Consider the following 62500-nt stretch of genomic DNA (forward strand, 5'->3'; position numbering starts at 1 on the left):
TGTGTGTGTGTGTGTGTGTGTGTGTGTGCGCGCGCGTGCGTGTACCTAATTTTGGTCCTAGATTATTTATGTTGTTAAGCCAAAGAGTCTCGGGCAAATTATTACCTAATTAATGAGGAGATAATGAAGCTGGCCGGTGTGATGTGAGGCTCATTACACCGCGCATGAGAGGCGGAGGCGGTGATGACGGTGTTTACTGGCCGGTGGTGCTGCTGGCGCTGTACTGATTAGAGAAGACGTGCTGGTGTTTTATCGAGGCGCAGCGAGGCTTGACTCACGACGGAGGGGGCTTGAGTGTCAGCACGGTAAGTGAAGGGACGAGTTAAGGGCGTGCCATCTTAGTGTCAGCACGGTAAAGGAAGAGAAATGTTTAGGGTATTCTGTTATAATGTCAGCACGGTAAGGGAAGGAAGGGGTTTAGGGCGTGCTGTCTTAGTGTCAGCACAATAAGGCAAGCGGGTACTTTACATCATGCTGTCTCAGTGTCAACACGGTAAGGGAAGGAAAGAGTTTAGGGCATTTTGTCTTTCCCTTCCAGTGCTAGACAAATTTTTCATGATTCCTACTTCTTATGTTTGTACGAGTCTCTTCAGTAATTATGTAACCAAGGAAAGACAAAACTAACCTCCTCCCTCTTTTTACTGAGTGTTCACGCAGACCATTCTTCAGAGCGGTCTGAGTGTCAACAAAGAACCATAGCAGTGAAAGAGTTAGCGTCGCATCCCCTTCCCCTCACTGCACCGTCCTGACCACTTACCTCCTTCCAATCTCCAGCATGTGCTTCAGATCCAAAGTGTCCTTGACCTATTTATTCATTAGCTGTTTTTTTTTTTTTTTTTGTACATATATGCATCATGTTCTTCAGCGACGCCATATGACCTGTTGATGTTGTGTTTATTTTTATCTGTCGATCGATCAGTGACATTCTTCTTTCCTTTCTCTCTCTCTCTCTCTCTCTCTCTCTCTCTCTCTCTCTCTCTCTCTCTCTCTCTCTCTCTCTCTCTCTCTCTCTCTCTCTCTCTCATCATCATCATCATCGTGTTCCGTCCAGATCTGATCTTCCATTAGTGACTGGAATTATTTTTTCTCTCTAAATACTCAAAGACTTCGCGTGAGTATTGTGTTTTTGTCTTCGTTCGTGAGTATCAAATTATTACAATACCATACGTGAATATAGTGTGTCAGTCTGTCTCTCAGGATCTCAGTTTAATGTATCACAGATTTGTATCGGGAAAAAAAAAACTCAATTTTCAGGTACAATATTTTGCGCACGTAAAGAATGCATTTCACTCCTCCATTTTGCAAGCTCTATTACATTATCATACGTGAGTGTAGTGTAATACGTATACCAGGACCTCAGTCTAATACATATAATACATATTACACCTCTATAGAAAAGAAGGTCTCAAGTTTCAGCTATAATACTCTCTTCACGTAAAGAAAGCATTTTACTCCTCCATTATGCAAGACCTATCACAATATCATGCGTGAGTGTATAACGTTGCTCTGTATCGCAGGACCTCAGCCCAAGACAGACATACACATACCTGTATGGAAAAAAAAAAAAAGAGGACTCAAGTTTGAGATACAACATTGTGCGCACGTAAAGAATGCATTTCACTCCTCCATTATGCGAGTTGTTCAGGAGGTCTTACCGGCGCCATCCCTCGCGCCTCCCTCCCGAGCATCATACTTGCATGTGCCGCTATGCCTTCCTGTCTCGTCTTTCTCGCCACCTTACAGCCTCGCCCTCCTTAGGTCTTCCTGGCCTGCTTTGCTTATCACACCTTAACTCCCTCACTGCAGCGGCTTCCTGCTCGTCGCCCTTACTGTTCCTCAGCCTCCCCCTCTTAGGCGCGGCTCAGTCTCTCCTTTCTTAGCACATACAGCTGCCGCCCTAACTCCTTCCCATTTCCTCCTTTCTCTGCTGCAGAAGAACTAGTGCGTCGTTCCTTCTCCTGTCTGGGCACAAAGAGGTCGTTCAGGGATGCCCTCCTTAAGGCTCCGCGCTCCCTAAGTATCGGTACTGCCCTAGATTACCCGTGCGTCATTCCATACGCAGGCAGCACCACGCATTGAAAATCCGGAAAATTGTGTGTAAATGACAAAAGCGGAAGGCTCTGTGACCGCGTGTTTGATTAATGGATATTTTGATGTTACTCAGAAATCTAGATAATTCTTCAGGAGTAAAATTAATGACTCAGTATCATGCAGTGACTAATGGATATGATTAACAAAACAAATGTCACTTTAGTTGCCGAAAATAGAGATGCTAGTAACTTAGCAAAGTAAAAGAAAAATGTGTGTGTGTGTGTGTGTGTGTGTGTGTGTGTGTGTGTGTAGCCTCACTTTCTTGAAGGCTTCTATTCCTTTTTCTCTTTTTTGTCGCCCTGTGCCGAGGAAGGCGCCCTCACAGCCACCAGTCCGAGGCGTCGCAGTCCTCACAACTCACAGTATGAGCTGGAAAATGTTCATCGTTCAGGAAGTAAAAGAAGACAGGAAGACAAGAAGATCAAGGGCGATGATGATGTACTTACCTTGTATCAATTAAGGATCTTCCCATATAAAATAATTAACAAGCTGATTACTGTATCCCTCCTCAAAAATCCATCACAGAACCCATTAGAGAAGAAGGGTCGCGATATATTTATAATTAATCCCGGAATTCTTAGAAATGTATCCTTATCAGAGACTCTTTTTCTTTAGTATGGTAGACATTCGCAGCTCTCAGCGATGCAGTGAAATGTCTAATTAGATGCTCGGGTCTGAAAAATACGTGAAGGGTTAGAAAGGAATGAAAAAAGAAAAAATGTGAAGATACTACTCGAGAGATTCTAAGAGGAGGAGGAATGGGAGGAGGAGGAGGAGCTAGGTATAAGATTTAAAGAATTGAAGAAACCACCTCATATATATATATATATATATATATATATATATATATATATATATATATATATATATATATATATATATATATATATATATATATATATATATATATATAGATAGATAGATAGATAGATAGATAGACGATAAAGAGAGAGAGAGAGAGTGTGTGTGTGTGTGTGTGTGTGTGTGTGTGTGTGTGTGATCATTTGTTTTACTACATACACTTTACACTTCTTTTGCATGTGTGAATAATTCATTGAAATGAGTAAACTTTTGAATGAGTTCATGTCTCTTCCACCAACAGTGGTTCCAATCATCGTCTTGATGTGGAAAACACTGCTTCTCCTCGAAGCTGAATAGTGAAGCTTCTCGTCACCAGCGAAGCCTTCTGACACTCTCGAGACATTCAGTCTTGATGCCAGACGTCAGCCGCGCACCTCCTACGTACATGCATGTCATGACGCCGTACTTGATTCTTTTCATGAAAGGAAAAAAAAAAAAAATGTAGTGTTTCACGGTGGCGATGAACCTGGCATGTCTCAGAAGCATCACTCCTCCCTTCATGTCGTGCTGAAGCCTCCCGCCACACGCACTCTGGCCGCCAGTGTTGCCACCACGGCATAAACATTTGTAGTAAAAATTATTACCTGTTTAAATATTTAATAACGCCGAGGTAGATAAAAGAATGAAAGAATACAGGATACAAATTCGCACAGTACAGTGACGCATAGTTTGTTTCGTAAGTCTTTTATTTGCAAGGAAAACAGCATTACTGAGCCCTGCGTGGAGGAGTCACTGCGTGGAGGCAGCACAGTGGCAGGCTGGCGGGTTTGAGCGTATAATGTTTGAGTGTTGATTTTGATGTGGCAGAAACTGGTTCTGAGATTGACAAAAATTTGCTTGTTTATGAATTGATGTTCGATATTCACTTTAGATTTTTCATGTGACCTCCACCTTCACATTAGGCAACGCCTGAGGCACGACACGGATCTCAAGCACATACAGGGGCGCACCCGCACCACCACCAGGTGACCGGAAAGACTGCAGGGAGCCACACATGATTATATCTCGCTTCTCCTGCGTTACGAAAGTCATGTTTCTCATTTAAGTTTAAGGAAGTCCGGAGATAATGTGAGTGAGTCACTAACTGCGATCGACTCAATACTAATTATAAATGGAATAATTGCGGAGTTTTTTCCTATTAATATATCTTTAATTATCCTCTGATAAACGTATGTGTTATTGATGTATTATTTGAAATGTAGAGAATAATAGTAAACAGTGCCTGGACATTCAAGTAAGCACAGACAAGGTGAGTAATCCAATATGAGGCTGTCCAGATGCGTCAGCCGCTGGGTGTGAGGGTCGTGCCTTTGTCCCACCAGTAGTTAGCCGGCCTCCCCTCCTCACACCACCTCGTAAAGCAGTGTTTCCAATTGCTGGACTCCATTTGCATAAAAATATTTCTCCAAATGTGTTGGAGAAAAATTCTCACTCGACAATATCTAAAAATTGAAAGAAGGGAAGTGGAAGGGATGCACAAGGTAACATTACGTGTATATGTGCTTGTGCACATCGACCGTGTCCCAACTGTTGTCCGTTTTACCTTGCTGAGGTCATCATGTATGTAGTGTTTTAGTACTTGTCATCGAGGCGCTCTCTTATGGTGAATCTCAACTACCTCCTGCACGAATTAGGAAGTAATCCAAGGAAAGCAAACACTTTACAAATTTAGGGTTATTCTTTTTTGACTGCTTACTACAGGGACTGGCGCCTTCAATGGACACATTTTTTGTAAGCTTTTGTTGCCCTAGACCCGAGCCTCTTTTAGATAACAAAAATCGCTATTTACTGTCTGATAATTAATAGTTTAGGCAATTTCAGTTACCCAAAATATCAAGTACATTGATACATGTATTATCTTTAGGGTGGCTAGCATGACAGAACATGGATGGAAATATATTTACTATAATGATCCACACGATACAAGTGGTTACATGGAAGTACTGCCTTATAGAAACTGCAGAAGCGCATTTTGATAGTATTGTGTCTATGGTTAAGGAATTCTCGGAAAACACAATAGATTGTGAGTTATCATGTGTCATTAAGGCGATATTCATGTGTAACCTGCCACCAGTACGCCTCATCCTTCTGTGTGAGAGGAGGCAGGTCTTCCCTCTGCTGCTCCTGGTAACTCTTGGTGCCATTGTAGCTGAGTGTTGATTAATGAAGCACTCAGCCTTGCGGGGCCTCGAGTGTCTCGGGAGGAATTAGGTGGACGCCCCTCCTCTCCTTAGATCTCGGTACATCCTCCGTAATTAGTCATCTTATTTTCCTCCCGGGTCTGGTGAATATCTTGTCCCCATCCAAACTGATATGGCAAGGTTCTCCATCTCGTGTGCATCACCATCACCATCATCGTCACCATCATCATCATCATAAAAAAAAAAGAGACGAATGAACTTTTTCGCAAATATAGTGATAGGTAAGTGTAATAGACTAAATAATCACGTTGTTAGTGTTGAGTTATTCGGGAGTTTTAAAAGATTAGGTAAATTCATAAATGAGGATAATAGGTGGAAATAGATAAGTATCTTTCGTGTCGGCTTGATGGCTTCCTGCAGCTTCTCTTATTTTCTTATGTTTCCTATGTTTGTATCATCATCATCATCATCATCATCATCATCATCTTCATCATCATCATTATCAAAGGAGGATCAGGTGAAAGTTACAGACATACTCACAGATTACTGCATTTAGACAACGTTTTTTTTTCTTTGCATCAAACAAAATTAAAAGTTTAATGAATTTTTGTAATTGCGAGGGAGTTTTTCTTCTCTCTCTCTCTCTCTCTCTCTCTCTCTCTCTCTCTCTCTCTCTCTCTCTCTCTCTCTCTCTCTCTCTAGGTGATGTAATCCGAGCAGCTGTTGTGGCTCGTGCATCCCTCGCCAGGAGAGCGCAAGGCGGGACTACGCCTCTTGGAATCCATTACTTTTCTCTCTCCTTTTCCTGTTCTCTAAACCCGACCTGGCCTGTCCGCTGTGCTTGCTAAGCTCAGCCTCTCGTGTTCGCCGCTCAAATATCTACAACAAAATACATATACAACACCCGGACTCCTTTCTCGCGTCAGGAACTGGGTGAAAAAAGCCTGAACGACCATAATTCCGCCTTTTATTCACGAACGCAGCGCAAGAATTTATTAAACTAAGAACGAAAACATTTAAATCCAGTTTCGAGTCTGAATTTTTTGTCAGCGACCATTCGGCGAGGCATTCCTGTGTTACCCATGTCAGGTGTGTGAGGATGGCGCCTTTGTCATGGAGGGGATGTGCATGGCAGGCCGTCGGGAGCCTTGTTACAGACAGGGAGGCGAGGGCAGCACGCCAGCACGCCAGCACGCCTGCACGCCTGCCACCCATGCAAGGATACAAGGACAGCGGCGTTTTGTTGGTGGTCAATTTGCTTGGTAGAACAATACACAAAATGAATTGATGGTGCATTATTACTGTGGAAATAGATGCGTTAAGAATCTCAGAGTGTTCTTTCACTATTTTCCTAAGGTCAAGTTTCGTTCAGATCAAAACATAAGAGAACATTAAGAGGCGGCGCCATATTCTGAAATATTTCGCTTGTTTATTGTTTATTTCGACAGTTTTGAATAGGCTTTAGTGGAGGTTATCGGGGTGTCCAAGGATGTTCCCATGATTTTAGTAGTGACTGAACAGTTACTCTGCATCATCAGTAAGAAAAAGCACCAGGCTGATCATCTCCGTGGCCTTTGAATGTAGTTCTGGTGAGAGATGTTACTGAGTCTTTCAGGTGTGTTACATATCTAGAGACAGAATAACAACCACTCTATATCATGCCTGAAAAAAATGAAAAAGAAAAAGATCATGAGAACCCAACTAATCATCTTTATAGTCCTTCACAATAATCCTTATGAGAGAACAAAGCGATTAAGAATGCGGGCTTCATTCTCACTCTGGGAGCATCATCAGCAGCAGCAGCATCAGACGCGGCTGGTGTTTGACAGGTTTCTGATGCTCCGTGCAGTAATTATCCATCCTGGCCCCTACACAGCCTAATAAAGGGTCTGCTGCTCTCCTCGCTCTGTGTAATAAAGACCCGGGAAATGTTAGCAAAAGTCTCGATGTTCTATTTTGGATCTAATAACTTCATGTCTTACTGTTATTGGAATTGGTAATGCTACGAGGATACGCATATTAATGAAAATGATGATGTTGGTGATAATACTGAAAACGATGAAAATATTACTACTACTACTACTACTACTACTACTGCTGATAACAACAACAACAACAACAACAACAACAACAACAGCAATAACAGTAACACTCATGAAATAAACCCCACCATTGAATCACCGGCCGTCCTTTCATGGTAATATAAACTAAATCTGGCGAGAAATTCCAGATCGTAGGAAGTTGGAATTTCGAAAATCGTTTGAGAAATACGGCATCCGGAGCGCTAACGAACAGCCCGCCTCCATTTAATATATAGAGATGGATAAGGCGAGGCGGGAAGGAGAGGACAGAGAGAGGAGGAAGAGGAGGAGGGCACGACCGGCAGGAACAGCATGGTAGAGTGAGTGTGGAGTGTGTAGTGCCGATGAGGACGATTCCACACAGTTACTCCGCTCTGATCACCTGCACTTGTGTCCTGTAGTCTGGCCCTGTGTGGGTGTTGCGTGCAGTGTACATCCCTGGTCTGTGTGCAAGTGCTGAGTGCTTGGAAGCCGTAATGGATGTGCAGGGGATAGTTGTCAAAATTATACGTAGATATGGTTCATGTAAATTACTCGATATTTTGTCAGTGAAGGACTTTGTTTCGTTTTGTTTTGCTTCCTTCTTTCTTTGTGTGTGTGTGTGTGTGTGTGTGTGTGTATGTGTGTGTGTGAAGGAGATAGGTTAAGGGTACATAAATCGGGGGAAAAGTCACTCATTTTTCTGTCCTCCAATAAAGTTAAACACGGAAGAGATTCATATACGAATGTGAATTATAAATGTGAATATGAAAGTATGTATGCACAAAGAAGTCTCCGCTCCCCTCTTGTGAGACAGATGTGAGATTGGTAAATAGACAGATAGTCGTTCATTTAATGATATTTAAACTTGGATATAAGAAAAAAATAAAGAATTTTAAATATATCAGTTTCATTCCTTCATTCCTCACTACGGAATACTTTCAACGAGGACTGAGGATGGCGACACACGATAAATGACGGAAGACATGAGAAAACGAACCAAGCAATGAAGGAGAGAGGCAACAGAAGGTAGGGATGGTGGGGTTGGTCTGCACCACCGCTCACCTCTTCTGAGTATGTAATATTGGTGATGACTGTGTCGAGTCCGTGCTACTTGTCTTTATTAATCTAGTGTAACTTATTGTCAGCGATCAAGACGATAGAAGCTAGCAGAGAGAGAGAGAGAGAGAGAGAGAGAGAGAGAGAAGAGGGGGAGGGAGCGGAGCGGAATAGCCGTGGTTTAACAAGCTAGTTAGGTGGCGTGTGCGAGGTAGAGTAGCTGGACTGTGCCCATCTCGCGCCATTCACTCTTATTATCAATCTGTAACCTGACCTCCACTGTCACTGTATGTTCATGTCGATCACTCTAGACACATGCCATGAACAAATACGTACTTAGCATTCGTGGCGGAGGCTTACACAACATAATGAAATATAGTTTTATGATACATTCGATCAGAAGTCACGTAACTGCTATATTTTATTTCTTTTTCCATCAGTAGCAAGGCCTCAGGTCTGCACGAAGCTATTAGTTGGCAGGTTTTGTAAATAAATTCTCAGTAGATCAGCTGAGTAAAGAGCGAGGAAGAATGAAAAGGGAGTTGGATGTGGTAGGTTACTTCAGTGTATACCGTGACTACCTGGCAACTCTCCGCGGCGTTGGGCAGTGCGAGAACACGCGCCTCTTGCTCCTTTAAATCACATTACAGGCGTGGTGATATCATAGCTAGATATTTTCTTACGTACCTCCATCGGCGGTGCCAATGTGTCCGCAGCCTACCCATATAAAAAAAAAAGTAGCTTCTCTTATAAGAATAAAAAGAGGCGTTCGTGGCCAGGGACACTAGGCACTCACTGCAGCCTGAGGGACGGAGGCTGGCTGGTATTACGTTTTCCATTCCGGCGCTGCGTCACAGCGTGTAGTATTGTGAGTCTGTGGTGTGATGGCGGGACGGGTCAGGGCGCTGCTGCAGTTGCGGTATGTTAAGCTCAGTCTGTTATGTTGCTTACTGGTCATTGATCCTTTATTTTTAGTATGTTTAATGTTATTTCAGTACGTGTGGTAGTATAAAATTATTGTAAGTCTAGTGATTGAGGTGGTGAGCAGATAAATAATGAACCTGCCGCTGGCAGCACATGAATTAGGAATCCTTAATAATTTCTTGCATTTCAGGTTAGTTTCATGCTGGTTTGGTCTTTAATATTAAATACAGAATACAGTAGTTAAGAACAAGCGAACAAATAGCGGTAAAGAATGAACGAGATGACAAGTATGGCGGAGGCCGGGGCGAGCGAAGCACTTGTTACGTGGGCACGTGCGTGTTTGGCCGTGTTGTTGCCCTAGCCTTGTCACTAGGTATCATTAAACTCTTAAGAAATAGACCCAAGGACCACAGTCATTAAGGAGGAAAAAAAGAAACAATAGCGAGAGTAGAGGCTAAGGGAGACCGGGAAGGGGGATAAAAGCGTGAGTGGGGAGGGGGGGCGGAATTAGCCCTTGTTACCTCCGTATGTGGCGGTGCTGTGACAAGCCCACGCAACTTGAATCTATTACCTAATTGCTACTTAACCTCTACGATCACTGAGTAGTGGTAACATTAGACTCGTCCTGATATGGTGGGGGCGGGGATACCTGCAGGGACCTATGGCGGATTCTCACGTAAGCGGTTTGGAAATGAGATTTTGTGGTGCCCGGTAACTCAGCATGGCCTAGAAGAGTGCAAGGCCCCCACGACTCCCAGCTCTTTAAAATCATAGCAGCGCTCGTCATTTCTTTACTAATTAACTTTCTGACTGCCTTGATATTCCCTCAAGTTCAAAATAATGGTCTAGTTCAGCTTGCGTATAATTTTGAAAGGCATCACGAACATGAGGTGTGATGGGTAGTAGTAGTCTCAATTCCTGTGGTTATATTGTTCTCATTAAAAGCAGCTCTGATTCCTTAAGGTAAGAAGGCAAAGCGTCACTGCCTGTCAAACCGTTAATAATGAGATAGCCTCGTCACCGCTAATAGTGACGCGCGGCACACTGTAAGGTCTGACTCATTCCTGAATGTTCTAAAGGTCTGGATTAGATTTTAACACGTGTTTTGAATAAATTCTGCTGTCTGTCCTTTCTGTAATAAAAAAATAAAGAAAAATCAGGTTAGCAAACGAGTATTCGGTGGCATACAAGGCTGCGTTCACCTCCGTTTTCTATGGCCACGAGCCTCCCTGCAGTACTCCTCGCCTGGCCCAGCTGCTCCCGTGGCCTTTCCTAATAACGTCTCAACGAAGCGTCGGACAAGGATATGACTTTGGCAGTGGATGTCTGAAACCCAGACCTGACTGGCAGAATTATGCTTTGGTGGCAAATGTGGATAATTAAGGCATTTATGAGAGCGGATTTATGGTAAACTAAGGTGAAATTGAGGCACGTAGCGAGACTAGCTGTTGTCACGATACATGCCCGCCCACCATTCAGGTCATGACGTCGATGTGACGTTTGACTATGACGTAGCAGTAATCACAGACCCAACAAGCAATTCTGTCTTTATGCAAGCTGCTTCAGATCCAGTGCCTCGGGGTTACTCATATTTCTGAGCTGCGCCTGATATTGTGAGTGACTGTACGTCCCTCCAGGTTCCCTTGTAGTACCGAGTATATGCATCGGCCTCACTGATATTGTGAGACAGAATTGCCAGTTGGGTCGGTAACTACTACTACGTCATAGTTAAATGTCACCCACGTCACGACCTGAATGGTGGGCGGGTCATAACGAGTATTTCACCTTAGTTTACTATAAATTCGCTCTTTAAAATGGCTTAATCATCCACATTTGCCACAAAAGCATAGTTTTGCCAGTCAGGTCGGTCTCAAACATCCACTGCTAAAGACACATCCTTGTCCAACGCTTTGTTAAGACGTTTTATATATATATATATATATATATATATATATATATATATATATATATATATATATATATATATATATATATATATATATATATATATATATATAAAGTTGGACACTGCCCCTGAAATCCTTAGTAGTACTGTACTATGTATATGTTACGGAGTTCCAGTGTGGTTATGTCATCATATTGGTACTCTATACAAGTCACGTTGTAGCAAATAAGACATTAACTTTTTTTTTCTCTCACACCCGCTACTCTTCTGCCTGTTTCCCTACCGAGAATTCTCTCTCCCCCTTCACCCTTTCTCTCTCTCCCTTCCACCCCCCCCCCTCTCTCTCTCTCTCTCTCTCTCTCTCTCTCTCTCTCTCTCTCTCTCTCTCTCTCTCTCTCTCTCTCTCTCTCTCTCTCTCTCTCTCTCTCTCTCTCTCTCTCTCTCTCTCTCTCATATTTTACCTATATTGCCTTCTAACACGAGTAAGAAAATGAAATAGCCTCCGTCCTGAAGTGCACAACCCGCGTGGCATGAAGACAAAAAACCGCCTTTCAGAAATCAGAAATATTAACTTCTTTTCCTGGCAGGCTTGCATATTTTTCTCATTATGCAAAATAGGAGAGACTTTGAAGATTCAATATTTTTCTTTGGAACCTTATTTTCCTTCCATAATTAGAACCTGAAACAAGGCCTGGCACACACACACACACACACACACACACACACACACACACACACACACACACATGGTATATGACAAGCACACACTTTTCCCGTCTCCCTTTTTTCCTTTTTTTTTTTTTTTTCCTAATTGATGTCGCTGCTGGGGAATCTGTCTCCATTTTTCGAGACAAAGCAATGCCGTTCACTGGTAATTGACATCGTTTGGGTGATTACGCCGCGAAACTTTGGTCATTATGGAAATAACTTGGCAGTATCTTTAGAGTATTACCATTTTATAAAACACTCCCGCTGTGTGTGTGTGTGTGTGTGTGTGTGGGGAGGGGATTATTATTGGCATTGTTTTTACTTTTTTTTTTCCATAGCATAGCGGTGGTGGCAGTAGTGGCAATAATACTGATGAAGATAATAAAGTTGACAGTAGTATCGGTAGTGGTGGTGGTGATGGTGGTGTTAGTAGGACCAATAGTAGTAGTAGTAGTAGCAACAGTCTAGTAGTTGTAGTATTAGCATTATGTTCACAGTTCAGCACTAAACAGTAGTATCATTATATTCATAGTCCATCACTAAACATAATGAAGTATTAATATTGTAATCGTCGTCGTATTTATATTAAACAAGTAGGCGATGCTGCCACTGATTTGGTACGCTGTCATGGTGAAACAAACATACGTATTTACAGTAGATTTTTAAACGGCAATTTTCTATATAGGTAATAAAAATTAATGTGAATAATGAATTTGGTTATATGATATATGAATAAAAAGTACTTAAATAAAAAGAAATGACGAAGGGTTATCTGGTGGAAGATGTCCGTGACTCGACAGGAAATGTAAGGGAGAAGGTGAACATTACTTTTCATTATAAGTGATGTGCAGGACACGCAGGTCAGGCTTAATGTATCTGTGGTCCCGTGAATCAGTGAGAGTGACGCCGCGCTGAGTTAACTCTTCACCTGCACACGTGTTAGGAATGGCGCCCCTGCACGCTGCTCTTTACCTCTAGACGCCAAGTAAATACTGACTATAAAACAACATAATGGTAGGGAATGTTGCGTTTTGTTTATCCGGGAGTATTTTTTTACCTCTATTATTTAAGGCGAAATGTGATGCTGCGTGGAGTGGGGCGGCGTGGAGATGGAGGTGGAGGCGCTGAGCAGCAGCAGCAGCAGTGAGGCGGAGGGTAGAAGGGACGAACGTTATGCATTTGAGTCACATGGTTATAAAGTTGAATCTTTCGTACTTCTTTCTCACCGGTTCGTTCGTCTGTCGCTCGGGTCTAAATCTGTCTCGAATTTAACTCGACTTTTTACTTCATGTTTTATTTACACAGAGAATTTAAGCGTCAGCTTCATGTTCCCCGCGCACTGTTTGTGTTGTTGCTGAATGATTAACACGAGAACCTCGGCCATGCATTGAGTGAATGAAGCAAACAAAACGATATCTGACGTGTGCTATCTGTCATGACGCCTTCACCACCACCACCGCCCCGTTAGGAACCACAGTATTAACGTTCACCCCTCTCCGGGATCCTCACCCTTGCGTTACTCTGGCCGAGCGCCGAAGGTACCTGAAGCACTCCTCAGCTTCGCTTGAGTCGCCGGTCAAATATAGCACCAAACTTTTAAGCAGGTTTCCGGGGCTGGCGGGATCGGGAGAACTCAACCTCCCAGGATTTTATCTTGAGGTATGTGGCCGCCGGCGTCCCGGGAGAGGGCTGCTTCAAAGGGTCTTCATCGCGGGCCAAAAGTTAAAATTTGTGTTGGCCATGATAGAGTGAGAGGCTGTACGTGGGCAAGGCGAGGCTTGTACCCCGACAGTCAGTCTACCTTACACTGTAAACAGCTGTGTGTGTGTGCGTGTGTGTGTGTGTGTGTGTGTGTGCGCACAGGTGTGTACAGGTCGAGGATAAGGCGGCTTAAAACTTGAGGCTGAAGTGGCTTATCTCTCCTTAACGTGGCTTAACGAGAGATCTGATTCAGGTCGTGCCGGGCGGCAGGGAGCTGCAGGGCGCCTCGATGCCGTGCCACCACCCAGGGCAGGCGCCTGCTGACGTGGGCGCTGCAGCTCGTGGGAATTGTTTCAACGAGAAAGTTTTTTTTTCTGTAACAGGCTGAATGGGGTCCATATTTCAGTGTGGATACCCGTGTTCGTAGTCCGCGCTGTAAGACACAACTATTGGGCGCTGGGCGAGCTTTTTTTTTTTCCAGTTTCCAGCGTGTAGTATCCCGGCACAGGGCCACTCGATCAGGCCAGTGAGTAATTACCCCGCGCGTGTGCCCGAGTGGAAGAGTGATGGGGATTTATTTCATATCTCATACCTGTCTCCTCCCATGCCATGTTCAATAACTCTCTCTCTCTCTCTCTCTCTCTCTCTCTCTCTCTCTCTCTCTCTCTCTCTCTCTCTCTCTCTCTCTCTCTCTCTCTCTCTCTCTCTCTCTCTCTCTCTCTCTCTCTCTCTCTCTCTCTCTCTCTATATATATATATATACACATACATAAATACATACAATCAATAACCGGGCCGCGGGGTGCTGTGCTGTCGATGGGGAGAAATATGTGTATTTCGCTGTGGTATAAATTTTTCATATCCGCATTTCCACTCGTTACTACTCGCTACAGAAGCCTGGTGGTGGCGCGGCTTGTTAGGAAATGAACCCCTTTCCTCTTCTCCCCCTCGCCTGTGCCCCCCCGCGTCCCTCGCCCTCCAGCTGGCGGCGCCCTCCTCTCATCTCACCTCACCACACCTCTGTTTTAGCTTAATGAAGGATTTTACGACGGGAAAGAAAATGGAGGAAGAGTCGTGGGAGTTCTTTCAGCTGTATAATTAAATGATTCCCAAACACATTATTATTTTTCTACTTCGAAATTTCACGCGGATTGGCGAGCACTTTCCTCCCTCCTCTCTCTCCTCACCCCTCCCCTCTACCTTCCCCCCATTCCCCTTTCTCTCCCCCTCCCTCTTCCTCTCCTTCCTCCTCTCCTCTGCGCCGCGCCATGGGAAATTTTCCCCCTCCGAGGCAGCACGCGTCAGCTTACAGATGGTAATTATTAGTGAGCATTTACCTGCCTTGGGGAAGGTGCGGTGCCTCCCTTGGCGTCTTGTATGTATGTTGGTATATATATGTATGTATATAGTATGACGAATGTGCTACGTGTATGTGTATGCTTGTATATAGCGGATTGGTGTGTGTGTGTGTGTGCGTGTGTATGTATGTGTGCGTGCGTGCGTGTGCGTGGATGCATGACACTTAGATATGTGCCAAGCAGGAGGCAGGTAGACAAGCAAGCAGGGATAGGAGATAATTAATTAGGTAGATGCTCCACCTTGAAATTATATATAAAAGTGAATTTAGAAGCACAATGGAGGACTCACTGATAACAGTATTGTGAGGAAATCCGAATTGTAGTTAAATTATATCTTATTCATTTATATCTTTATTCTTGTTATTATACATTCTCACCTTTAGAAAGCAAGAACATGAGAACGCCTCCTTTACCTCTTTTCTGCTGCCTTCCACTGCCTTTTGCTTTCCCGAAGAGAGAGAGAGAGAGAGAGAGAGAGAGAGAGAGAGAGAGAGAGAGAGAGAGAGAGAGAGAGAGAGAGAGAGAGAGAGATGGGGTAGGGGGTGGGAGGGAGGGAGGGAGGGAGGGAGGGAGGGAGGGAGGGAGGGAGGGAGGGAGGGAGAGTGGTAAGGGGAAGGTGGGCAGGAGGGAGTATACTTGCGGGTTGGTGGTGGTCAGGCCGCAGTCGTGTTAAAAATATCTGCTTCCTTGCCTTGCCTGAAAGATTTTTTTTAGTGTGTGTGTGTGTGTGTGTGTGTGTGTGTGTGTGTGTGTGTGTGTGTGTGTGTGTGTGTGTTTGCTTGCTTGCTTGCTTTTAATAGTCGGTGAGCATTATAGACGTACAACTAGCGTATTATGATACAGCAATGATACCAAGAGATGATGATGATGATGATGGTGATACGGATAGTGACAATGACATCATCAGCAAGACAAGTGAATATAAACCTTAATTGACAATCTTTTCAAACACACCATGACAAATGACAACTTAACGCAGAAATTCCAGGTTAATGCAGCGAGGATAAAGCCGTCACTCGATTAATCTGCGTCATCTCAAATGAACCCAAATATTTGCATTTGAGGTATCTGAAATGTTTCATAGCGCCATTCCACGAGTGTTTCTTAACGAATAAATGATCTGTTGCTTGTTCTTGTGTATTCTTTTTATGACATGATTGTGCACTTTGGAATATTTGAGATGCCACTGAGGGGAAGGCACAGATGGAGACAAAGACGTGCGTACAGATAGACAGGAGAGAAGAGACAGCAACGAAAAGGTAAATATATATAGGGACAGACATACAGTAATAGACATACGGACGTGCAGACAGATGGATAGAATGTCAGAGGGCAACAGAAAGATGGAGATATAGAGGCAGGCAGCCATAGAGAAAGACCGTAAAAAAAAAGACAGACAGACAGCCATAGATAAATACTATATCATCTTTTTTTTTTTTAGTTTATCGTTTTTGTTCATTTTATCAAAAAAATTTACCTCTGGTCTGGTGTGTTTTTGCTTTATTGTTCTTGGCATGGTTCATGTTAATTTGGATTCATGAAATTATTGTTATTATTATTATTATTATTATTATTATTATTATTATTATTATTATTATTATTATTATCATCATCATCATCATCATTGTCAGATACAGGCAAATAAACTCACCTGCCAATCTCTGAGAAATAGCCTGATGCAGACACAGTATAGATACAGATAAGTATACAAGCGTTCATACAGACAGATGGACAGGTGTATGCAACAAGAGAGAGAGAGAGAGAGAGAGAGAGAGAGAGAGAGAGAGAGAGAGAGAGAGAGAGAGAGAGAGAGAGAGGGGGGTAGCAGATAGTATAATCAAGACAGGCAGAGAGAGACAGGGAGGTAGACAAGCGGGTTGGTAATCACGCAAGCAGGCAGACAGACGGACGTAATCAGGCAGACAGCGGGCCGGGCGGGCGGGATGAGGCCGAGTGATACCGTCAGGCGCTACACCATCGGCTCGGCAACACGGATCTGTATAAACAAGCCTTCGCGTGCCAGACGGGCCTCCCTCGCGCTGCATTTACACGAGGGAAATTTATGCGGCCATGAATCTGGGTTGGTGTTGGGTAAGCACAGCGCCAGTAGCTAATCCATAACCTCCGCCGCCGCCTTTACCTCTTTTCCCTCGCGAATTCTCAGTGCGTGTGTGTCCATATTACATTTGCGCCTCAGCACCTGTCCTCCCCTTTCCCCGAGCTGTCGCTTCAGTGGATGGACGCGGCTAATATGTATCACACGGGGTCGTCACTTGGTATTCGCTTCGATGGTCCCTCCAGCTGTCTCCGGCCGTCCCTTCCTGCCCTGCCTCTTGTTCCTCCTCCTTCACCCCCTGCTCTCCTTGTCCTCTAGTCCTTGCCTGCCGCCTCTCTGTCATGCTGTAACCTCTTATTCACGCTGGAAATGTAAAGAACTTAAGGAGTGACTTATTTCGTTAGAGGAATGAGTGTTTAGTGGAGTTCCTGAGGGTTTTCTTATCTCACTTCAGGTTGATTTCATGTTACCTTGGCGAAACACGATGAGAGAGTTGTGCATGACTGGTGTGCAGGAGTGAAGGACGTGGGAGGGAAGTGTGGTGATGAAAATTGGTAATGGGATGTAGGGAATAGGTGTGTGTGTGTGTGTGTGTGTGTGTGTGTGTGTGTGTGTGTGTGTGTGTGTGTGCGCGCTTCTGTTTCTGCTTGGCTCTTTGTATGTATGCTTTTGTGTATGTCTGCTTGTCTTTGTGTGTGTGTGTGTGTGTGCAGAGAGAGAGAGAGAGAGAGAGAGAGAGAGAGAGAGAGAGAGAGAGAGAGAGAGAGAGAGAGAGAGAGAGAGAGAGAGAGAGAGAAGCGGTAAAATCACTGTAGAGGCACAAAATTAAACAACATGAACAGAGTGAGGGAGACACACGGGACTGGAACTCTCCATCTCTCAAGACCATCGTCCCATCACTCCTCTCCGTGTCGCCGTTCAGCGCAGCACACACCTCTTCCACACCCACGCGCGTCTGCCCAATAAATACCCGGCCTGATGCGTGCACAGCAATATTTGTCTGTTGCATTTCACCTGCCGGGCTGAAAAATTTTGATTATTCGTAAATGACTTGTATTTTTTTAGTGGTGTTTTATGTTGTGTTATAAACGTCAGTTGGAATTATGAGTATCACCAGATTTTCCTTTGTATATTTCGCTAACCTACTATTAAGTTAGGAAATATTGATACTAAAGTCAAGGATTAACTTCATATAATATATATATATATATATTTTTTTTCCCTCCACGATTTCAATAACTTTATTAACGAAATTCAAACAGTGGAGGTCACAGCACATTATTCCTCCACATTCCTGAATTTTCCCGAAGGATCTGTATGAAAAATCGAGGCCATTTTCGTTCAACTTAATGAATTTAGGATATTTTAGCACATTTTTTCCAGCGGGTGGTGTACTAGATCAGAGGGCGCGGACGTCTCATTACTTCATTATGTCATTAGTGGCTCCAAAACACTGTGCGCCGGCTGATTTAGGTGATAATGCGGGTATTTAAGTATTCATTAGCGGTAAAATTCTTATAATTCATAGTCGCCAACACTCTTTTCGATAATTTTACGGCCAGATACAACTGCTAATTAGGGAAGTCCCGGTACCACCCCTCTCCTCCCAGTACTCCAGCCCCTCTCTCCCTCCTTCCTTTCCCCTCACTCCCTCTCCCCTTCCCTGGTCTCATCTTGGCTGGTACATCATCGGTAATGACGCGGCCAACTCAAAACATTAGGTGTGTTTTCTCTGTTTTTCATCCTTGCCTCCTCTTGCTCACTTTATTGTGTGTGTGTGTGTGTGTGTGTGTGTGTGTGTGTGTGTGTGTGTGGTAAGGGGAATGAAATGGGTTTGAATGGTGTGTAGTTGTGGATTGTGATGGGAATGATGTTGGGCTGTGTGTGTGTGTGTGTGTGTTTGCTTTTGTTGTAATTGTAAAATAGTTGAGTCATTGTAGCACAACAAATATGGCGCTGATGAGGGTTTTGAGAGAGCGCTGCCTCTCCCACCATGCAAATTTCGTTGATGTTAACAGCGTGTATGTGCGTGTGTGCGCTTGTATTTGCGTGTGTGCGTGCAGGACGACACTAATGAATAACAAAATAAAAAAGTCAATGAAAATAGGTATGGACAAGCAAGTTTATTTAGTTTTTTACACATTGCCTGAAGCTCAACACAATAACGTGCGTGGCGCAAAAAGGTTACAATAAATTCGATGAATTAAGACCTCTTTGATAAATTGGCGGACTGTACCAACGCGTGTACATTGGAGTAAATGGATAGATGGATGAATGAATAGATAGGGTGATGTATAGATAGAGTGGGAGTCAGGGGCAATACGCAGATCACAAGCAACGACGTGCAATTGTTTTTTCATCAAATATTGTGCGCCATTTAATGTATCACCCTCCCGTCACGCGGCACTGACACACTCACCGGCATAAACATGACACACCACGCCATTAATTTAATTCATCCGTTCAGTTTTTTTTTTTTTTTTTTTTTTTTTTTTTTTTTTTTTTTTTTGTTAAACTGACTTTTTCATTTAGTCGGACAGTTTGTCAGTCGTTTATTTGTCAATTAACATACTCCTCGTGTAATTACGTCTGTCATTTACTTAAGGATATTTGAGCCTTATGAGATGACAACCAGACTGAGGTTCTGCAGGTTCTCACTTCGATTTTTTTTTCTTATACAAGTGATTTTATTTTTTTTAGTGAGATAGTTTAATAGTTTGTGCATTGTTTATTTGTCAACTAACGTACTCATCGTGTGTTTATGCGTGTAGTTTACTTAATATTTAGCCTTTGAGTCAGTGAACACCGAGACTTGAGGTTGTTCAGGTCCTCCGTTGAACTTTTTCTTTTTAGTACAACATTTTAATTCACTCACCTTATCTCTTGTTAATTGTCATTTACTTACTATTTAACCTCTGAGTCACTGAACACCTAGCCTCGGGTTCTCCAGGTCCTCTGTTACGTGGGGTTTTTAAATCTGAAGTATTCCCAAGTAAGCCAAGGCAGCACCGGGGTTGGCTGGCGGGACTCGCTCATATCCCGCACAAAAGCTTCGCAATTAACGCAGCCACGACTCTTCCTGCCGCTTTTGGGCGAACTGTGAACGTAAAGTGTGCTCTTTGTCCCCTCACCAGGTCCTTTCTCTCTCTCTCTCTCTCTCTCTCTCTCTCTCTCTCTCTCTCTCTCTCTCTCTCTCTCTCTCTCTCTCTCTCTCTCTCTCTCTCTCTCTCTCTCTCTCTCTCTCTCCCTCTCTCACACCGAGACTTAATATTTCCGTATCTCTCCATACCACACTTTTCCTAGACCTTCAACAATCTTCTTTTCCAATTGCTTTATCATTGTGCACTTGAATTTACCTCGTTTCCCATATTACCTTTCTCTAATTCATTGTCTTTCTCTAAGTTTTTTTTTTCAGACATCTAGCATTTTTCCTCTCTTTACACCATCTCTTTTCCTCTCTTCCTTCCCTTTGTCCTTCATTCATCTGTCAGCCTAAGTCCTGTGTTCTATAGCATTTCGTTACCTCATCTAGCATTTTCCTAACCATATCTTCCCTTTTTACAACACTTTATCCTTGAAACTACCACTTACTTTACTTTTCTTGGACATTCAACCCTTTCCTTCACGTTTTTCCTCACCTTGAACACTTCCCGTCTTCGTTCTTTCTCTCTCTCTCTCTCTCTCTCCCTCTTCAGTGTTATATTCCCAAACTTAACCTGTTTCCTTTCTTTCCCCAGACCTTTAACACATCGCCCACATTCTTCCTCCCTCTCCCCTAATGGTCTATTCCCTAACCTTCACCTTCCCATTTCTGCCTCTTGTTTTCCCTAATTCTTAAACACTCTCCCTTACCTCTCCCTCTAATTTTGTATCCCCAACATTCTCCCTTTTCATTTTTCTCCCTTGACCTTTAACTTTAATTTAAACCTTCGCTGCCCATGTTTCTCTAACGTTGTTCCAGTATACTCTTCACTCTTTCCTAGAACTTAACATTTCCTGTTTCCCTTTTTCTGTATCTCTTAATGCTTTGTCGTCGTTTTTTCCTCTTTACAACATCTCTTTTCCTCTCTTCCTTCCCTTTGTCCTTCATTCATCTATCAGCCTAAGTCCTGTGTTCTATAGTATTTCGTTACCTCATAAGTATTTCCAAAGACCACAGAGATGATTAGTGTGTTCAAACTATCATTAGAACGACACAAACTTCCCTTAAAACCCAAACACCTTCAATTTCTACGTAAAAGAAAATGGAAATAAGAATAAATGCCTTCAAATTCACGACTTGGGTGAATTTTGCATGACTCATTATAATTTCATATGAATCTTACTCTCAGGTGGAAGTGCAGTTGCGTTTTCGTATTTATCGATGAGAGTTGATGGGTAGTGAAGGGTTAGGGAAACGCTGTGTGCGAGCAGTTGGCCCAAGACCTTGTTTAAAGAGATTCAAGGGACCTCCAAACCTGAATTGATTATTATTCTTTTATTTTATGGGAGGCAATTATCGAACCTTTTTATTTTCCTGAATGTGTTTTCCTCTTTGGGTTGTCCTCCCTTGTATATGAAAAAAAAGGCTCCTCAAATACATATTCTCCCTCTGGTCCAATTCATCCCTGGTTCCGCCATGCCTGCAGCTATCATACAAATTAAACAACCATGTAAACAATTCAAAACGCTAATAACAATACAATATTGCCGTGTACTTTGCCGGAATCTCTTATGAACTTGTGATGGAAGTGGCAATTCATACAAATGTAGCCCTGCTCGTCGCCTCCCGCTGCTCCCGCCAACCCGCTCAGCACAAGGAGAGGTTGCGCCTCGCCGTGAATGTGTCGTAATGTGAAATGAAGACATAAAAATCCGAAAAGAATAAGAAAATATGCACTTAGTTCCGTCTGGACTTCCTGGACGTGTCTTGTTCTCTGTAGTAGCGGCAAATAGAGGCGTTGTAATAGAGTAATGGTAGCGTGGTAGTGAAGTAATAGTTTCTGAAATGACGTCAAGATTGCCTGTGTAAATACTTTCTTGTGTGTGTGTGTGTGTGTGTGTGTGTGTTATTCAGGCAATTCTCTTGTGTTCTTGAGCAGCAGCAGCCTCATGGTGGGTAACACAGGTAGTAGCAGCAGCTGTAGTAATACCGGCAGTACTAACAGTAATAGTAACCGTTGCGTCCTTAGTAAGACTGCTGCTTCGGGACAAAAAATGTGCGTAATCGCCGTGTACCCGAGGGACGCCCGTGCTGCCGCGGGAGGAGGTCTGCTGATGGCCCGTGTAAAGAGGATGCAGGAATAGGGTGGAATTATCACGTGAGAACCTCAATTACAGCGTTTTAAAGTGCTGTGTGTTTCTCAAGAATTGTACCATTATTCCTCGGGCAAATGTGATGATGTGCATTGCTATTTCTGGTTCATTTATAGGATGGAACCGTCACGTGAGAACCCAATTACAGTGTTAAAATGCTGTATGTGTCTTAAGATGCGGAGCAGGTTTAATTATACGACTATTCTTCAACCAAATGTGGTGCATATTGTATTATTTCCGGTTCCTTTCTAGCGTGGAATCATGACGTGAGGACCCCAATTACTCGCACAGTGATGAAGTGCCGTGTGCTCCTCAGAGTTGAAACAGGCGGAACTACTCGTATACGATTATTCTTCAGCCAAATAAGATGATTTGTATTGTCGTTTCAAGCTCATTTATAGGGTGGAATCATGACGTGAGAACCAAGATTGTACTGTGATAACTTGCTATATATTTCTCAGAGACGGATGTATACGATAATTCCTCAGCCCAATGTGACGGTGCGTATTGTGTTACTTCAATTATTTCAGCTTCATTTATAAAGTGGAATCATCACGCGAGAACCCCAATTGCCCTGCGTGAAACTGCGATATATTTGTGAGACCAAGCCATACTGCTATTCTTCAGCTGAACGCGATGGTGACTATTGTATTATTTCAAGCTCATCTTCTATAATTCTTCTCGTCGCCGCCGCTGTTTCGTACCCTATAACTGGAAGGGTTTCGTCTCCTCACTAATATAATATGATCAAATAGCAAAACCCCGTCATATTACCTCGCTGTAAGGTTACCCCGGGGATTTGTCCTTTTTGTATCTTATTTTTAGATGGCGGCGAAGGAGGAGGAAGAAAACACCACATCTTTATATTTCTTCCAAGGAGGAGCGAGCGAAGGAGCAAGCCAGCGAGGGAGGGACGGACCGACCTGAGCCTCAATTTCGCAGGGAAGGAAAGGCCCACTATTTTATAATGAGTAATACCCCCACATGTTTATGGCAGCCGTGCATCACCCCTCATGACTGTCCTGTAATCCCGCCCACAATTACTCATCCATCACGACCCTAAGACGACACACCTGCCCGCCTCGCCCACTCTGCTAACTCGTGGTCGTACCCTCGCGTGCCTGACGGTCGTGCGCGGGTATTTCTCACTGAGCATGTTTGAGTAAGATTACCCGGTGGCGTATTTTTAACCACTTGGTGTAATCCTGGGCTGGTGATGTGCTGGAGGAAGGAGAGAGGAAGGGCGGTGGTGAAGACAGGCGAGGCGGAATGCGAGGGAAGATGGGAATAAAAGGGAAAGGAGGAAGTAAAAGGAAGGAGTGAGAGAGAGGGAGAGAGTAATAATATGGAGGAGGAAGAGGAGGAGGAGGAGGAGGAAGGTGATGATCATGAGACAACTTTAATTAGTAGCCGTCTTGTGTACTGAGAGAGAGAGAGAGAGAGAGAGAGAGAGAGAGAGAGAGAGAGAGAGAGAGAGAGAGAGAGAGAGAGAGAGAGAGAGAGAGAGAGAGACTTGGAAAGTAAGGAAGGACCAGGACTCTTCTCTCATCCTTTAACACTCCATCCTTCTGATTCCTTCTCTGAGCTCCTTAATCCTTCTGCCCACGCCCTTATCCTCTCTCTCTCTCTCTCTCTCTCTCTCTCTCTCTCTCTCTCTCTCTCTCTCTCTCTCTCTCTCTCTCTCTCTCTCTCTCTCTCTCTCTCTCTCTCTCTCTCTCATCATGTACATATTCAAATAACATTCATGCAAAACCAGCAGTGACAAGCACGTGAGGGTTGCCTTTTGCTGTGAGGTGCTTTCAGTCTCCACCGCCGCCAATGTACCGACAAAAGCGGCTTAGAATTCAATCTTTCCTCGAGGGTGCTTGTGACACGGAGCTCTCTGCCTCTTTTCAACCCCAGTGCTGGTCAGTAAGGAAATCCTGGTAACTTTGGTGCTGTGGCGGGTCTTTGGGTTTCTTCAGTGGCTGAGATGAATGCTCACTTACCTCAGTAGTCTCAGTAGTCAAGGAGGTGGAAATGATCACGGGGGATAAGGTAAAGGAGGAGGAAGGACGCCAGCAAGGTAGATCCATGCAGTGTTTCTACGTGTGCTTTTTCTTAGTTTTTTTCTTTTTTTGTCTCATTTTTCGTTCTGGTCTCCGTTCATTCTCTCCTTGCATTCCATCCATCTTCGTCTGATTTTCCACGCTTTCTTCCTCCCTGGACACACCATTCATTTTCTTCATTCTCTCCTCGCCGCCTCCCACTTGGTCATTTTATCAATCTCTTTTTCATTCTCCTTATCGCAGCTGCCACATATTTTTTCGTGTATCTTTTTCTTCGCTTCAATTTCCTTTCCTTGCTTCTACCTAAGTTTTCACCTCGCCAGCTTCTTTGGATGTTCAGTGAAGCTTACGTTTTTTTTCCTTTTCTCGTAAATCGCATTGTTGATCCTTCCAGCCCTATATATTTTGTCCTTTTTCCTTTTTCCTTCGTCAGACTCTTGTGTTCTTTGTGATTCTGCTTGGAAACTCTCTGACCTCGGCACCCCAGCGTCATTCAGCGCAATCGAAGTGAGCCGAATATCCCCAGAGCGAATATATGAAGACTAAATCCTGACGTATCGCTACAGACCGGGATTCCGTATGTAAATTGACCAAGACTTCGTCCACTGCGAAGGAGAAGGCTTTCTTTTTATCCGAGGGAACTTCCTCTCTCCTGCCTTCCTTCCTTGCCTTCTTTCCTCACTCTCCTTCCTACCTGCTGCTACTCCCACACGCTAACAATTCTCTCTCTCTCTCTCTCTCTCTCTCTCTCTCTCTCTCTCTCTCTCTCTCTCTCTCTCTCTCTCTCAGTGTTACCTTACTTTTTGCTCTGATTGGACTTTACTTCTTTTCTCTCCCTCTCACCGCTCGCTCGCTCGCTACTTTCTTGCTCCCTTTCTGCACTGAAGCTCATTTCCTCTTTCGCTCTCTCTCATATTCTTTTTATCCCCCTTATATTCCCCTCACTACCAGACTCTCTTTTTCCCCTTTTATTCGCCTTTTATCACCTCCCAGACACACCCCCTCTCTTTATCTTATCTTTTGTTTCCTTGGTGAACTGTGGGCCGTGTTCCGTCGCTCCGCCAACACTGCGCATCCCTGGTTAATTGTTCCATAGTGAGGGTTGAGGTGCGAATGCTTTGTTTCTCTCGTAAAGGCTGTATTATAAGACCCCAAAGATGATTAGATAGATTTTTACTTATGTTTTTTTTTCCATTGACGATGCAGAATCCTTGTTAAACTATCAATACGAAGCGTTATTCTCTCAGACTACTTTTAATTGCTCAAGGGATGATTAATCGGTTTCTCACGGATGTTTTTTACCACTCATGATGCTGAATCCGTATCAGAGTATCACTACAATCATGAAAATACTCTTGAAAACCATGATAGTTGACGGGAGAATCTTTTAAGAGTGATGAAGCAGAATCCTTGCCAAACTATAACCGGAATCATGAAAGCTCCCTTGAAAACCTTAATAATTTCCACTGGATCCTGTTAAAAGCTTAAATAAGAGACCAGAACGTTGAGGAATATGGGAGTACGTCTGCCAATACTTATCACGAGGTAATATTGCAGAACACTTGGTCGCTGTTTCCCTCACAGCGTGGCGTGTTTTGCATGGAGATTAGGCCGCGATTCATAGAGGCGAAGTCAGGCAGACGTGGTGTGGAGGGCGCTTCTTGCCCGCCAGTGTTGTGTGTCTCGGGCTTCCCTTGCTACCTCTTTATTATGGTTATCATGTATAGTTACCTGCTTTGGTTTCTATTTTCTTTGTTGTTATTCTTGTTCTTATCCTCTTAGCTGAAAATGTGTTGGTAGAATAAACTACAACAGATGTTAGTGCCGTGTGTCTCTTATTGTTATCATAAATAGTTTTTGTATGCATTTCCTTATCTCTTCTTTCGTTATTCATGGTCTTGTCTTAGCTAAAATGTTTGTGTTGATAGAATAAGTTACAGCAGATAATGTTTTCTTTTGCTGCCTCGACTTTTTTTTATCATTGCTATCATTAATAGTTATCTTTTTGTTTTGGATTTTCTTTTCTTGTTTTTTCCTGTTCTTGTGTTCATAGCTTGAAACATCTCATTGTTGATATAATAAGCTACAGCAGAAAATGTTAGTTCATCACTGATCAATTATTTCCCAGATCATCAATACAAATACCTTGCACCTCTTACTCGCGATGAAAGTTAACATTAACCTAAAATTTACTTGAAGAAGAGTTCGTTCATAAAAATAAGAGGTTGTATATATCTGCTTTGCTTTCCGTTACTAGTTTTCTGGTGTTTGCATTCTAGTATCGTTACATTGCACGACTTTGATCATGAGTTAAATTTCACCAAGTTTATCTTCAGTACCACGCCACTAATTCGATTCTATTCTTGGCACCATTATATGCCCTCGTGAAGGCTTTACAAAAATCTGAATACTCATGCACTGCTATTGTATTTCTATCAACTCTTTTCTGAAGCTTGCAAATCACCTTCAGTACTGAAATGTTAAAGGTATACAGCTGTTTTATCTTTTCCCCGTGTTAAGTATTATTCTTTTTGTCAGGTTTTGTTAGAGAAAACACACAAGAAAAGTGGCTGAGGCAAGTGTGAGAACTGCCTGGCCCTTATCCTTATAGAATACACCTGTATCTTTTTGTCTGTGCTAAGTATTCTCTTTGCTTGCTTCATAAGAGACAAATTACTAAGGAAAGGCAGCAGGGACAAATGTTGGGACTGCGAGGGCTGCCTATCTATTACCTTTATGGATTACAGCTATTAATGTTTTATCTATACCACGTATTGTCTTTGCTGTCTTCATTATAAAGTACTAAGGAAAGGCAACATGTTACCTTCATAATAGAAATAACACGAAAAAAAGGCAGCAGAGACAAATGTGGGGACTACGAGGACTGCCTGCTTATTACCCTTATAGATACTGAACGTTTAAAAGCCCACAACTGTTTATTCCCAAGTATTTCCATCGTTACTTTCGTTGTAGAGAGAGCGAGCGCCAAGGAAGGGTGCCGGGGACAAATGTGAGGACTGCCTACCCATCACCCTTATAGATCGTGAATGTTCCTCCTTCGTCATGCGGGAACAGCACATGCCTTCACCTGTGCTGGGGTGTGAGTGTCCCGCTCCTCGCTCCTCACGTAATGTATGCACGACACTCCATTACACTGCACCACGGGAGAGGAACAATAACGCCGCCCCGTGTAGGTGTGTGTAGTGTAATGAAGTGTTGTGCATTCCGGCTCACCTTCACGCGGACCTGTAGGCTTTGTGTCACCTGCCTCTGTCCTTCCCTGTCTCTTGGGTCTCCTGTCTCCTGTCTCCTGGGTCCTGTCTCCTGTCCACTTGCGTTTGTCCTTTTTTTATTGTATTTTTTCTTTCCTCATTATTATTTTTCTCATTCTTTTTTTTTCCATCTGATTTTCTTTTTCTTCCAGTTTGTCCTCTTCCTCCTCCTCTCCTTTTGCTGTTGTTCTTGTTTTCCTTCGCCGTCGTCGTCGTCGTCCCCGTTGTTGTTGTTGTTGTTATCATCATAATTTATCATCGTTATTAGTAATAATAATTAGTAGTAGGAGTTGTAACAAGAAAAATAATAGTAATAGCAGCAGCAGCAGCAGCAACAGTAGTATTATAGTAATAGTAGTAGTAGTAGTAGTAGTAGTAGTAGTAGTAGTAGTAGTAGTAGTAGTTATTTTTCTCCTCCTTTTCCCTGCCATTCCCAGCAGACGCAGGAGTAGTTAGTGTAGGGCAATGTAATCAGACAGTCTAGGAAGAAGCTGAAGGTCTGTTGCTGTTTGTTATCCTTTGTAATCCTCTGTAATCCTCCTCCTCCTCCTCCTCCTCCTCCTCCTCCTCCTCCTCCTGTCTCTTCTGCTGCTGCCCTTCTCCTCCTCCTTCACTGACAGTACTGTTAAATTCGTAATGCTAGACTAGATTCGTGTGTTTGACTTATAAGTTTGGTATTCATTCTCTCTCTCTCTCTCTCTCTCTCTCTCTCTCTCTCTCTCTCTCTCTCTCTCTCTCTCCTCTCTCTCTCTCTCTCTCTCTCTCTCTCTCTCTCTCTCTCTCTCTCTGACACAGTCGCTCACGGTCGCCCGGAGTAACTGATTCGCGTGCCCATCGCTCACTCGGGCAGCGTTTAGCATGGCAATAAGACGAGGCGAGGACGGAGCCTTTGTGCGCCGGGTAGTCGTTGCTCACGCCTGCTTCCCCCCCGAGTGGTTGATGCACAGTGCAATCACCATAAGGCAGCCAGTCCCCGCGATGCTGCCAGCCCGCCTCTGTACCCTGTAGCCTCGTTCACGGAGGGATGAGTGACTGTTTTCCTTTATTTGTGTCCGGGCGTAGGCTAACTGTTGTCTCTGTGTGTGTGTGTGTGTGTGTGTGTGTGTGTGTGTGTGTGTGTGTGTGTGTGTGTGTGTGTGTGTGTGTGTGTGTGTGTGCTGTTGCCAGACAAACACTTCTTCCTATTATATTGTTTGTCTCTCTGTCTGTGTCTGTCTGTCTGTCTGTCTCGCTACTCTATGTGCTGTTAAGAAAGAACGAATAGTTGTGTTGTTTTGTGTCTCTAGGTGACCATTTTGTGTTGGAAGTCCGAGTGTTTGGTCCTTTGTATGGTGTGGAGGTCATAGGAATGTGTACATTTTTTTGTCAATATATATATATATATATATATATATATATATATATATATATATATATATATATATATATATATATATATATATATATATATATATATATATATATATATATATATATATATATATATATAATATTTTTTTTTTTTTTTTTTTTGTACGTGTTTCTTTAATGTGTTTGATAGGTTAAGGAAAACTGAGGATCGTTTTGTTGATGTTATAGGGCATAGCTTGCTTAAAAACAATGAAAAGGACGTCATATCTGTTCTGGTCAGCTGTTCACATTAGTAGCGAGACAGCAAGTCAGAATCACGCTGCTTCTGTTCCTCCGCCACTAGCCGGCCTGAATCAGTTGGCGGTCTGGTCGGCGGTCGTAATCCCGCTTGGAAATGGACGAATGTAACCACAAACTGTGTCGGCTCGTAACTTGTCTCTTCCCGCCTCCGTTAGTCGCGCTGGCTCCTCCCGATCGCGCTCCGTTAAAGGATCGCCGTAACTCGCGGCCATCTCGACGTGTTTACGATTGAAAGGGGTGTTATTAAAGAGAATATAAAAGGTACAGTGCGAAAAAGAATGCATTATTATTACTGGATAATTGTGAAGTCAGTTATTACACACGTGATTTGTTTATTAAATTATTAAATGCGCAAAGTTTTGTCGAGATTTATAGAGAAATTCCAATGTGCCAATAACCGTGCAACAGCCGGCGATTTGATTCAAAAGTGCAGCCAAGCCGACGAGCCACACAATGAACAGAGTCGGCCCGGCCATCATCAATTCCAGCAGCAGGAGGGAGCACACAATTTAATTTTGAGCCTTGACGGGGAAGCTGTGGAGGGACACGGATCAAAATATACAAACATGTGAGCCCAATTTTTGCCAGGGTGGTGTGGGGCTGGTGGCGGCGGCGGTGGTGGCGGCTGAGGCGGTGGCGGTGGCGGTGGCAGTGGCGGTGGCGGCGGAAACAGGTCGCGAGTGTGTGTCCCTGAGTCCGACGCGTTTTTACGTATTTTTTATTGTCCAGAAGTTTGGCGTGAGGCGCGACTCTTGATAGGAGGCGGCGAGACGCGGGAGACGGCTGCGTCGCCTCCAGGAGAACAGTGAAGGCCGAGGGGCAGAAATGAGACGGCCGAGAACAGAGGCTGATGCCGAGAATTTCACGCTCAGTCGAAACTTTTCAGGTTTTCGGGGTTTTAGTCGAAATTGTTAAGGGGTCTTGACCATACGGCGGCGCTCCGACAGCCGGCAGGACAGCCAACCAACCACCCGGGAGACACCAACAGGGGGCGAGGGAGGGGGAGGGTGGATAAAAAGGAGGTGCAGCGAGGGTTGGGAGGAAGCAATAAAGAATGAACGGGGGGGAAAAAAATAGTACGCTTGGCAATAAAGGAGAAATTGATGCGGGCGAAGGACAATATGCTTGACAGGAGAGTCTTCAGAGGCGCACGCTGAGGAATTATAGAAGGAAGGAGGATCATCTCATGCCAACTTCCTTGAGATCGAATCCTCTAAATCAGGAACTCCAGTGCCAGATTAGTTACATTTCTGTTCACTCACTCTCTCCTTCTTTCTCCTTTTTCTCTTTCTTCCTTCTCCCTCTATCTCCCTTCCTCCCCCAACTTCCTTCCTTTTCCCCTTCTTCCCTCGCCCTTTCACTTCTCCGTCTCCTTCACTCTTCTCTAACTTTTCTTAACCTTTTCATTTCTTTCTGGTTCCTCTTTCATCTCCATCTCTCGTTTCACCTTCTCCTCCCTCATATCTCCTTTTTTCCTCTTGATTTTCCTTCTGTTTCCCCTTTCCTTTCTTCTTCCCTACTTCTCTCGCACCCTTCCCCTTCCTCAGCCCTTCCTCCTCCTCATACTCTATTCTTTTTAATTTTCCCTTCTTCTTACTCCTTTCTCTCCCTTCCTCTACTTCCCTCACCCTCCCTCGCCCGGCCTCCTTCCTCTTCTCCCTCTCCCATCTCCACCCTTCCTTTTCCTACCTCTCCCTCCCTTATGCTTTTCTTCATTTCCCTCCCTCTCCCATCCCCATTTCGCTCCCTCTCCTATCCTCGTTCTTCCTCTTCCTCTTCATCGTTTTCTTCCTTCATCACCCTTCTTCATGCCTCCCTTTCACTCCCATCATCACTTCCCTCCCTCTCCTGATCTCTCATTTCCCTCCCTCTCCAATCCTCGTCCTTCCTCTTCTCCCTCTTCCTTCGTCACCCTTTCTCTCTCTCCCAGTCTCTAGAGTCTTCTTCCTCTGTCACCTTTCGCTCTGTATCCACGTTTCTCTGTCCCCAAGCTGACCTCCGCCTCCCCTTCCCTCTTCGTCTGTCTACCTCCTGGTCTCCTCACTCCTTCTATCCCCGTCTCTGTCTCCTTCATGGTCTGCCCGTCCCTCCCGTGCCGGCGTGCGAGGCTGCAAGGTCCGGGTCTGGCGGTGGCAGAGTCTTTCCCAACTCCTCCCTGATCGACAGTCGCCGTCCTATTTCACCTTATCTGGCTTCCGCGTTCCATCCCGCCAAGTCCAGAGAGTTCATATAAACCAAAGTGACTGATGCTTTTCGATACCAGACCTTCGTTAAAGATGGCGGCGCCTCCAGACCAAACTTCGTGATGGTCTGTAACTATGACCTCGTGTTTTCTCTCAAAGTCACGAAGGAATGTTTTATGTAAAGGATGCAGTGTTGCTCCTTCCTGCTTGTGCTCGCCTTGTCTCGTCTTGGCGTGCGTGGTCTGCTGGAAGGAAAAAGGAAGGTGATGGTAGTGTGACTTGTGTGATCGTCTGTGTTGTTAGGGTTGTTTAGTAGTGTAAATAGCGTGGAATACTAAACGGGTAGCTGACAGAGGTGGAAGTGTGTGTGTGTGTGTGTGTGTCGTAGTGGTATTGAAGAGGGTGGGGGTGCGATGTGTGTGTGAAAGGTTAACCACTTACTTAGGTGTTATGTATCTTGTGTTGTAGACTTGCAGAACTCAGGCAGGAAAAAAAATAACTGCGAATATAACTATAAAAACTTGCCTTTTATGAAATATTGTTTAAGTTTTAATTTTAAAGTAATATTTAGCTTTTACCTCCTTTATTTGCATGTTACTCGTATTATAATTTTACATTGAAAACAAATAGTATTACTGATTACTTGGCATAATTTATTGATGTATTTTAAGATAAGCACATATATAAAAATTTCCAACACCATGACATTTCCTCCCGAGGCCACGCTTGGGTGGTCAGGGCTGTTGCAGCAAACACTGGCCACTTTGGCTGAAGCGGCCGCCGCATCTTTGTTTATCCTGAACCAGAAACCAAATACAGGCACCATTTCTCCATTGTCCATAACTTCCTTTCATGTCTATGGTCCGTTTTGCATTCCAGATTTCCATTCTCCACCTGACCCTCCGCCGCCGCGCTCCATTTTTCCTCCCTGCATAGTCCTCTTTCTCCCCCTATGTCATCTTTTATCTACGGCATTTTTTGCACCCATAACTGCCTTGATCTTTCCCTTTATCACATTCCCATCTCTCCCCCCGAATCCATATGAGTTCCAGCCTCTTTTTTTTTGTTTCTCCCTCTGTTTACTTTTCTTATTTCCCCCTTTCCCTCTCGTCCGAAATAATCACTGAAAAGGCCAGAAACTCTGTGGCGGCGTGGTTGGAGAGTGGGCGAGGGACAGCTAGAGAGAGACCGTTAGATGGAGGCTGGCGAGGTAGTGGGAGGCTGAGTATTTGTCAGTAGGCGAGGCGGTCCAGGAGGGCATGAGGGTGCGTGCCAATGCTTGACGGCAAGGCAAACGAGTGCTCAGTGTTTTGTCCATGGGCGATGTTATACGCTCGGCATGGCGGCGAAACTTTTAAATTGGTAGTTCTTTGTCGCCAAAAGTTTGCCCGAAATGGAGGGAGTGTGGCGCGCGACGCAAATGTCTCTGTAAAAAGGATGTTTTCTTGTAGCTCTCCTGGTCGGGTTTCTCTGTGACGCAACTGCTGGAGGTACCTTAATGTTTTCTTTATTGCGACATATGACATTTTGGTGAGTACCTAGACGCTGTTTGCCTGGAGGCGTCTTTGATATAAGCAGAGGAGTGAGTTTGCTGTAATGCGATTCTCATTCAAAACACGAGCCTGAGCATAAGATTCATGTATGTATTATGCGGCGAGTTTGGTTGTTTGGGCGAGAGTGTCCCGAGGCGGCGAGAGGGAAGGTGAGGAATGCTTGGGTTGGGAAGTGACAGACACCTGGCTAAGGGTGAAATGAAGAATGCTTGCTGTTACTTGTATTGCTGCCGCTGCTTCTATTTGTACCTATGTTGCCTCATCCAGTGCTGTCATTGCCAGGGCTTTTGCTCCTTAATTACTCATTATAATAGTCTTAATTATGACGTAATAATAATGATACTACTACTACTACTACTACTACTACTACTACTACTACTACTACTACTACTACTACTACTACTACTACTACTACTACTACTACTACTACTACTACTACTACTAATTAAGTTCTCTGTGTACTAGTCTATCTGTCCTCCTCTCTATCCGTCTATACGCTTGCCTGTTTGCTCATTCTCTCTCTCTCTCTCTCTCTCTCTCTCTCTCTCTCTCTCTCTCTCTCTCTCTCCTCACCTCGGTAAACTATTTCCTCAAGATAAACCCTTCAGGAGACAGCACGGGAAGAGAATACGAAGGTCGGTATAACTTGGCCCAAAACTTTTCCCCTTTTGTCACTTGAGTTTGATCAGAAGCGAGCAAATTATTATTTTTACGTGGCAGTGAAGTTGCCATTAACTTCCAACTTTTGTGGAAAATTTCTCTCCTATATTTCGCTAATACTATAAGTTTGCGGTGGACGCCTTGATCTCTGCCTCGTTCCTGCCTCCTCGCGGCTTCATCTCCAGACGCAGAGCCGCGGGGAGACCAAATATTAATCCCCACGTGCGCTGGAGTAATACAGGCTCATTATCTGCTGAAATGTGACCAAAGTTCTTATATTCCTGTTATCTAGTACCAGACATACTAAAGATTATTACATTTACCGCAAGTACTAACCTAAGCTACTCGTAACCTAACCTAACCTATCCCATCCCGTTGTGTGGTTGGATTTGCTTAGTTTGGCAAGTGTCACCGTGTACCTATTGATTAAAAGTTCTCACCGTTATCTAGTACCCAACATATTACATCTTATAATAATCGTAAGTAATTTTCCGTATGTGCTTGGATTTGCTTAGCTTGGCAAGTGTCACCGTGTGCCGATTGATTAAAGCTGAGTTTAAGTGACCAGAGAAGTGAAAACACACACTTGGCTGCACTGGTGGCCCTCATATGGCGGCGCTGCTCTCCTGGTTATTGGCTGGAAGGGTTCCTGCATCCCTCTGTGCCCTCGGTGGCGAGGAAAGTGCGCGAGACTCCTGCAGAAGGGGAAGAGTTGGGGTGCCTCACGCTTCTCTGCCTCTAGGTACGATTGCTGCCTCCTTAGTCCAGGGCCTTCCCACACTCCGCTGGCGAGTCCCCGCCCGTGAATAGAGAGAGAGAGAGAGAGAGAGAGAGAGAGAGAGAGAGAGAGAGAGAGAGAGAGAGAGAGAGAGAGAGAGAGAGAGAGAGAGAGAGAGAGAGAGAGAGAGAGAGAGAGAGAGATCTGAGACATTCCACTGGGTAAGCTTCATAACTCCTCATTGTCTTCCTGGTGGAGAGAGAGAGAGAGAGAGAGAGAGAGAGAGAGAGAGAGAGAGAGAGAGAGAGAGAGAGAGAGAGAGAGAGAGAGAGAGAGAGAGAGAGAGAGAGAGAGAGAGACGTGAGGAAGTTCTAGGTATAAAGATGCTTGTGTATACTCGAAATTCTTGTCTTCAGTGTGTGTGTGTGTGTGTGTGTGTGTGTGTGTGTGTGTGTGTGTGTGTGTGTGTGTGTGTGTGTGTGTGTGTATTCAACCCCTACCAGGCCACATAATATTGCACATGGTGGCCACGGTCAGCCGTGAGAGGCGATATCCCTGTGTACACCCTTCCCGCCACCCCGGATATTAGAGATCAGGAAGTCGCCAGCATCCCCCTTCGTGTGTGTGTGTGTGTGTGTGTGTGTGTGTGTGTGTGTGTGTGTGTGTGTGTAATTAGCAACAAGAACAATAAGAAGGAGCAAAATTTCTAGAAGTAAAAAATGGTTCTCTTTAATTATCTCGTTTATAAGTGTGATGTGAATGAGTGGGCAGTAAATAAGACAGAATAACGAGGCTGTGCTTGTTGTGGCCATTCTTACCGAGTGGAGATTAATACGATGTTATATTTCAGTTCGTATAGTTATCTGTATTACTTTTTGTGTACGTGGCTTTGAGAAATGTGGTGCTAGTAAAAATATGTATGGTAAAAATGTATGATTTATTCGTAATCTGTCTTTTACTAAAGGTTCACCATTGGTATGAAAACCTTAATTGATGTATGAGTGTCATGTTTTTATAGTGGTGATGAATGTGCTCCGCCTGAAAAAAAAAAAAAAAAATGGATCTCATGCCGTCAATTAATAATTTGTAATGGGTGATTTTTCCTCATCAGTCACTTTATTTATTTTCATGTATTGGTGGTCAGATTCATGGCTTTATTTATGTGTATGCCTTTTCATCCATCCCATAAGTATTGTTTGAGTATTTTCTTGCTAAAAGTGTTTATATATTCCTTTGCAATATTTGTCTTTCCAGTTAACTGCGTATCACATTAGTTGGCAATCCATTTTCGTCTTCTTTCAGTAGATGTATTTCATATTAATTTTGTCCTTTTTCTAGCGTATACCTTGGCGTGGCCCTGGAGATCATGCAGGATAGGAAGTAATGAGAAATAACCTGTCTGTGGGGAAGGGGAGAAGCACTGACGCATCCTCCATTCCATCTTCCTTCCTTTCCCTCACTTTCTTGTAGCCTCTTATTCACTCCACTCTCCTGTCCCCTCCTTCCCCCCCCCTCCTTTCTCGGGCTTTTACATTCCTCCTCCTCCTCCCGGTGTGCCTCAAGACGCCTTCCCGGTCTCCTCCTGGACTTTCGAGGATCTTCAGTTACTCACTCTAGTTTTCTTTCTCCTCCACAGGGTGCGCGTTCCTCACCTACTCCACGCGAGAGGCCGCACTCAACGCACAGAACGCACTACACGAGAAACGCACTCTTCCTGGGGTGAGTACCGCCTTTCCCAACCTGTAAGAGGCTCCTTTGGGCTTCATGTGTTCTCTCTCCGCTGCTTGCATGTGTACGTGTTTCAGAAGCGTCGTTCATCAAGGATCGGCGTACATCAGACTCAGGAAACAGGCTGCGTTTACATTTTTTATACTTGATTTGTGGAAAGATTTGGTTTATCGCAGGCCGGCTCGTATGTGGCGCCCCGTGATAGCCTCGTCTCCGGCGTGGCTGAGGCGCCTTTGTCCCGCTCTTCTATTGCCTTGGGCGCATTGCTCCGGGGGGCATCGTTCATTGAAGTTTAAGTTTAAAGCCTTCCCGCGTTCTTTCAACTTAAAGGGTCAAGAAAGGAAGAAGCTGGAAACGCATTTTTGGGACTTTGTTCAAATACTGCTACTACTGAGTCCGCCTTCCTCTTTTTGACTACTACTACTACTACTACTACTACTACTACTACTACTACTACTACTACTACTACTACTACTACTACTACTACTACTACTACTACTACTACTTGCTGCTGCTGCTGCTTACTACTACTGCTTACTACTACTACTACTACTACTACTACTACTGCTGCTGCTGCTGCTGCTGCTGCTGCTGCTGCTGCTGCTGCTGCTGCTGCTGCTGCTGCTGCTGCTGCTGCTGCTGCTGCTGTTGCTTACTACTACTGCTTACTACTACTACTACTACTACTACTACTACTACTACTACTACTACTACTACTACTACTACTACTACTACTGCCACCACCACCACCACCACCACCACCACCACCACCACCACCACCACCACCACCACCACCACCACCACCACTACTACTACTACTACTACTACTACTACTACTACTACTACTACTACTACTACTACTACTACTACTACTACTACTACTACTACTACTACCATCACCACCATCTCCCCCACCACCACCACCACCACCACACCACCCACCACCACCACCACATTCCCCGCTACTGCCACTGCGAGCACAAAGGCTGCTTTTCCTTGCACGTCTGCACAACCGGTTCTCATATCCAGCACGCATTGCATTTCGCGAGTGTCTATCCTTGCATGGAGGAGGACAGTTTGACCCCTCTTCGTTCTGCGAGAAACATTTCATACGTGCGCCCATTGTTGTGCTGTGCTGCGTGGAGGTGCATGAAGAAGGCACGTGAAATGCGGCACAATAGTAAAAGGTTCAGGTGAAATGTTCCGTATCTTTCCCCAGAATGTCGAAAGTAATTCCGCACTCTCAGGTCAAGGTTTAGTGCGCTGCTTGGGAGTCCCGCCAGTTGTTGTGCGTCAGTGTGTTTGAGCTGCGCCTCCCTGCTTGCCGCGGAATTTCGTCATTATGGAGAGTCGGGGTGTTAGTTTTTCATCTCTGCTGTTAAGGTGATATATAATTTCCTTGTATAAGCAGGTAAATACGACATACATACTCATACATGCACTTACATATATACATGCGTAGAGACTTGAATGTAGAGTAATACATACACATTCATGCATACATATACAGACACGTGTTTATTTAATAATATAGCTACATGCATGCATGTATTAGTTTCATACATGCATGGATTGATAAATTAAAGGGAAAAAATGGAAGCCGCCTTCCAAACGAATATTTTGAGTGGCAGATTGGTAGCACGTATTGAATGAACGCTGAGGTATTCGTAGTTTTATTTTCCATAGAAAAAAGCTATGGTACAAAAATTATGTGCCATTTGTTAAGCTGCAGAGGCGATATTTGTGAAAAAGCTGCTCCAGGCAAAGGCCTATCACATAAATCCATCAGCTATGGGTATTGAGCCATTCTTCTAAAACAAATAAATAAATAAATGCATCACGGGGCATTGCTCACACAAGTAATAGCAACTCGTTGATTCCATGGCCAGGGTTACTGAGGCCCGGCCATCGCCACGCCTCACCTGCCCTGCCTGCCGCCGTGCCTGCCTCCTTAACCTGCCGCCGCCACACCACCACTTCGGCCACCTTCACCGCCAGAGACACTTTTACCACCACAGCCACCTTCACTACCACAGCCACCTTCAACACCATCACCACAGTCACTTTGCACAGCACCATCACCACCTTCCAAGTCAAAAGCAACTAAAAAAATTGTAAAGGAACTGAATGCAGCAGCAAGAGAAACGATAGAACACACACACACACACACACACACACACACACACACACACACACACACACACACACACACACACACACACACACACACACACACACACACACGCTTAGCTAGCTTTACACGGCACACAAGAGCGAAATTCTGTCTCAAGTGACTTTCAGTAGCCGAAGGTAACGTTTCACAACCTTATTTGTTATTCATATCAGTCAGTCGGGCGCCGCGGGCCGCTCCCCGGGCTCTAAGTGGAAACATCGCCCCCCTCTCCCACCACGCTGTAACATTATACTGAAACTCCACGCGAGAAAATAAAATCTGTTAGCACAATTTCCCAGGATTGCACACGCGTTTTATGTGTGGCAAGGATAAAACGTGCCAGGATTTCTGGCTGCAAAGGAAGAAACAGGGAAAGAAGGTGACGTGCCAATTGGCTTCGAGCAGAGTCACCTGCTGTAAAATTCACGGTCGTGTTTATTGGCCATCAAGGTAGCCATCGTGGCCGCCGTGCGTCAGACGCCTCGCTCCCCGGCCCTCTCGGCCCCGCTCAGGGACCATCCTCCCGCATTAGCCCGGCGCTGGCGAGCAGGGCAGCATTTAAAACCAGCGGAGCAGCAGAGTGACTAAAGCCAAGGCCAGCCAGACTTTACTGCTGGAGTGGGGGGTCGGGAGGTGGGGGGGATGTGTCAAGGACGGCGGCGTGGAGCAGCATGGCGTTGTGGGGGCGCGAGTGTCTGACCGTCAGTCACCCTGCAGGGGTCTGTCCCTCAGTCACTCTGCACGCTGGGGTCACTGGCAAGTTTGTGATTTATACAGTATATAGGGAGAATGGTAATAAAGGTGCACCAGTTTAAGGAACGGACACACGCTGTTCCTGAGACACTCCCTGTGTGCGTAACATTGCCACACTCGGGTCGTTTAGAGGAGGGGACAGCATCTCTTAAGGTCCCCTGAAAGATGGAGATCACTCTATATAAATTATTCCGAGTCGGCTTGCATTTCTTATGTTTATTGATGTAGATTATGTAGTGGTAGAAAAGAACGTGCTGAAGAGCATGGAGAAGAGCTGGGGCGAGGGCGGCCTCCCCGTGTCTGCTGCAGCATCGTTAAAGCGAGACGAAATACCTGGAACTGCCACTACACCAGTGCTCAGTTAAAATCCTGAAGTTTGCTTTCCCCGTGAAGTACAACGTGTGAACTGTAATGAATTATAATTTACGATACACTTTTAGTACTATTTAACGAAAACATAGCATACTGCAACTGAAACACGAATAGACATTTCCAGCATTTAGTTCAAGAACACGAAGACATGAAGCACTTAAGTGGCGCTTTCCTGGGCACTTACTGATTCTTGACACGGTGCCACTCAGGAAAGACCGCCGCCGATAATGGCACTCTCTCGGTGCCACCCGAGACAACTATCGGGTATCACTCAGCCTGAGAGGAATGGAAGGAGGGAGGAGGGAGGGAGGGAGTGAAGGAGGCAGAGAGGAAAGTATGAGAAGGTAGAGAGGAAAAATGAACTCGGGCATTGATCAAATGAATGTTAAAGATGAAAAAAATGGTACAGGTGAAGGTAATGGGTTAATGGGGTAATGTAAGTGTGTTACTGATAGACAAGGGAATGGTATGCTGTATACATGAGTTGGTGGTGAGACGCGGTGCAGCTCAGGTGGGAAGGGAATAGTGGCGGCAGGTACTGACAGGAGCAAACTGGCAAAGGAGATGCCTGCCGTGCCAGCTGAGTCTGTTCTGCATTTGAATGATGATAGCAATAATAATAACAATAATAATTAGCTACTCTGTGTTACTAAACTGTCTTTGTTTTGTGCATGCACTCTCTCTCTCTCTCTCTCTCTCTCTCTCTCTCTCTCTCTCTCTCTCTCTCTCTCTCTCTCTCTCTCTCTCTCTCTCTCTCTCTCTCTCTCTCTCTCTCTCTCTCTCTCTCTCTCTCTCTCTCTCTCTCTCTCTCTCTCTCTCGTACATTCTCGTACATTCATAGACGCATACATAGTGTATACTGGTATTGGACACACAAATATACACACGCGCTCACACACACACACACACACACACACACACACACACACACACACACACACACACACACACACACACACACACACACACACACACACACACACACACACACACACACACACACACACACACACACACACACACACACACACACACAGGCATGAGGGAGGAGTGGGCAGTAAATCGTCACCAAGAAAAACACAGCAGGCAGCGTGCAGTAGCAGCAGCGGCGGCGCGGCCCTGCTGGCTGCTGCCCGGCTCACTGCGTCCAGAAAACTGTGTTAGACATGCTGATATTTTTACAAAAATGTTTACTGCAGTTGAAAGGAAAAAAAAAAAAGTACGATGGCCATTGCTCAGCAGTGTCTACCTTGAACAAATCCACGACGTGAAAACTGCGGGTGAACAAATATCAGGAGGCTGAGCAATGACTGAGGGGTAGGGGGAGGGCAGGAGGTGGAAGAAGGACAGCGAGGACTGACGGGGGAGGAAACGGGTCAGGAAGGATGTAATGGGTGGAAAGGTGAGAGAGGGAGGAAGAGGGGAGGTGGATGGGGAGGAGGAGGAATGGGGAGCAAGGAGAAAAGAGGAGGGAGGTAAGATGTAAAAGGGAGAGGGGAAGGGAGGATGGGGTACAGAAGGTCAGGCAGGCAGGCAGGCAGGCAGGCATGCAGGCGGACAGGGAGGGGGGGGGGGGAGGGTAGCAGCAACATATAACCTCAACAAACGCGCACCTTCAGCTGGGCGGCGCGGCCTCCCATTTCGATATCCTGCCTCGCAAACACAGATTCCTCTTTTTCTCTCCGGAACAAAAACGAAACACTGATCTAAAAACATAGCTATACAAGCCCGGAAAAAAAAAAAAAGACACGTCGATATATCATTGCCTGGAGCTTCTGGGCTGGGAGGACTGGGAGCCGCAGTGTATCCGCGGCTCCCTCGCCCTCCCAGCACAGCACAGGCCGCCTCCCGCATCCCTTTGTTGGATTTATTAAAAGGTCTTCTCCGTCATAAGTTTCCTGCTGGTGCCGCGACTCTCGGAAAGAGAAACCAATAAGCAAACCGAGTCATATTAGTCAAATAATATCAGAACCTCGATTTTTTTTGTGAATATATAAATGCCTTGCGATTCTTTTGATACGATATTGAGTTTTTGGTGGGTTATATTTTAGGTTACATTATTCGCTGCCTCCGTAGTATTTGTGCTTTGTTTTTATTGCAAATCATTATTCTTTTCTAGATATTTTGTCTTTTTGTTGCTCCTCCCGGGCAAGGCGGGAAGTGTGGTGGGCTGAGTGGCCTGCACCACCGTATTGCTTCTAAGAGTTCCTGCTTCTTTGGCGGCGGTGAAAGGACGTTCCCGTTTCGCTGCCTCGTGTGGTTGACTCAGCAGCAACAGCAGCCCAGCCCCACCTGTTGAGGCTTCAAGGGCCAGATGGCGCCCGTTGCTGTCTTGGCTCAGCAATTCTTTCTTTACAATAACTCGGCCCGAAGTTTTGCTACAAGTATGTCAAGGTTTTATTTTCACTGCCATGCGTTGGTTGTGTTTTTAAAGGGAATAACTCGTCAGCTTCTTCACCAGAAACAAGTATTAATAGAAGATAATGACCTTTTTGACTTTTTCCATCTCGTTAGAGTAATCTTACAAGATATTACTGACTATGAATGTAAGACGTTGATAGATTCAAAGTACTAGATCATTCCTTTGTTTTCATTGATGTCGAAACTGTCCTCCAAGGTTTCACTTCACTATTTTACTAAACTTGACGCCACAGCAGGCAAGAGGTCAAGGCTCGAAACTCATCAACAAGTGTACTTCAGGTCCCTTGTAGAGGTGCGATTTCCTCGTGGTGGCTCTGTAATGTGCGGTAAATAATGCTGCCCGCGTCTCCCTCAGCCGCGGCCACCTCTCCCCTCTTCCCTGCCGCTGCCTCGTAACTGGCAGCTGTTGTGGCGAGCGCGGCGCCATGTTTCTCAGGCAACAAAATGTAAATAGCAACATGAAACCGGCCTGCGACGAAGGGATGGGATCAAGATCACCTTTTATGACATAAGAGTGGCGGCTGGGAGTCATCTGTATGCTTTATTCCACTCAGGTGACTCCAGACGTATGAATCTGAGAGCGACACACCGTAAAATTAAGTTGATGGCGCCGCGTGACAGGAATCAGTTCGGAGACTCCTTACCGGCGCTGGCTGGAGGCGGATCATGGGTGGCATTTGGAGCACTTTTGGCGTCAGGGATTCGCGTGTCTCGTGTATTGAGCTTAACCTGACTTAGCCAGCACTCCCTTTCCGGGCAGAGAGGGTGAACCTCAGAAGGAGTCACGAAAATGAAAAATGGTGCGACTCAAGCAAAAAGGGAAATGTGTTTTGCAGGTTTTGGCGAATTGGTGAGGAGGACGCAGGAGTAACATCACGTTGGGGATCTGGCATATAAAAACTCGGTAAAATACTCCTTCATATAGCCTCCGGGGGCTCCTGCAAGGCATCTTTATCACCTTCTCCAGGACGTGACTTACGAGGAGATCTGGCGCCTCTCAGGGCGGTAGTTTGGTGTAATAAGTGTCGGTAGTTGTGAGAAAAGTGCTTTTGCGTCCCTCGACGCTTTCCCGACTTATATTTGTCTCCTCGGCGAGTGATGAATCCTGAGATCGCTTTGGAGAAAATAGCGACATAAAAGATGCGTCACTTTCATTGTTCACCAGCATTCAGGGGCAAGGGGGGGGGTGGGGTTTGGGGCGGTATCTTAGAATAATGATCAAAATGGTGATAAAATATTTCACCGCGAAAGTCAAGAAGGTCTAAGGATAGAACCGATCAATGTTCTTTGTGGTTCACGTTCTCAAGTATGTATAGATGACGATTTATCAGCGCGCCATCCCGACCCAGCAGGCAGCACACCAGGCAGGCCAAGAGAGAGTGGTGGCAGGGCTGCGTGACGCTCGCCATTGTAACCCGGGAGTGTAATGGCTCCGGGCACAGAGCAGCCTGGACCAGCTCGGGCCATTACGAGGTCTATAGAAGGAGCGAACCATTGCTTTGTGGCGATGCATTTTCCTTCATTAAGTAGTGTGCGTGGCGCCAAGACTCGCTCATTTGCTGTGAAATGTACCGTGTTGCTGTGATTAGTGGAGGTGCTTGCTGCTACACACACACACACACACACACACACACACACACACACACACACACACACACACACACACACACACACACACACACACACACTTATATGGTTCAATCTATCAGAAACATAATATACCATTAGTTAGTGCTTTGAGCTTCGTTGTTTTGCCATTAGTTCCTGGTTTTGTGAGGGAAGCAGTATACTTTTGTGTAATATTCCTGCTTACATCTTAGGAATGTTAACACGTATTTGAAATTTGTAAAAAAATGCAAAATCTTCACAAGAAAGCAGAAAATTTAGACATTTTTCTCACTTTTACTACCATCTAGCTTTCTTGATATTTATGCATATTACTTCACCACGGGCAGTCATAAGATTTTCTCCTAAACCTTTTTTTAGCGACCAACCTTTCAAACACTCGCTGCACATTGCCACACTCACCACACGCCAAAAAACTCATCACATACTAGCGAGATACTGTCCACATATCACATACTCACCACACACTCGCCAAACACTCACCACTTACACGTCAAACATTCTCCCCATATTCGCCAAACACTCGCCCCATACTCGCCAAACACTCGCCACATAATCGTTGAACACTCGCCACATACTCGCCAAACACTCGCCACATACTCGTTGAACACTCTCCACATACTCTCCAAAAGCTCACCATATCCTTGCCACACACTCGCCACACTGCAGCCTCGCCTCGCTGGTCCTTCATCCTCCCAGAACACTCTCCCATTCACGCTCAAGCCTTTTATTTCCCACAGTTACGCGCGCCACGCCTGCAGTAATTCCTCACTTAGCACTCTTCCCGTTTTTTATGTTCCCACGGTATTCGCATTTCAGTCTGATTTTTCCCACGCATCCACTCACTCCACCGAGCATTTCTCTCCCGCTCTCCTTTATTCTCTCTTTGTCTCTTTCCTCGCACCTTCGCTGGGGTTTGGTCCAGGTTACACTCAGGGGCTTTCACGTTCGTCATTTTTCATCTCTTTCGCTCCTGTCTACTGTGTCTGAAATTGTAACTGATCTTATTGCTATTACATTCTGCTTCCTCGAATCTCTGTATCTTTTCTTTTCGTATACTTTAATTTCCCTTTCATGCCTTCATTTTTTTTTTTCGTTAGCAATTTTGTAATTTTTTGTCAAAACACTGTTCTTCATAATTCCGGACTTATTTTTATTTTTTTCTTTGTCTTTGGGGAGTGGTACCTTTATTGGCCTTTCATTTCATACTTGCTTTTACCGTTACCCAAGGATCCTCTTATATAAAAATAGACCATGCCATGACTACTATTCGTGAAATTCTAGCTGTTACTGAGGCTGCCATATCGTGCTTCCTCAAATACCAATAGGATTCTTTGTTTCCTCGTATATCATATTTATTCAACGTCTCCTGCTTTCTTTGTATTCTTTATTCATCACATCTTTCACTGTGCGCTACCTGTCCATGTGTCTCGAACTGAAAAAAAAAAATCTCCCTTTTTTTAGACTCACAACGCTTCCTCAGACGTCTTCCTCAACTCATTCTTGGTTATATTTCTGTTTCTTTTCTTTATAGTCCCTGCCACTTTGTCCTTCACTCCTTCCTCCCTTTGCCAATGACAGGTCTCCCATGGTGCGTAGCAAGGTGCGGGGCGAAAGTGACTTGAAATTTACTTGGGTGAGTTTTGTGTTTCCCGTGCGGTGCGAATTGTAAGTCGAGATGAATGTGCGGCAGGTGGATGCAGGAACCGAGCTTGATTTGTTTCCGCGCCTGAGGGAGTGGCTTACTAGGGCAGGACAAAAAGGGGATGGGCGGGAGCTGAGGCACGTGAGTTCTGGGGCAGAGGAGATCCCACTTGAAGAACAGGGAGAAAGTTTATAGGAAAGAAAGGGAGGGGAGAAAACAGGATCTGGGGGATATATCTGTGTATAGCTACAGTAACTGGCTATGTTGTCACTTTTTCATTTTGGGACGGGTATGGAGAGAGAGAGAGAGAGAGAGAGAGAGAGAGAGAGAGAGAGAGAGAGAGAGAGAGAGAGAGAGAGAGAGAGAGAGAGAGGAATGAATTACACAGTTGTTTTATAAGATTGGTAAATATTACTCTGTGAAGTTTTACACACACACACACACACACACACACACACACACACACACACACACACACACACACACACACACACACAAAGGAATACGGGCACAGGCAGATGTTCAACTTACAATTCCCTAGAACACACTTTGAAACTCGTGAAGAAAATTACTTAACACTGGGATAAAAACAACCCCTCCCCCCCTAAAAAAAAGTTAGCATGACGAATGCCTTTACCGAGAACACAGACAGGAAGGTGGATGGACGCACCTATGTATCCTCGTCTCATTTCAAGTTGCGTTAGTAAAGATCAGTCCAAGGCTCCAGTTCGGGGCTTTGGATTTAAACTTGCGCCAGCTGTCGACGGGGTAAGATCGATGGAATTTGCTCCGGGACACATATTTTCTCTTGTTTTCTGTCCTGGTTGTGTTCCTCAAAGGAAAAATATATATCAAATAGGAATTTTCTTGCTTCCCGGATTAAATTCTTTGTGACGAGGGTTTGTTTTTAGCGGAAGGTGGACGGGTGGAGGACGAAGGGAGAGAGAAGTGAAGGATGAGAAAAATAGCATTACTTTATTCTGTGCGAGTCTGTGAAAAATGTTGACAAAACAGAAAAGGTCTAGTCAGCTCCATGTTTATTTCACAAGGCCGTTTTTGGACATAGCTCAGAATGCCATTTTATTTTTTGTCCTACACACAGGCCACGAATAGAATATATAAGGGGAAGAGAAAAAAAAAATCTTTAAAGGTAAACAAAAGGAGAATTTGAAAAAAAAAAAAAGCTTTGTTTTTAACTCGCCAAGATTCTTGATACTTCTATTGTATAGGAATGATATTTCGTAAGAAGGTGAACAAAGGTGGAACAATGCAGGGTGTTAGATCCTTGTTGAAATTAATTCTAGAGGTAAAACATTGTTCAACTCTTGCATTAATCAGATGGACACAAGGCTTAACAGATAAGATACTGTTTAACTCTTACATGAGTCGGATGGACACAAGGTTTAAGAGGTAACAAGGTTTAAGAGTAAAATGACTTTAACTCTTGCATTAGTCAGATGGACACAAGGTTTAAGAGGTAAAACGTTGTTTAACTCTTGCATTAGTCAGATGGACAGAAGGAGAGAAAATTAAGAGAAACATGTAATGCAGTCACGGGTACAAGACGGGCATCAAAGAAACTTATCCGAAAAAAAAAAAAAAAAAAATATATATATATATATATATATATATATATATGTATATATATACGTATATATATATATATATATATATATATATATATATATATATATATATATATATATATATATATATATATATATATATATATATATATATATATATATATATATATATATATATATATATATATATATATATATATATATAATTCTGAAAATATTATAATCTTGCTTTATACATAACAGCGCGATGTTTCCGAAACTGAAGACACGAAACAAAAACATGGATAGGACTTAATAAGAGCAGAGGTCCTTACATTTTATCCTCTCTGGATGTAGTGTGTGGGTAACTCTTCCACACGCATGGGAGGTGTACATCTCACATGGATAGAGAAGACTTTATTGAGCGAACATCTGTGAGGGAAGAATAATAATTAACGGAGACGATGTAGAAAATCGATCATCATGAAATCTGATTTGCAGAGTTGAGATGCGGCGTGCAAGTTTTTGGTACGATGTAGTGAAAAGTTTAGAAGACGAAGTCAGTCAAATGTTAGTGAGATAGATGGGATAAATTCATTTCGAAAGACCTGGTGGATGGGTCATATTTGATGCACTGGGATTCACATGTTTTTCCTTCTTTTTAGAGATAGAAGAGGATCAGAAATTATGCGATCCATAGCGTGTTCAGCGAGTTAGCTCATTTACGGTTTTATTTCATGTATGGCCTGTCCTTCCTGTTTCAAAATTTAACAACATATTTTGTCAGTCTTCTTTTTCTTTAACCATGATTTTTATTGTAATTCATCCGTAGACCAGTTATTTTGTACGGTATGAAAGGTTTCGTAATGATCAAGGTCACCGTAACGAGTTCTCTATAAAAAAAAATATTGGTTATTAAGTTTTTTTTTTTTTATCCTTGTTCCAAAAACTTTGCGTGTGACAGTGTGTCTGTCCATTGCCTACTTTATTATGGAGACTTAATTTATTCTGGCAATATAATAAAGTATTACAGTGTTAAAGTGCTGTTTTGAGAGTCCCATCTGATAAGTATCTATGGAAAAGAGCAGGATAGTTTTATACGTAAGAGTCGATACGATATACGTTCTAGTAAGACACGGATGGATGCAAGAAAGCACTGTGTGGTTTTGTGGGACGTCACTATTTTTCATTTGGAGAAACAGCGGCGGTCATCTACAGTAGTAATAATATGCCGGTTGACTAGAAAGAAGCTTTTAGAGAAATGTGCAGCGAGAGACGTAATCGTAATCTGCTCGATGATAGTATAGAAAGTAAGGAACTGTGACGTGATGTGATCAATGAAAAGATCTCCATACTTAGTTTAAAGTGGAGAGAGAGAGAGAGAGAGAGAGAGAGAGAGAGAGAGAGAGAGAGAGAGAGAGGATGAGAGAGAGAGAGAGAGAGAGAGAGAGAGAAATATATTATCATGGATTCTGTATGAATATTATATCCATTTTCTCCCCTGACACGCCACATATTCCTAAACTCTCTTGTTGGCCATTCATGAAAAGATAATAAATTTATATGCGTTCCCCAGAATTCTCTCTCTCTCTCTCTCTCTCTCTCTCTCTCTCTCTCTCTCTCTCTCTCTCTCTCTCTCTCTCTCTCTCTCTCTCTCTCTCTCTCTCTGATAGTTTAAGGGCAAACCAAACAGATCTTGGACATTTTCTTCCACATACTGGTTAATGACAATCTGTAGAATGCTCATATATGCCTTTTTAACAAACTTTGTCTTCTCAGTGCACTGGACGTTGCCAAAAGACTCGGTAACATGAAAACAATAGCACAGAAAATCGAAATACTACAGCCCAAATTTCTTCTTTTTCTCAGAGAGGCAGTGGTAGAAACACCTCCACCTCGTTGTGTCCAGAGGCGACACACTACTGACAGGACAGAATATATGTTTACGACCAGGACCGACCACTTGTCTCCCTATTCTAATAGCCTTCCCTCCTCTGTCTCCACAACCTTTAGTGGGTGACATTTTCTCGTCGTGTCTTCCATTTCAGCCTCTAAAAAATTCAGGAGTCCAGGTTGCTAACTGCCATTGTTATTTAGTTTCCCCGCCAGACCTCCCAGAACTCAAGGCGCTGCAATGTTTCCTTGTGTCTCTCAGTGTCAGCCACACCAGTCTGTCTACTCCACTCCACACCCTCGCCCTCCTTCATTTGCGTAAGAGCTTTCGCTATAACTTCTTTGTTGCCCAATTTCCTGCTATCCAATCTTGATCTTGACTTCCCTCCAGTCATCTGCTTCTCCCGAGGCAGCGAGACGGGCGCCGCCGCTCGTAAACTGTAGCATTACTTTCTCAGGTTGCAGGTTTAGGGCGCAACAATTGGTTTTCTGTTCAGTGAGTGTGTCCCTTTCATTCCATTCGGTCCTTTCTCTTCCCTTCCGCGTACTCTGGAAGAGTAGCGCAACACTTACGTACACTGAAGTAACGCAGTAACTAAAATAGTTTTATCACTTCGTACGAATCTTAAGTTTATGTGCTAAGGTTTCGCAACAACTAAATCTGAGATATAGAAATTAGAACATAGAAATTGAACATAAAAATTGAACATTGTGAGTACTTCGAGTATGTGACTTCATTACTAAAGAACGATTTCTTTTTTTTACATGTTAAGCATCCTCGTTGTTCCGTAACGGTTAGTCTAGAAGAACGACTTAAAAATCGAACTCTGGAAATAGTCACGTCAGCACAAACAAACGTATTTTCATCACAAAATAAAGTACATGTGCCATAAATGTAAGAGAAAGTACTCGGCAGTCGTGAGGTGAAATTAGCATAAGCACGAAATACAATCACACTTAGGAATTCATAACCACCAGCAGAAGCAGGGACACCACCGCTGTAGGGAGCGCCACTTAGGGAGGCGTGTGCATCTAACTAGTGCTTGTATGCCGAATAAATAACGTAAATTGAGGGTACGGAGACTAATAAAATTCTTGTTTAGGATATACTTATGCCGCAAATATAGTTGATCTCGGGCAAGTAATGTCGGGTCCTTACGTGGAGGAACGAGCATGTTACCCTAGTTAGTGGCGCGGGAAGGTGAGGCGCGTGGTTAACGAGCCAGTTCTCTTGATTTAATAGATAATAACATAGCAAGCGCCTGAAATTAACCACCGCGTAAGATTAATATACAGGTTAATAAAGGCAGCGCGCTACAACCGGGGCAAGAGGTGCTAACGGTGAGAGTCTGACACACCTGCGCCCCGCCCTCACGCTTACCTGTCTTGGGGGAGAGGGAGGGAAGAGAGAGGGAGACAAGGAGCACGTGGAATGGTGTGGCAGAGGTAAATAGGTACCGGGGGTAATGCAACACGAAAATTGGGAGGTGGGGATGGTAGTAGTGGCGGTGGTGGATGGATGGAAGGGAGGGAGAGATGAGGAAGGGGGGAACAGAGGGGAAGAGGGGAAACAGAGAAGATGGGGAAGGAAGGAACACGTGAAATAAAAGTTACAGTAGATACTTAATGCGCCTAACACAGGAAAGGGGGCTGGGGGTGGCATTCGTGTAGATGTTGGGTGCATGTTGGGGAAACGCCGCGTGGAATGGAGATGGCGGGTGTAGGTGTGTAGGTGTGGGTGTAGGTGACCAGGGGGGAGGAGAAGGGAGGGAGAAGGGACCCTCAGCACACCTGCCTCGAAAACGGCCTGCCATTACGAACTCTCACTGCCCATAAACGGAGCGAGTAATCCAGGTGAGCGGGAGTCCGGCGCCGCCACGCGAGGGAAAAGTGCGGATGAAAAACGAAGGTGATGGCGCTAGTATTGGGCGGCGTCCTGTGCGGGTCCTCACTGAGATGGGCCGCCCTTAACTGTTATGCCCGCGCTAAATATTCCATTGGCAATCCATGGACTTACCTGCTGGATTAACTGTTTTATCCATGTACCTGCTGGATTAACTGTTTTATATGACTGCTAATCCATGTGACTTAACTATTTTGTCAGTCAATTTATTTACCTACCTGCTGAATTAACTGTTATTTGTCTACTTAATTGACTATTTTACGCCACTGTCAAGCCACGTACCTCCTGGATTAGCTGTTTCATGCCGACCTATCCATCTACCTACTTACTGGATTAACTTGCTTTTAACACTGTCAGTCAACGTAAATACTGGGTTAACTATTTAATACCATCTGAATGAAGTAGTTTATGCCATTGACTATTCATATACGTATTGGATTAACTATTTTATGCTACTGCTAATCCAAATACTTACTGGATTAACTGTCATGCCATTTCTAATCCACGTACCTATTGGATTGACTAGTTTATCCGTGTATGTACTAAATTAACTCTTATTATTACTGGATTAACAATTTTATACCGTTTACCATCCATTTACCTGCTTCATTAACTATTTTTACTCCATTGTTAACTATTTTATAACACTAACCACCCATGTACTGCTAGATTAACTATTTTTCCTATTTTTTTTTTACTTTTTTTTTTCTTTTTACTATTTTATCATTTGTCTGGTGGTGGGCGCCGCTGAGAGCTGTTTGCCCCCGTTAGTCTGAAGTGGAGTATCAATATCTCCATTACCTGGGAACGCCTTGTCTCCTGATGCGATATTGGCCGTGCCGCGCCCCCACCAAGACTGTAGAGGACATGAAACAGTTGTCATTACCAAAGTGCACTTAACTCGAATCACGCAATAGACATAACACGAGGTGGACCTGGTGGTGGCGGTGGTGGTGGTAGTGGTGGTACAGTGATGTATACACATAGATACATAGACAAAGATAAATAAAGATGAAATTAATAGATGCAGATAAATATATACAGAGAGAGAGAGAGAGAGAGAGAGAGAGAGAGAGAGAGAGAGAGAGAGAGAGAGAGAGAGAGAGAGAGAGAGAGAGAGAGAGAGAAATTCACGATGTCAGCAGCCTCTCACTTAACCCTATTTTACCATCCCCTACTCTTCCTTCCTTTCATCCTCTTTCTTGCGCTCTTCTTTCTCCTTACTTCCTCCTCCTCCTCCTTTACTTATTTACCATCATACACCTTTAGACAGCCTCGTAATGGCCAACAAGTCTGCTGCTATTAGTTCTTATCGTGTTCCTCGTCCTAACTTAGAAGTAGACTCTTTGTTCTCGTCCTCTTTCTCGTGCTCCTCATTCCCCTCTTCTTTACTCTCATCTGTTCACCTTTACTATCTAACACCTTTACATCACGTAGCCAACAAGTCTGCTGCTGGTTGTTCTTCCTTTGTGTTCCTCTTCCTCCTCCTCCTGACTGATAATTTACAAGCACTCTCAAGGCCCTCTCTCGCCCTCCTTACCCAGGCCGCCCATCTCAAACATCACACGCCGCCTCACATATTACACCCACTTCTCACCAGCACCCTCGCCCCTCGCTTTACTCATTACCCTCACCCATGACTCTTACCTGACTGGCCCGCCCTCTCTCTCTCTCTCTCTCTCTCTCTCTCTCTCTCTCTCTCTCTCTCTCTCTCTCTCTCTCTCTCTCTCTCTCTCTCTCTCTCTGGACTGTTATTTATTTCTTTGCTCCCTTTCACGGTTTTTTGCGCCTATGATTTTTTTTTTCAGTGTGTGTGTGTGTGTGTGTGTGTGTGTGTGTGTGTGTGTGTGTGTGTGTGTGTGTGTGTGTGTGTGTGTGTGTGTGTGTGTGTTTGCGTTTGCGTAAGTGCGTGTATGCATATTTTTTCTCCCCACGACTCGGTTTCCTAACACACACACACACACACACACACACACACACACACACACACACACACACACACACACACACACACACACACACACACACACACACACACACACACACAAACCACATCTCATTGTTATTCTCTTTATCCCATCTCCCCTTTCTTCCTCCTCACGTATTTCCTTTCCCTTACCTTTCACCTCACCATTCCTAAACCTCCATTACCTTTTCCCCTTTTGTTCAAGTGTTACTCTGCCTGTTATTCCTCCTAAGCCCCTTTCCCTACCCTCCTCTCCCTCCCCATTCGGTCTCTCCTCACTCTCCCCTTTCTCTCTCTCTCCCCTCTCTCTCACCGCCGTGCTTACTTACCCTCGCCCTCGTCTCGCCCTCGCCTCGCCCTTCGGATGACACCCACCGGAAAACACACGGGGATTGGCGACATGTCTCCTCGTGTTTGCGGAGCCCCGGTGAGGTCTAACTAATTAAGGACGGCACTCGGGCCCCCTGTTTACCTTGCTCTCCAACTGCCGCCCGGACACACAGCCTCATTGTTGATGGTCTCTTAAAGCTCAGAGTCCCACGTTATGCCAGGCTGCAAATGGAATCTATGAAGGGACGGCCTCTACTCCCTTTGCAGGCGGTGTTCTCTCTCCCCCTCCTACCGCCGCCACGCACGTGTAGTTTAAGCTCAGCGCGCACGGCAAGTAAAATTGTCACTCTTGTTGTACTGGATATTTTAACAGGATTTGCTCTCGCTTCACAGGCGCCGCTCGGTGATTACAGCGTGTCTCTTCTTATGTTTGTGACTCTTCATTGTGTGTTATGACTCGGCATGGCCTTCGGGAACGGCCGGATGGCTTAATTTTTCCCTTCATTTCCTTTGTCCTTGAATTGCCTCCGCAGCTTAAACTTCTTGGCTAAATAGCAAGATTTGACTTGTCCACGGCAAGTTTTCTCTTTCAGTTTTTAATATGTTGTTGTTGTTGCTGCTGCTGCTGCTGCTGCACCTCGCCTGAGGCCATTGCTATTCTTGTACCGCTGTCGTCTTGGAATTCTTGCTTCACCTTCCCTAATTCCTTCCATTCTTAAAGGATAAAATAAAATGGTACTAAAAATACTGAAAAAGAACGAAACTTGAAAAGCGTGGCGTTAAATTCAGTCGGAGAATGAAAATTGAAAATTCCGATGTAAACAGTGGCGGTAAATATTTGACACGCATGCGACAGATATTATATTTTTAACTTGGATGAAATTTATATTCCTGCGCGACTAACACCTGTCTGTCACGTTTTGCGGCGCGAGGGAGGCAGTGAAGGTTATAGTGGTGCGCGTGATCGCCGCGCCTCCCACGCCGGCTCTTGTAACCCACAGAAAGTGAAGACTGTAGCTGAGAGCACACAGACTGCTGGAGACTGAATGATGACTAACCTCGAGCGAAACGGATCATCGGATTAAAGGCACTTGTTCTTCTCCGAGCTTATGCATATAGTGATGATAATATTAGTTTTCGGTGTTTTCTGTAATTTTTTTTTTCTATTTCACAGTCCGTATTTTGTATTATGTTGTCAGTATGTTCTCTTTCTTCTAACGTGTATTTTGTGGCTACCAGTCCATACTTCAGCCCTTTTATTACTACTATAGGTTTAATCTTTAAGCGTGTTATAATGTGTGTGTGTGTGTGTGTGTGTGTGTGTGTGTGTGTGTGTGTGTGCGTGCGTGCGTGCGTGTGCGCGCGTGTGTGTGCGCGCGCGCGCGCGCATGTGCGTGCCTGTGAGCATCACGCGACACCTCGGGCTGAGCCTCAACACACATTCGGCGGCTGGCGTGTCAAGGATCCGTAAAGCAAGCCAATATTTGCCGTTTTGCGTGTGCAAACAGCATAAACCCGCCGCCTCCTCCCGTCGCGGCCTCCCAGATATCATAAACAAAACACACATTTAGCCGCATCTGACAGCTGAATACCTGCGCACCTCCTCGCTCCCCCTCGGGGCCGCGCGGCAATATATGAGAACAATCTTGGGAATGGCAAAAGATGAAGGAGTCTGTTCTCCTCACCTTAAACCCCAGTTGAGCCAGTCTCGCGGGGGCGTTCAGGGAGCTTCTTCCTGAAATACTGTGGGTGTTTAATGTACCTGTTTGGCCGCGCCTTCCTCCTCCCGGCCTTGCTGCTTGCCGGGCTGTGCCGGTGTGTGGCTATCCTGCACCACACGGAGTGCTTCTGTGTGTTGCCTGTCTGCCTGCCTGACTCTACCTATTCGCCTGTCCGCTTGTCTGCGAAAGAACCTCATCGATCTTATGCAATTTTTAAAATTTTCTCGTATTGTTTCATAGAATATTTTCCCCATTATGAGGCCAGGGATAATTACAATGATATAGTTACCATTAATTGCCTTTTTGTTATTATGTAATCACTTCTCGTATCTCGCCATTATTTGATTATTTTGAAATCTGTATATACAGTGTATTAATGCGTCAGATTGAGATAATTTTGTCCCACGCTTAATAATATGGAAGCATTTTTAATGTTCCTTAAAACTGGGAAATATGGTTACTCTTAATCTGCATATCAATATATACTAACATACAAACATATATCATACATTTTATCACACACACACACACACACACACACACACACACACACACACACACACACACACACACACACACACACACACACACACACACATACCTTCAAAACACTTTCGCTCGGTGTGATTGGATAGATTCTTCGGTCGGGTGGTCGGCGCTGGTCGGGCGGCGCGGCGCGTGTCTGGGAAGTGGTGGGGAGTGTTGACGCGGTGGGAAGGGCGTGCGTGAGCGGGCGCGCGGGATGGGCGATGGGGCGGATGGGGCGTCATGAGGCCCCATCTTGGAATGCAGTTTAAACGAGCGTCCCCGAATGTATGAATAGGAAAAAATGTCTCTTCCCGCGGCCATACGTGACCTGGATTGCAAGCTGCGGGGGAAAAAGAAAATATTAAAAAGTAGAAAGTGTCCTCCCTTCGCCGCCATCAGGGAGCCGCCAGCTCTGCACCAGCGCCCTGGGAACCCGCAGATGGCGCCACGGGGATCCATTTTAAGATTAAAAATTAGTGTGATAACACCGAACTAAGAAAAGGTGAGGACCCTACGTTTTGAGAGCCGCCATTAGCCTGCAGCACAAGGTGGCGCGCAGACTGTGCCACTTAATGAATATTTGAACACCACTTAGACCCACCTGGCTCGCGGCACTTCCAACAGGTGGACATCGGGTCAGGCTGGCTGGTCAAGCTGGCTGGCTGGTCAAGTTGGCAGGTCAGCTTGGCGGGTCAGGCTGGCGTCAGGTTAGCACTGATCACTGCATTCATGCTGGTATTCAGAAACCCTCTGCTTTCTTACCACGACTATTTTCTAAGGCCGCGGTGATAATTATCTAGGTTCTCAAGAGTGTCTCTCCTGTTCATAGTCCAGAAAGCTTGTTAATTTGTCACAGAAATCTAAAAAAAAACACACAAAAAAAAATTCATCTAGGACTTTTGAAACTAGTCGGGGAACAAGCAAGTATTTCAGAGTGTGATCCTTACTCCCGCTAATGAAGCCAGCCTGTATTGGCCAGATCTGTATTGCAATCTGTACGCCGCTCACTCTCTCAGGACTGAAAGATCACGGAAGGATCACGCCTCATCTAGACACACTACACAGGCTCTCACGCTGGGCTCATCTGGAGGTGCAGCGAGATGTGGAATATTCTGCGTTGGAGGCGAGGTGTGGATGGCATGAGGAGGACGCGCTTATACTCCATTAGTTTTGCTCCGTCTTGATCCTCTCCCTCTCCCGGATGTCAGACGAGGCAGATGAGGCGTGGTATCGAAACCCATTATCGGTATTGCCTGTGATGTTGATGGAGGTATTTTATTAAAAGGAAATATGATCACTGTGATGAAGGTAGAGAGAGAGAGAGAGAGAGTGAGTGAGTGGTGCCGTATTTGTGTGAGAGAGAGAGAGAGAGAGAGAGAGAGAGAGAGAGAGAGAGAGAGAGAGAGAGAGAGAGAGAGAGAGAGAGAGAGAGAGAGAGAGCAGACTTAAGTTGACAGAAACACTTAAGTAAACGACAGCGCATTCTCATCTTGGTTTTTAGGTTGCCAGAGTTAGACAGCAACACAAATAATATCAGCACCCAGTTTTTACACACACACACACACACACACACACACACACACACACACACACACACACACACACACACACACACACACACACACACATCCAGAATAACAAATAAATGCGAGAGATAGGACCTCGTACTACAAATGGAAGAATCACAAAAAAAAATTACCAATGAAAAATGTAAAAAAAAAGTCAGAAAAAAATAGAAAAGTGCATGAGGAAGAGGTGGGTTCGGGAGGGAGGGAAGGAGGGGGAAGAGAGAGAGAGAGAGAGAGAGAGAGAGAGAGAGAGAGAGAGAGAGAGAGAGAGAGAGAGAGAGAGAGAGAGAGAGAGTCAGTCAGTCAGTCAGGTGCACCAAGAGAGAGAGAGAGAGAGAGAGAGAGAGAGAGAGAGAGAGAGGGGGGAGTACATGATAACTGAGGTAAAATTGGAGTGGGAATCTGCGTGGCTGTCAACCTGTCTGGCCGGCACACGCAGCGGTCCTCTGATTTCATTCTAATGGCAGACTTCATCGGAGGGAGGCAGGTAGGCAGGGAGGGAGGGAGAGTGAGGGTCCAGGAAGGGTGCGGCAGGAGGGCGGGGCAGTAGCGTGGGGTGAGGGTGGGAGTGAGGGGGAAGAGAGGGGTCAGAGGGTTAGAGAGGGAGGCATGGCAGTCCTCTTCAGTGTATGCCAAATGTATTCTGTTTACTCTTTTATTCTTAGCTGCAGTGATGAGGGGTGATTGTGTGTGTGTGTGTGTGTGTGTGTGTGTGTGTGTGTGTGTGTGTGTGTTTGACGTCAGTGCGTACATTTGCTCTTGACTTAATCGTTGAATTATTTTAAAGCCAACGATTTTATTTTCCTGTATACAAATCTCAATCCTTTTCTTGTTATTCTTCGTGTTCTTCATTGTTCTCAGTCTTTGTGCTTCTTTAACGCTCATTTAATTTGCACTTTACTTACTTAATCAACGGACTTTTGTATAATCGTCACTTTTTGTCACTGCATTCGTTCGGTTCGGTTCGTTTCATTCGCAGAAGTCATTTATCCACCACCTTATCTGAAATGTGCCAGGAGATAAACACAAACCTTATCTGTATGCAGTATAGTATCACTTCATTTACTATTTAAATGTTAGCGCTCATATATTTTTGAATTAATCGTTTTTTCCCCTTCGCATTTTCCTTATCTAGTCCTTCCTTCATTAACCAGTTCCCTTTGTTTACTTTTGCGTCTGTCCCTCTTCTCTCCTCCCATCTATCTTATTTCCCCTGTTTCTCAATCCTGAATCATCACCCCTTTTTCTTCCCTCCTTCTCAATTTCCCTTCGTGTGAGAGGTCATTTCTTACAGCCTCCCCACTTCCTTAATCACGTGTTATCTCCCTCCTCTCATGGCTCGCCCTCTCCTTGCCTCGACAACCTTCCCTCCTCCTCTTCCATCACCTCAACCCTTCACTCTCGCTCTCGGTCCTCGCCGCGCAATCGCTCCTCGTCTCCTCGTCTCCTGCAACGCCATTGGATTCAGACTTGTTGTTTTTCTTCTTATCTCTGTATCGACTTGATTTATCGTAATGGAATGTGCGTAACTCAGCAGTGGTTGGTATGTTCTTGTTTTGCTGTGTTTCATGTTCGCGTCCAGTAAAGTATGTTTTTATTGATTTATTTTTTTATTATTATTTGTCACTTTATATATTTCTTTTCCTTGCCTTTTTTTCATTAATGTTGTTATTAGTGCTGTTCGTCTTAGCCTTACTAATAATATTGCATGTATCGTCAGTATTGTTTGTATCCTTTTCTTTTTCCTTGTCCATTACTGTTGTTGTTGCTGTTATTGTTGTTATTTGTTGTATATTTCTTTTCCTTTCCTCTTTTCATTAATGTTCTTATTAGTACTGTTCGTCTTAGCCATACTGATAATATTGCTTGTATCATCATTAGTGTTTGTATTAACTTGCTACTGTGTCAGATTCTTTCCTTTTCCTTGTTCATTTCTGTTGTTATTGTTTGTGTCGCCATTACTATTAGTGTTCGTATTTCGCTATTTATCCGTCGCTTTTTTTTTCCTTTTTTGTTATTTCACCTATTTTTATGGAAAGCAGGAGTATCCCCGTACATTGCAGTCCTCCACTATACGTGTATCTTATTTTGTATGTTATAAAATTTAATGCAGTCCATTAATTTTCTACGGGGAATATTATCTGACTGTAGTGCAGCATTAATTAGTCAGAGAACCTGGTGGGAGGGAGAAAAAACATCACATTTTTACATATTATTGTTTTAGCTGTACATTATACGCGCCGTTTTTTTCCCCCTCGCATTGTTATCCCGCGGGTTTCCCTTTGTCTCTTGCCCTTTCTTCTTCCTCCCCTTCTTTTCCCCTTTCTATTCTTTGTGTTTCATTATCCTGCTTGATCCACTACCAATCGTCCCCTCACCACTCACCCACACCCACCAGTCGCCATCCACACCCATATCACACTGTTTATTCATCCACACTATCTCACAGCCCACACTCCCATCCAAATCCACTTTCGCTACCTATTTTCTCCATTCCACATCCACTACTTACCACAGCACGTCTACCGCATCGTACATTTCCCACACCACATCCCTTCCACATTACACCCTTACCACACCACACACAATTCATATCTCTACCACACCGTACCCCTTCCATACCACACTACCGCCCACACCACACTTTTACCACACCTATTACCACACCACACCCCGTCCTACACTCCCCTACTACACATCCCTACCACACCTCACCCCTCTACAACATCTACCACACTCACCACCGTTCCCACATCACCTTTCCATTTAGTTAGAAGCCACTTTACATCACACCTGTTCAGTATGCGCCCCATCCTTCCCTCCCCACTTCCCTCCCACTCTTCCCTCCTCCCCTCCCTGACCATCATCCCTTTTCCCTACTTCCATAGCAGACTTTTTTTCCTTTTTGTTTTCTTTCTCTTATTTATTTTGTTCTCTCCCCTTCTGTGTGTTTCGTGTATGGTTCTTTTTTTTTTAATATGCTTTTTGTTCTTTTCGTTTTTACCTTTTACCTTATTTTATCTCCTCCTCTTCCTCCTCCTCCTCCTCCTCTTCCATTTAGTTTTCTTCTTTTAGCTCTTTTCCCTCCTCTGATGCTTTCTTCATTTATCTTCTTACCTTATTTTCGTTTGTCTCTTTCTTTTTGGTATTTATTTTTGGTTTTCTCATTCTTGTTCTTCATTGCCTTCATAATTTCCCCTCGTTTTCTTTTGTTCTTCCCTGCTCTCATTTATCCTCCTTGTTCTTCTCCGTCTTCCTCCTTCCCCTTTTACTCCTCCCTCGTCTCTTTCCTCCCTCTTGTCCTCAATTTATCCTCCTCCTACTCTTTGTTCTCTTCTTTCTTTCCTCCTTGCTCTCTGTTATCTTACTTCCTTCTCATCTTCTTCGTCCTTTTCCTTTTTGTCCACATTCGCTCCTTATCTTCCTTCCTCTTCGTCCTCCTTCCTCTCCTGTTTCCCTCCTCGTCTTTCTCTTCAGTGTTCTGCTATTTCTTCTACTTTTCAGCCTCTTCCCCTTTTCTTTTCCTCTTTGTTGTTCCTGGTTCTTCTTCCTTTCCTCTGTTTTTCCTGCTCTTTTTTTCTTTTGTTTCTACTGTTTGTCTATTTTCTTCTATTCTTGTTTCTGGTTTTCCTTTTCCTTCCGTTTCTTTTCTTGTTTGTAATTCTTTTTCCTGTTTTTGTTCCGGGTCCTGTAATTGTTTGTTCGTCTCCACCTTCCTGTTGATTTTTTTTTATTCATCTTCCTCTCTACTGTTTCTGGTTCTAGCCCCTATTCCTACTGTTCTTGGCTGTTCTGTTCTTGCTGTTCTTGTCCTTTGCCTTTTCCTCTGCTGTTCCTGTTTGTCACCCTCGTCCTCTCTGCTATTCTTGTTTTTATCTCTTATTTCTCCTTCCTCCTGTTCCTGTTTGTCTCTTCCTTTCTGCTTCTCTTTTTTTATTTTATTCTAATTACTCTCTCCTTTACTTGTTTTTGTTTCTCCATTTCCTCTGCCGTTCCTGTTTCTCTGTCCTCTTCCTCTCTGCTATTCCTGTTTTCAGCTTTCCTCTTCCCCTCTGCTGTTCTCTTCCTGGTCCTCCTCCTCCTCCTCCTCCTCCTGCTGGTCCTGTCCCTGGCTCGCTGCGTGGGGAGTAATAGAGTAAAATACGTGCAGTGGATGTGGTATACGGCGTACTCTGAGGCCCCCAAAAAGTACAGCGGAATGAAGTTACGTGCAAGTGTTGTCGTTTGTCGTACCCCGTTCCTCCCTGTCCCTCTCTCTCTCTCCCTCTTTCTAGCCGCTCCCTCTCTCTTTCTCTCTCTCTTCTCCCCACCTCACCTTTCTCGCTCATCTCTCCCCTTCTCCTCCCCTCTCCCTCTTTCCTCTTCCTTGTGTGTGTGTGTGTGTGTGTGTGTGTGGGCTGGCTGGCTGGCTGGCTGGCTGGCTGGCCCTAATGCCTTTCCCTCCACCTCCAGTTTCAGATTTCCTCCTTCCCTCCCTCCCTGTTCCATATTTTCTCCTTTACCTTTCCAGAACCGTTCTCACGTTTTTTCTTTGTGCTGTTCTCTTTCTCCTTTATTTTTCCTTTGTATTTTTATCTATTCATCTCTTGTTTTCTTCCTTTTTGTATTTTTTACTTCGTTCTTTCTTCCATTTTCTCTGCCTGTCTGCGTCTCTCTCTCTCTCTCTCTCTCTCTCTCTCTCTCTCTCTCTCTCTCTCTCTCTCTCTCTCTCTCTCTCTCTCTCTCTCTCTCTCTCTCTCTCTCTCTCTCTCTCTCTCTCTCTCTCTCTCTCTCTCTCTCTCTCTCTCTCTCTCTCTCTCTCTCTCTCTCTCTCTCTCTCTCTCTGACTGGGGTTTAATATAAGAGCAAATTTTTTTTTCATATTATCCTGCCGGTTGTGTTGTAAATAATAATTAATTGCTCAGATAAACCAGACGTGATTTTCTCTAAAGCAGAAGTTTAGCTTTATTTGTTCACCGAAAATCTGATAGTAAGTGGTACAAGCAGGTGACTGATCTGATGGAATGGCTGTGTTCTGTTGACATAAAGTGGTTGATTTGATTGAAAGCGAGTGGTGGAAATAACGTAGTTTTAAAGGTGAAAGAAAGTGGTTGATCTGATTGAATAGTTGTTTTGATAGAAAGTTATTTAATGAGGAAGTAAGTTATTGATTTGACTGAAAAGATAATGGGTTACAAAAATATTGGAAAAAAAATGAATAATACAAAGAGTGATTTCATTAAAGGAAAATTACTTGACAGAGCAGTTGATTTGAAAACGGTGAAGGAAAATGTATCTATAAAATATTGATAAAGTTAAAAGCTTCATTTGCATATCCATAGACTTAGCTTATTTCATCATCACGCAACTGACTTTGCTCAAGTAACCAGAGAGAGAGAGAGAGAGAGAGAGAGAGAGAGAGAGAGAGAGAGAGAGAGAGAGAGAGAGAGAGAGAGAGAGAGAGAGAAAATGAATCAGGAACATAAAATAAAGAATTGCGTACAAAAACTAGATATAAAAGGAAGACTGTGTAGATATGTTTGGTGTAGGAGGGCAGAGGCAGGAAGAATTAGAGAGACACGGGCAAAAGTAACCTGAAATATTAACAGCGAGCGAAAGGGAGAGAGAGAGAGAGAGAGAGAGAGAGAGAGAGAGAGAGAGAGAGAGAGAGAGAGAGAGAGAGAGAGAGAGAGAGAGAGAGAGAGAGAGAGAGAGAGAAAAAGAACGAGAACGAAAACGAGACAAGGAGAAATTACAGGGAAGAGGAAGAAGAAGAAAGACGAAGAAGGAAGGGGAGAGATAAAGAACGAGAAAACTACTGGTGGAGAGAGAGAAAAAAAGTAAACTAGATAAATCAGCTTAAGGAAGGAGAATGGGAGAGGAGAGGAAAAAATGGAGGAAAGGTTAGAGGGTGTAAGTGAAGGGATCGCGTTCACCTGGGCTCGCTTTCCATCTCTCCAGGTGAGTGATAAGTAATTACGAGTGATGCGTAGGTAGGGGAACCCAGCTCAACTACAGGGAAGGGAGAGAGAGAGAGAGAGAGAGAGAGAGAGAGAGAGAGAGAGAGAGAGAGAGAGAGAGAGAGA

At 44.4% G+C, this 62500-nt stretch overlaps 1 long non-coding RNA gene across 1 annotated transcript; it reads left to right on the plus strand.

The window, feature by feature from the left end:
- Nucleotides 1–8905: 8905 nt before the first annotated feature.
- On the plus strand, nt 8906–36407 carry LOC135116295 (uncharacterized). The gene is made up of 2 exons (XR_010276226.1): nt 8906–9131; nt 35880–36407. It is a non-coding gene; the product is annotated as an uncharacterized LOC135116295 (long non-coding RNA).
- Nucleotides 36408–62500: the final 26093 nt, after the last annotated feature.

The sequence above is a fragment of the Scylla paramamosain genome, chromosome 31, assembly GCF_035594125.1.
Source record: "Scylla paramamosain isolate STU-SP2022 chromosome 31, ASM3559412v1, whole genome shotgun sequence".
NCBI classification, from domain to species: domain Eukaryota; kingdom Metazoa; phylum Arthropoda; class Malacostraca; order Decapoda; family Portunidae; genus Scylla; species Scylla paramamosain.